The following is a 71595-nucleotide window of genomic DNA, read 5'->3' as shown; positions in this document are numbered from 1 at the left end:
AGGAGGCAGGAAAGGTAGTGCAACTTCCTCTTCCGAGCGCTAATCGCACTTCGAGCCTTCGTCACTTGGTGTCGTCATTCTCTAAATAAAAAAAAAAATGCATTGCCTGGCCTCCGAGCCTGTATCAGTGGAAGTGCTTAGCCGGGTATTTTGTAATCGGTGGCTTTTCTGTATAGTTTGCATTCCAGGAAGAAGTCTCTCGTGCCCCTAACGTTAAAGAATTCTTTGGGAAAAACAGGATAGTTCCCCCATTGCTCTCAGTTGGCAAAGGTCAAGATGAAATACGCACTTCTCGTTATGCTCGTTGTGGTGTGCGTGTCAAAAAGCGGTAAGCTACGCTTCTGAGATAAACAACGTTATAGATAAGATTCCTTGTCTTCTGAGTTTATGTATCGTCAAATTCGGGTTATGTTTTTTTTTAGTTCATTTTTTGCCCAAAATTCTGAGTTAATCGGAGTTCAGATTAGTTTAATTCCTAATTCTCCGAAATTCTGAGTTCAATTTCGTAGCGTTTCATAGTAAAAATAAATAGATAAAATATTAAAACGCGCTTGTATCAAAAAGTAATTCTACAGCTGTATTTGGCGTTGGTTCCTATAGCCACTGGAAAAGCATCTCTAAAACTCAAGACGGAGGCAACAAAGAGCTGACAAACACAAGATCTTTCAAACACAGCAACTATATTTTATTCAGGACATTTATTTTATATCCGTCATCCGCAGAGTTTCCTCCACATGCAGACGGCCCAGTAATTAGCTACAGTTGACACACGACTACAGAAGAGTGTCAAAGGGTCCACAGGAAACAAAGGACCCTCTAAAAGGATGGCCAAGGCCACTTCCATCTACCGACGAACCTGTGGAAACTTTGACCATCTTTTGTAGCCTTGTGTAAACTGTAGCGAACCATTGGGGCGTGTGCAAGTGAAGCTCGGTGTGGAGATGACGGCTATAAAATAAGGGGTCTAGGTGAACTCGTCACAAGCCAACTCGTCGTAGCCAACTCATCATAGGTAAACTCGTCAGATAGGGCAACTCCTTACACGGGTAAGTCGTAACAGGGGGCAACTGAGCACTTGTCCACTTCGTCACAATTTACCTTTTTCGCCGATCTTGCGTTTGCAACTCGGCTTCGATAACTGATGACAAATAAATATTAAGCTGGCCTTTAGTACAATCAACGGTTACGGCGGGGTGCGCGGAGTTGGCGACACGGTAACTGTGCGTTTGTCAGCTTTTGTAAATGTGATTATCTTAAATGTTATCTGCCTCAAGAACAGAATATTGACAAGGAATTGACGCAGTCCAGTCCGCAAGTGAAAAATGATGCGGTACATTCAGGATAACGTGATTTTCGTTTGATCGTTGACGCAACGAGATAGTCGAAACATTGACTGACAAGCAATTTAAAGCACTCTTTGCAATTAGAGCAACCCTGGTTTCGGCTCACAAGTAGTTGTTGCCAAAAGAAAATAATATTGCTTTTTAATTAGCGTTATTTTGCGGTTTTCATCTATTAGCATAGAACTAAACGCAGAACTATCATGCTCGACGTTGCACATCCGACATTCCTACTTCTTTTCCTCTTTCTAGACGTCTGCACTTGTCCTAACGGCAAAAACAGATCGTTCCTGTCTTCTTCGCGCGTCCGTTTGGCGGCGCGTCAGTAGGAGGGCAGAACAACCGACGATTGCTGCCTATTTCCTCCTTGTTTTTCTTAGAGTGCGTGACCTAACAATTACTCTGTTTCACTCGCTGGTTCACTCGCGTAATAACTGATTTATGTTTTGTTTTCCCCACGAACAGTCAAGGACTGGAACAACATTTCTAACAGTATAGTCACGCAGAAATCGTTGTCATTCTTCACCTCCCCTCAAAATAATTCCATCACAGTGGAAATACATTATTTTTCTGAAACTTGATTGCATTGTTTTGCCAGCCTGTCTCGCTTCCAGCACTATATTCACCTGATAAAATTCCATTTAGCAATTAAATAAATCAATAAAAAAACGCGTGCATTGTTTTATATTTAGTGCTTTTGTACAGGTTAACCTAAGGCCTATAGGACACATGTTTTGGTGCTGCAGTGTAAAGTTCGCACAAAAAGCACACACAAAACAGCGGATCCAAATGTTTGTGCCTTGCCGTAGCTTACGTGCCGCACGAACAGGTGCATGAGCTAGCTGAAAAGTAAATCATGAGCTCGCCTCAATGTGGTACCGCAATATTTGTTTTTAAATCTAAAGAAAAATTGCAACGCATGTACCAGCGTAAAGTTTACTACTTTCAGAAAGAAGCATATCAAGGTGTCCTACCATTTCTGGATGAACTCAATCAGATTATAGTTGTACATCGACATAGAGTCCAGAGAGTAGCACATATTTCTTTTTAATGAAAGGCAACGTACATCCCAGCAACGTAGAAATACTGAACAAAGGGAGTCTCCATAACCAACAGACGCAGCATTTCTGCCCTGGTCCGCAGGTGAGGAGCATCCGTTCGGTCGTTCCAAGGTGCCCATCTCTTACTGGATCAATACCCCTGCTTTAAGTAAAAAAAGAAATCAATAAAATCTCTTTCAGTTACTTTCTTTTACCGGTCCTTGCTGTCCAATGAAACCCACGGTTCACATTCCAGAAAAAAGCCCAGATTACATACTCACTGCGGTCACTGACAGCTTAAGAACCACAGTATATGTGTTATGTAGCTCCTTCCTATATTGATTCGTTCTAGAACACTATGACATGACACAGCTACCTCAATGGCTGCCGAGCGATAATAAAATGCTCGGAACTCTTCATGCCCTGCGCATCTTCCGCTATAATTGACTAGTGTGAGGCTAGCTTGGCAAGCGAGCATCGGTAAAAGAGCGGGCTAAAAAAGCAGGAATCATTCGAGCACCGCCACTTTTTTGAGACGATTGTTGATACACAGCAGGGATGTACGTATAAACACTGCCGGACCCTTTTAACTTGGTGCAAACTTGTCCCAGTTATCAAAAAAAAAAAAAAAAAAAAAGGACGCCGGCGCTTATTTTATAAATATGCTTACAAACACACACAAAAAAAGCTTGATAAAAATATACATATTTTTTTTTTGCTCTAGAGACTTGGGCAGGCACTGCGGAGTTATTTTGCATATATTTTCTCTCAACGAGCCTGCGTAAGATTATCACCTGCTGAGTTTTGATATCTGCATATCTGTTAGCTTGACGGTCCAATTGATCAACAATCGCAATATTAGTAAAACAAGTGACGCCACTTTTTTTTTAAACGCGAGGAGCTTTGCAGTTAGTGGCCACTACACTTTTTCTTTCTACTTCACTTATAACAGTGTACATTTCGGTACACTGTTAGCGCAAACACGACATCGGCGATTTTTTCGATTTGTCTTAAAAATGGTATTGCCAGGCACCAAATTTTACCTTTAAGATTTTGAGATTACTGCGGTAAGAGAACACATTCCACCACGGGGATATTATCTTAATGACAGCACTTAGATTTTAATATAAAAAAAAAATGACAGACGTCTACAACTTCCTCTAACGCCGATTTAGAGCGCAGCTCTTGAGGAGGAGGAGGGTAGGGTACTCAGGGGAGGGTCTGCCCCTTCTGCTCATCCGTCTCCTCTCCTCTCCTCCTCCTTTCACGCGCGAAACGCGCATCGTCACGCGACGTTTCAGCACGGTGCCGAAACGTCACCGCGGTGAATTGTAGGACGTTTCCCATAATGCACCGCGAGTTTGCGCCGACTGCGACGTCGACGCCGCTCAAACCGCAAAACACTCAAAGAGCCAATCTCCGCGATCTACGAAATCAGCTCAGCAAATGATGAGGCGGAACATCCGATTAAACCTCAAAATGAATTAAGTCTTCGCTGTGGCATAACGCAGTGCAAAACGACATGCTAGCAATGCGTAATGCCATAACGCAGACTTAATTTTGATGTCTAAGTAGGCGTTCCGCCTCATCAGTCGCTGAGCTGGTTTCTCTCACAAAAGATACTTTCTCAAGCAAACCGATTTTGTCCTCAATTACGAACCGAGTCAGTGGTGACACCTTACCTACATTTATGGATATTTGTAAGGAACGTCAAGTGTCCGGCCTTGTGACGCAGTGTCATAAGGCATTAGAGTGCGTCAATAAAACAAATATTCGTTTTCCCGCTAAATTTATCGGGAAACTTTAGCACCGAATCTAGTAATCAAGCCACAACGGAGTGAGGACACAACCTCAAGGCTTGATCGTGTTATAAACGCTGTCGCACTTAAAAAAAAAGTTTGAGCCAGTTTAAAAAAATTGGTTTTCACGCGTAAGAACGCATACGGTAATGGTTGACAAAGGAATTGTCTAGTGTGTTTGTTTAGACAGCACTGAAATTGTAATCCCCAACGGTATCCTGGTGCATACCCTGTAGATGAAAAATTTAGTCGGTACATTAGCCCTGATGTTTTGGAGTTTTTAATATGCATCATGCAATATTGAACCGCGTGTCGGTACGATGAACATTCACATGGTCAGGGGTGGGGATGGAAGCCAGGATCCGGGAGTTGTGGTTAATGGTTCAAGCATGAGGCAGTTCTAGCATAGCGTTACCGTAAATACCACCTAGAGCGGCGCTAGGGTGCTTTAGCGGAACTACCGGTATAAATACAGCTAACGGTAATGCTGTGATAAAACTCTCTATTCTCGTAATGTTTGCAGCAGGAGGTTCTAGACGTGAAACCGATCTTTAGGGCAAAACCTAAAACTACGACGAATACACATTAAGCTCAGAAATTACTCATAATAATTTCGTTTCCCATTCCTAATTTTGTTTGTCCTATAGCGCATAGGGGTGTATTGCTTCGCTTAGCCCCCTTTATATTAAGATCACAACGGGCCAGTCCGTCATCTTATCGGTCAAGGGGACATAAGGGAAATCACTGTTACGTTGCTCCACAAAATGCTTCGTTAAGTTTAAAAAAAAAAAAAAAAGGCGCTTTTTTTTGAGACACTAACTCACCGACGTTGCAACATTTCAGGTTGAATGCCTTTTCTTTGCAGTCGTACTTAGGCTGCAGGTTCTCTTTTGCACAGAGATTCTCAGCAATGCAGCTGTATCCTTTATCTTTGCAGCGTACGTTAAAGTTGAGCGGCTCTGAAATTATATAAGCCATATTATTTTGCCAGAGGATGCAGCGCTCATGAAGGCTGCCTTGTGCTTGCGTACATCCGCTTTTTTTTTTTTTTTTTGCGTTTTGCATGTTGATACGCTTTTTGGCAGCGGCGGCAGCATCCAGTCAACACATCTGATCTGACAAAAACGCCTGTTACAGGTTGGTAGTCCGCACGTTTTACCTTCAGCTAACCGATGTTGCTGCTGCCGCTGCCACCGGAATTGTTATTTTGTTAGTCTTGTGCCCGTTCTCTCTAAGAGCATGTCAAACACCAATGGCTTCACGTGTCAGTTGGCTGTTCCCGAGGAAGAAGAGGGTGCTGTAGAGTGTACCGAATGTACACACACCGACCATTTTGGCAAACGTGCCGGAGTTACTAAGAAGTCATCTTCCGGAAAAAATGAAGCCGCAAAGAAGTCGTGGCGGTGTCCACAAAATGCAGGAGCAGTGCATCCCGCGCTAGCGGCAGCGAGGACAGTCAGAGTGAACTAGATATAAAATTTCTTCTTGCGTCTATCAACGAGAAACTGGACAGTCTACCCAGTCTAAACAAAAAAGTAGACCGCATGGAACAGTCCGTACAGCACATGTGAAATAGGATCGATGAACTTGAAAAACAATTGAAACACCAAGCGACTGAAATTAAAGACCTAAACAAGAAAGTGAAAGAATTGGAGCAGAAGGATGAAACGAACAGGGCGATAAGGGATCAGCTCCAGCAGGCGGTGAATGAGCTTGAGTTCCGAAGCAGACGGCTCAATTTGGAAGTCCACGGGATTACTATGACGCAGGGTGAGAACCTGCTTTTTATACTAAATGAGGTGGCCGATAAACTTGAGCTCCCTCATCTAACGGAGTCTGACGTTGCATCTGCTCATAGGTTGCCCGCGAGACAAGGACTAGTGCCTGGAATAATCGTTCATTTTATGAAACAACAGAGCAGGGACGCGTGACTGAAGCGAAGCGCATTCAAAAAAACCTTAACCCGCTACAATAGAGAGCTCCTTCGGGCGGTGAAAGATCGGGCTAAGGAAAAAAAGCTATTCCTTCACATGGCGCACAAATGGAAAAGTTCTTGTTCTGAAAGCTGAAGGAACACGTCCTATTCACATAAGAACCAACAATGACCTTGATCTGATTAAATGAATTAATTGTACTGACGTTTGAGGGGAAATTTATAAATGGACCAACACCGTTATTATTTGGCGAATGATGTGAATGGGCTTGTACCTCGATTTTCACCCCTTTCGGTGAAATGTGTACATTTAAACACTAGATCGGTAAGAAACAAATTTTTGTGTTTAGAAGAGTTTTTTTACTGAATTTTCGTTTCAATTTTCCGTTATTATGCTAACCGAGACTTGGAGCACAAGTGACTTTGATGTTTTTAGATTGCCGAACTATAGAATCTATTATTTAAACAGAACCAGCAGCCGAGGCGGCGGGGTTGCGTTGCTACTTTACAATAGTACTGAGTGCACGTTGCTTGATGGTTACAGTGCAATTACTCCTGATTATGAAGTGCTTTCGCTGTTTTCAGGCTAGACAGTGTTTTCTGTTTGCTATCGACCATCAAACGGAGATGTTTTAAAATTTTTTTAATTCTACGATCAATTTCTTGCATTTGGGACCGAAAATGGAAAACTTTTAATTGCAGGGGGGGATTTTAATATAGATATGGCTAATAATAGCCCGTCAGCCAGAGATTTTGACACAATTGTATTATCAAATGGTTTCATTAGTGTGATTGACGTACCAACAAGGGTCACAGCGGATTGTCTATCCGTCCTTAATCTCTTCATTACAAACTGTGTGCAATCAAATTATGAAGCGGGAGCTATATCGTGTTGCATTAGTGACCATCTTCCTGTGTTTCTTTGCGTTGAACAAAATGGGCCAGCAGTAAACAAATCATCTGAAATACTTTACCAATCAATTACAGAGGCAACACTTAATGCGTTCTGGGATGCAATCTTGCAAACAAATTGGAGCTATATGAGCAATTTAAAAGAGCCAAACGAGATTAATAATACCTTTCTGAGCAGTTTTAAATATTTTATATTGTACTCACTTCCCTGTAAAAGTGCGTAGGCTAACTGGAAAAATTCGTAAGCCGTGGATCACGCCAGAATTACGGAAGGAAATGAAAATAAGAGATAACTTGTATAAGAAATTTTTGAATACTCGCACACCCGATGATTTGACCATTTTCAAGCAGTACCGAAACAAAATAACAAAGAAACTACGATGTGCGCGGACGGAATATCACTCCTCATTTATAAACGATAAGAACTGTAGGCGTGACGTGATGTGGCCTAGATTAAATACAGTCCTGCATCGCGGTTCCTCACACGCTCCTCTTTCAAAACTGCAAGTCAGTGGAAAAGAATTATCCGGAAGAGAATTAGCTGACGCATTTAATTATTTCTTTACAACTATGGCTGTCGGCGATGACTCACCTGGCACATGTTGTGATTATGTAAATGTACAAAATGACAGATCTATGTTATTGCATCCTGTTACCGAGGAAGAGGTGATAACAGTAATCAAAAATACAAAAAACAGTAATAGCTGCGATATCGACGGCTTACAAATAAAGCCCGTGAAGCACGTAGTTCACATCCTTGTACCGATTCTTGCTAAGATCTTTAATCCATGAATAGTGGCTGCTGCTTTTCCAGAAAGGATGCAAGTTGCAAGAGTAACTGTTCTTTATAAAAAGGGGAAGAGAAATAATATGGTTAATTATAGGCCAGTCTCTATTCTGCCTGTTTTTTCAAAAGTATTTGAAAAATTTTACATTTAAGGCTTTCAAACTTCATCGATAAATGTAACTTGTTAACCCCATACCAATTTGGCTTCCGTAAAAACAAATCTACTGAAATAGTACAACTTGAACAAAAAGAATACATACTTACACAGTTTGAAAGCAAAGCTATTGTTGTTGGTATATTTGTGGATTATTCGAAAGCTTTCGATTTGGTAAATCATAATACATTGTTAAAAAAGCTTTCATGCTATGGTATTCGTGGACAGGTGTTGTTGCTTTTGAAGTCACACTTATCTTATCGAAAGCAGGTCGTTCAAATAAATAGTATGTGCTCCAAAGTTCAACCCGTCCTCTGTGACGTGCCTCAGGGTAGTATACTGGGGCCACTACTCTTTAACATTTATCTTAATGACATTGTTAACATCAACCCTACAGCCAAATTCATTATATACGCGGATGACACAAGTATTTTCTTTTCCGGTAATGACATCCATGAACTTGTAGACAAATGTAATTTTACAAAGAAAGCAATAGAAAAGTGGTCAGTTTCTAATTCCATGCACATAAATGAAGTCAAAACTAAAGCAGTCATATTCAGACAAAAAAACAAGCCAGTTCCAGTACATAAAGATATCATCCTAAATTAACGTTCTGTAGAAATTGTTGAACATTTTAAGTGCTTGGTGTCGTATTTTCTTCCACTATGTCGTGGGATAGCCACGTAAACCATATAGTAATTAAGATAGCTCAGATCACAGGCATTATAGGTCGTATTAAATACCTTGTTTCCATAAAAATTAAGTTACTCCTTTATAATTCGCTCTTTTACTCTCATCTAAACTATTGTCAATTGGTATGGGGAACAACAATATTTTCAAACCTTCAACTTGTTCATATATTACAAAGAAAATGTCTTCGGCAGATTTACAATAAGCCTTATGGAGCGCCAAGTACTACTTGTTCTACCGCTCCCATGTGATTAGTGCATTCAACTTGTATAGATATCGATTAAGTTTGAGGTATGAATTAGAAACACGAAACAATATTACTAACTTACGTGACTTGGCTCCATCTTCAAATAAAGAACATAGTTACTCAACAAGACAGGTGTCGTATTTTCTTCCACTATGTCGTGGGATAGCCACGTAAACCATATAGTAATTAAGATAGCTCAGATCACAGGCATTATAGGTCGTATTAAATACCTTGTTTCCATAAAAATTAAGTTACTCCTTTATAATTCGCTCTTTTACTCTCATCTAAACTATTGTCAATTGGTATGGGGAACAACAATATTTTCAAACCTTCAACTTGTTCATATATTACAAAGAAAATGTCTTCGGCAGATTTACAATAAGCCTTATGGAGCGCCAAGTACTACTTGTTCTACCGCTCCCATGTGATTAGTGCATTCAACTTGTATAGATATCGATTAAGTTTGAGGTATGAATTAGAAACACGAAACAATATTACTAACTTACGTGACTTGGCTCCATCTTCAAATAAAGAACATAGTTACTCAACAAGACATAGAGAAAATTGGGTAGTGCGTACACCTCGGTCGAACTATGGAAAAGATTGCCTGAGTTACATACTACCGTCTTTATTAAATAGATATCATCTTGTGCATTTTGATTTATTTACCTGTAAATGCAGTGAACTCCGTAGAATGTAGGAAACCGAGAGTGTATGATATTTACGATTTTTTTGTTTAAATGTGTGCGCCCTAAACATTTGTGATCACAATGATTTTTTTTGTGAGTGTTGTTGCAATGTATTGTGAAGATTACTTTTCTTTCCGCCTTTTTTTTGTTTTTGTTTTTCTCTTCTATGAATACTTTAGCACGATGCTGCTTAGCTGCCAGTATTGAGGGTCTGTGGACTCGTCAAGCTGCATTGCTGTAGCTTTTTTCCACAGCTCCTTCATCTTTGTACAAGGTGAAAAATAAACTGATTTGATTTGATTTGATTAAAATACGTGCCCATGTCTTTGTGTGTGGCTGTAGTGTGCGTACGCCGAAAGACAAGCCCCGCAGAGAAGATATGGCCGATTAGACTAATTCAAGAAAGATCACCGTAAAGCTGAATGAGCAGTCGATTCCAGGTCAAGTTCTTGCATTTTGAGGAATGAGCAAACATTTTCATTATGTCAAAGACATTGAAACACAGCAATCAAATATTAGTAACTGCCAGTGGGGTATAGGAAAACTAACTAAAACTAGAGGGAGGTAAAAACGTTAGTTATGTTATGAAACATTAGAGTGCGGAAACTTTTAATAGATAATACGGTAGAATCCACGAAAGTGTAACAACGAAACCGTTCGTTCACTGCAGCAGGTTTCCCATAACCTGAAGGTGAGAGCAGGTATATTTTATTCAGTAGCTTTACTCGGGTAGTCGAGACACCCGCATAAGTTATTGTTTATAAGTGTGGTCAAGTACGTCCCAAACAAATTTAGATCGTCTCTTATCTATACAAAAGCGAGCATTACGAGCAATTGGAAACAGAATTTTTTTAGGAATGCCACATCATACTTTAGAGTATGATGTGGCATTGCTAAAATTTCACGGGGTACTTTGCATTTCCATGCAAAGTACCCCGTGAAAATTGGGCCGTACAATTTAAGGCAAAATGTAATAATGAAATCTCGTCTACGGACAAATTATGGAGATCAGAAGCTAAGTTTTCAGATACCAGATTTTTTTTAACCACTACCGAATCATTTTAGACTTTCTAAATAGTGCCAAGTCACCCCTTAATTATAAAAAAGTGTGAAAAAATTTTATTTACGGAAAAATAAAACAACGAAAAATATGTCCTAAACTTCTTGAATGATAAATTCATGTGATAGCACAAAAAAAAAGTATTTCTTTAAAATATCTGTTGGAGCAAAATGTAATATTATAGATAATTGGCCCACCATGTTCGCACACCACTGGTTGTTCCTTACTTGTTTTCTTTGGTGTTTGTTTTTTATTGTATAGCAGTGAAAGCATGCCCCTCTTGTTTTGCTACCGCTGTTGCCAAAAAGGGAGGCGTGGCTTCGTCAGGAACTTCAAATCTTGGGATCACGTGACCTTGGGGGTCACGTGATCCCAAGATGACCCCACGTGACCCCCAAGGTCACGTGACCTTGGGGGTCACGTGGGGTCACGTGACCTTGAGATGACCTTGGGAAGGGTCACGTGACCTTGGGGGTCACGTGACCTTGGGATGACCTTGGTTACGCCGACGCCGACGCCGCTCAAGCCGGGAACGGGCCCCTAAGAGCTGCGCTCTAAAGAGTCGTGAACACTAGGCTAATGCTGCTTGCGCAGGTAGTGTATACGTAATTAACGTATTTGTGTTCATTATATAAGGTGGTCCAAGTTACCAGGCTTGATCTAAAAGGGACCGTAAAAAAAATGAAAGCCGCTTACAACTCCCTGTAACGCCGAATTAGAGCGCAGCTCTTGAGGAGGAGGAGGGAAGGGCACTGGGGGAGGGGTTAAACTAACCAGGGGGGGGGGGTCACGTTACCTTGGGGGTCACGTGACCCCCAATGCCGATGATGTCATCACTGACGTCACTGATGACGTCATCAGTGACGATGACGATGCGGGTACCGATGACGTCATTAGTGACGTCACTGATGACTTCACCAGTGATGATGACGATGCGAATGTCGGTGACGTCATCAGTGACGTCGCTGATGACGTCATCAGTGATGATGACGATGACGATGCGGATGCCGGTGACGACATCAGTGACGTCACTGATGACGTCATCAGTGATGATGACGATGACAATGCGGATGTCGGTGACGTCATCAGTGATGATGACGATGACGATGTGGATGCCGGTGACGTCATCAGTGAAGATGACGATGACGATGTGGATGCCGGTGACGTCAGCAGTGATGATGACGATGACGATGTGAATGCCGGTGACGTCATCAGTGATGATGACGATGACGATGCGGATGCCGGTGACGTCATCAGTGATGATGACGATGACGATGTGGATGCCGGTGACGTCATCAGTGATGATGACGATGACGATGTGGATGCCGGTGACGTCATCAGTGATGATGACGATGACGATGCGGATGCCGGTGACGTCATCAGTGATGACGATGACGATGTGGATGCCGGTGACGTCATCAGTGATGATGACGATGACGATGTGGATGCCGGTGACGTCATCAGTGATGATGACGATGACGATGTGGATGCCGGTGACGTCATCAGTGATGATGACGATGACGATGCGGATGCCGGTGACGTCATCAGTGATGACGATGACGATGTGGATGCCGGTGACGTCATCAGTGATGATGACGATGACGATGTGGATGCCGGTGACGTCATCAGTGATGATGACGATGACGATGTGGATGCCGGTGACGTCATCAGTGACGATGACGTCATCGGGGGGGTCACGCGACATCGGCGGGGGTCACGTGACCTCGAGGAGGGGGCCACGTGACCTCAGGGGAGTCACGTGACTTCGGGGGGTCACGTGACCCCCCACGAGGTCACGTGACCTTGGTGGGGGGCTCGCGCGGTGCATTATGGGACATTTCCCATGATGCACCGCGCGGTTACGCCGACGCCGACGCCGACGGCGACGGCGACGCCGACGGCGACGGCGACGCCGACGGCGACGCCGCTCAAGCCGGAAACGGGCCCCTAAGAGCTGCGCTCTAAAAGTGAAAGCCGTTTACAAATCCCTGTAACGCCGAATTGGAGCGCAGCTCTTGAGGAGGAGGAGTGAAGGGTACTGAGGGGAGGGTAGACCCCTCCCCCTTCTCCTCCTCCTCCCCTCATTCTTTAATATGCTCCGGGGGGGGTGGCACGTGACTTCGGGGAGGGGGTCACGTGACCTCGGGGAGGCGTGACCTGGGGGTGACCTCAAGGCCACGTGACCCCAAAGGTGACCCCCACGTGACCTTGGGGTCACGTGACCTGGAGGGGTCACGTGACCTCAGAGGGGTCACGTGACCTCAGAGGGGTCACGTGACCTGGGGGTCACGTGACCTTGAGATGACATTGGAAGGGGTCACGTGACCTTGGGGGTCACGTGACCTCGGGGGTCACGTGACCTTGGGGAGGCGACCACGTGACCTCGGGGGTCACGTGACCTCAGAGGGGTCACGTGACTTGGGGGTCACGTGACCTTCAAAGGGTCACGTGGGGTCATCTTGGGGTCACGTGACCTTGAGATGACCTTGGAAGGGGTCACGTGACCTCGAGGGGTCACGTGACCTTCAGGGGGTCACGTGGGGTCACGTGACCTTGAGATGGCCTTGGGAGGGGTCACGTGACCTTGGGGGTCACGTGACCTTGGGATGACCTTGGTTACGCCGACGGCGACGGCGACGCCGCTCAAGCCGGGAACGGGCCCCTAAGAGCTGCGCTCTAAAAGTGAAAGCCGTTTACAACTCCCTGTAACACCGAATTAGAGCGCAGCTCTTGAGGAGGAGGAGGGAAGGGTACTGGGGGTGAAGTGACCTGGGGGGGGTCACGTGACGATGCCGATGATGTCATCAGGGACGTCACTGATGACGTCATCCGTGATGATGACGATGCGGATGCCGGTGACGTCATCAGTGACGTCACTGATGACGTCATCAGTGATGATAACGATGACGATGCGGATGCCGGTGAGATCATCAGTGACGTCACTGATGACGTCATCAGTGAAGATGACGATGCGGACTCCGATGACATCATCAGCGATGATGACGATGACGATGCGGATGTCGGTGACGTCATCAGTGACGTCACTGATGACGTAATCCGTGATGATGACGATGACGATGCGGATGCCGGTGACGTCATCAGTGACGTAACTGATGACGTCATCAGTGATGATGACGATGACGATGCGGATGCCGGTGAGGTCATCAGTGACGCCACTGATGACGTCATCAGTGATGATGACGATGACGATGCGGATGCCGGTGACGTCATCAGTGACGATGACGTCATCGGGGAGGTCACGTGACCTCGGCGGGGGGGGGGGGTCACGTGACCCTGGGGGTGGTCACGTGACCTCGGGGGGTCACGTGACTTCGGGGGGGGGGGGTCACGTGACCTCGGGGGGACACGTGACTTTGGGTGTCACGTGACCTTGGGGGTCACGTGACCCTGGAGGAGGGGTCACGTGACCTTGGGGTGACCTTGGGGGGTCGCGTGACCTTGGGGTGACCTTCGTTACGCCGACGCCGACAGCGACGCCGACACCGCTCAACCCGGGAACGGGCCCCTAAGAGCTGCGCTCTAAAATCGACGCCTCCACGTAGCAATCTGAACTTTTCGTCAAAGGTGTATTATTCACAGGTCGTTTCTTTTCTTTTTTTTTTTTCTTTTTGTAAAATTACAAATCGTAGCTCTATTTCTGTAAAAAATAAGGCCAAGAAACTTGCCAGGACCTACGGCGGGCAGCGACGCAGACGAAAGGAATCCAGTAGCGGGGTGTGTTTGGCGTTCGTATTGGTAGATGGCGTCGGGAGCAGCGTCTGAGGGTGCAGCCGACCAGCGAAAGAAAGCAGACGACACGCAGACGAAATCCGTTGGCAGTTAAAGCGCCACCGTTATGCAAGCGAGTTTTATTACTTTAAGTTTTGCTTTTATGATATGCTTTTAATTTTTGACCGAAGGTAGATTTCAAAAGGATTATGTTCATTTTAATAAACGACGGTGGTTGCCAGCCGCCGCGATAAGGGGGTAGCGCCATCTATCAGTGCGAACGCCAAACACACCCGCAACTGGATTCCTGTCGTCTGCGTCGCTGCCCGCCGTAGACCCTGCCAAGTTTCCTGGCTTTATTTTTTACAGAAAGAGAGCTACGCTTTGTAATTTTACAATAAAAATCCAAGCCGTGAAATACACCTTTGACGAAAAATTTAGATTGCTACGTGGAGGCGTCGATTTTTGTGGTCCATTCTACAGGGTTAAACAAGGAGACGCCAGGCTCTTTAAATCGACCGGAAAATTCGGTTTCTTAACCTATCGCGCTACGAGTTTGTGCAGCGCTGCCCACAGATGGTGAATTTTGTTTTTGTAAAATTTGCAAAGAGCGAACTTACCTGAGGAAAAAGTAAAGAAAGAAAAAGGCTTAGCTCCTATGGAAACGCAGCGACGCCACCGGTCTGCACACAACACGGCGCCGTTTCGCACGGGAGAGAAGAGATGGCGCAAGCGGTCGCGACGCCAACTGCCGCCAACGAACGAGCAGACGACGCCGAGAGCCGGCCCTTTTGCAGACAAGGAACTGCAGTTCCTTGCTGTTATCGCGCCTGTCTTTTTTGTCTCTGCGACTGTCGCCGCCTGCGCAACGCGCGCCGTTTTTGACTCTTGAGTCGAAAAGATCGTCTGCTAAAACGTCCTGCTCTCGGCGCCGTATGCTCGTTCGTTGGCGGCGTTTGTTGCGCCATCTCTTGTCTCCCGTACGAAACGGTGCCGTGTTGTTTGCAGACCGGTGTCGTCGCTGCGTTTCCATAGGAGCTAAGCCTTTTTCTTTCATTAATTTCTCCTCAGGTAAGCTCGCTCTTCGCAAATTTTACAAAAACAATTCACCATCTGTGGGCAGCGCTGCACAAAGTCGTAGCGCAATAGGTTAAGAAACCAAATTTTCCGGTCGATTTAAAGAGTGTGGTGTCTCCTTGTTTCACCCTGTAGATCAAGCCTGGTGACAATTCGAAAATAAATATATTCATGGTTTCAATTACAAACTTGATGAGCGCCATCGGAAACCACTAATAAAGTAAATTTGATAGAGGTTTAGGACGTGTGCGAAGCGCGGTGGTGCGATAATGTTGCTACTCGTGCAACGGGCGCAATGCTGGTGCCGCCAAAACGCGAAAAAAAAAAAAAGAAGTTCGGCCGCGTTTTTGCATTACTAGCTTTACGTCTGTTACACAAGTCGTAATTCTGGCCCATCACCGCGTTTTCCACACGGCCAAAACATTTCTAAAATTTATCCGGTGGTTTTCGATGACGCTCAGCAGGTATTTTATTTGAACCACATCTTCATCTTCACTCATTAAATATGTGATTAAAAAACTTTCAGCCTTTCCACTCTGGTGAAGAATGAAGACGAGCGGAGCTGGTACAATGGAAAGTAATGGCCCGGCGCAAGTCGGCAAGCCAGAGTGGAAAGGCTGCCGCCATCTATGAGCGACTGCGGCAACCCCATACGTGGCTTTCCGCCGTCGCTCATAGATGGCGGTAGGTGTCCAGAGTTCTGTGTTTTCATTTCTTTGCGGGTGACACGATCCTGGGGAAACTATCCCTTAACAGCCCCGCTGTAAAAGAAATTAGTTATTTACTCGAACTTATGGTGACAATTATCCTCCTATATTATGTCCCCCTAGTCATATATGGATATCACCTTCGAAGGCAGAATTACTGTAGCTTCCACGTTTTTCTTTTTTTTTTTTTTAACATGTAGTGGCAAGAACAAGTAGGAATGATCATTGGTACGGTGCCATGATGTCACATGCAAGCCTTATGTATAATCTTTAATAACAAGCTCCGTATGACTGCCTACTCACCGACAAATATGCAGCAGCAGAACATCGAGGCAACCAACAGCAAGGCGGTAAAATGGGCCATGTCTTCAAACGTGTGCCGATTCCGTTCGATACAAAGGTGGCCGGGCTAAATTCTAGAAGCAAGCGGGAGAGCCTGTTGCTGAAAATTCGCATGAAGTCAATTACCCTCTAAATTATATATCGAGCTTTGTGGCATCGTATCGCGCTGATACGCCCAACGGACTAGCTAGGCCTAACGTCATTGCCTGCCTCGAGGTCAAGCGCGGAGCCGGCCAATCACCCCGCAAATTTCACGCCGGCTTTTTCGTCAAGTATACATATTAGAGTGCAGGGAGTGTGGGTCATCCAGGGGCCCAAATCAGACAGAATTTACGCGGGAGGAATTTGAACTGACGTATGTTCCAGAAGAATAAAGACTATCTTCAGAAGTGCCTCAAGGAACGGGACCGCGTCTCGCACAGTTTGACGTACAGTTCACAGACAGAAAAAGATAACTCTGCAGACTGAAAGGCCGCTGCTTTCAAGAAAACACAAAGCACATCGTCATCGGGCGAAACTGGGAAGAGCAAAGGGTTAAGAAACCAGCATAATAAAAACATAGGCAGAATGATTGGCAGTCACGAAAACGGGCAATGTGACGAGGTCTGATCCTTCAGGTTGCGCAGTTATCCTTAGTTCTCAGCCCAAATGTCAGGTCATATGTACCTAATGAGGGAGTCTATTTGAAAAGCGGAGTCTAAAAATGAAGGAAGTTTGAAAAGCTATTCAAGTTTTCTAAATATGCAACTAGTTGTCCCAAGACATCCAATGAAGACTCTGCCATCTTGACCATCAAAACTCTATACACTGACTACCGAGTGCAATTTCTCGATCATGCCGAAGAAACTGGTAAAGCTGTTGCTCCATCTGCTCTATCCTTCTACCACGGGTCACATAGAAATCCGCCATCATAGCCACATAAAACCGCACAATGATGAGCACGATACTAGCAAAGAGTTCGTTCAGCACATCTTACCCGAGTGCCGACTGGAAATAGAAAGCGAGACGTGGCAGTCATTAGATTACCGCGTTTCGTTCGCCTCTAAGTTGTAATTTACTTGAAGTGATCGCAGGAGTTGACTACTTTTTTATTGATAAAGCTTTTCAAGAGTGAAAAAAAAGCATAAATGTCTGGGCTTTACATAATGTACTGTGTTAACCAGTCATATCATGACCATCGTATTTGTCGTCATCATCATCATCATCATCATCATGAGGGCCTCAGAAGGCGGACCTGGACCAGGGTGTAAGATAGACAGGTGGGGAAACGAGAGCCAAATGAGCGACCGGATTGTGTCCCCCTTGATTTTCTCTTTTTCTGTGGCGCCATCTATGTGGAGCACCGCGAACTCTCACTCCGGGTGGGCGACCTTTGGTGACCGGCTGAACTGACGGAGATGGTTTCTCGTGGATTTTCAGTTGAGGACTGTCGTGCACTCGTTTTATTTTCCTCACTCTCCCACAAAGTTCCATGCAAATTCGATTCCAATTTTTTTCCTCTCGCCGCAGCGCCATCTGTCGCAAATCGGGGGTACCCGCAAGCAGACGAATACACAATCCGGTCACGGCGCTGCGGTAGGCTTCTATGGGCCGTTTCCCCACCTGTCTATCTTACACCCTGATCTGAACCCACGTGATGATCAAGCTTTAGGCCTCCGTGAAAACAAAAACGGACGCTTGCAAAACACACACACAAAAAAAAAATATATATGTATATATAATTCCCTTACAAAAAAAAAAAAAACGTACGGAAGCGGATTGCTGGACGCTATATGACGCAGTTGTGTGGTCCCCCGCGGCTTTGAAGTCTCCTTGCAAAAAGAGGAGGACAAAGAAGTCCTATAAATGCTACGCATTTAGAAGGCCTCTAGGAAGTGCCAATAAAGCGACCAATTTTTTAACTGGTTTTACTTCTAGTTTTTTAATGTCACAGTTATTTATTTTACTCAGGAATGCTAAAACCTTTTGCTCATCAGTTGCTTCTCGAAAAGAGAAATCATCTTTACATTTGACACAGGAGAGAGAATTTTCATTGTAGGTGGTGCGCTGTATCTTGGAAAAAGTTGATATAAAGGCAATTCGTTAAAGGTGTACAAGGTATATTTGACGATCAATATCTAAGTCTCAGGTAGAACCCTTAGTAGGAATGAACACTTTATTTATGATTTCACAAACTATGTCAGGGCTATTCCTAGTTCTATCGCTAAATGCTCACCAAGAACTTAAGATACTAAGTAAAGATTGAAATGAGTTCGTAACACAGTGTTTAAAGATATATTTTATTAAATGTCTAGGATGGATTGCTATGTCGTGCCATTTCGATATGGCGTCTGTTAAATTTTCTCAAAATTAGAAATGCAACCCTTGTTGCCAGCCTTAGCGCAAACTTTGCAATAAACGTTTTGGTGTACGTCTTAAATATTACAGCTTGAAGTGGCTCCAATGTATTTTAAAAGCAAAAAGGTACATACTATCTGCATGCTCGTGCCATATACTTCTTAGTAAACATCGCGATGAACGATATATTATGATTCCATGGAACAAGTAAAAGTCGCTGAGAAGCGAATTAATAATGTATTCTGGTATGGACACTGATCATTTCTACCAGGGACCATAGTTACTTGGCCTGAGAAAAAGATGATAGCTCACTTCTTTGAGTGCACGCACCAAAAGAAAAAAAAAAAAAAGAAAACCAGGAAGAACACAACAGGTAAAGACCGCGTGACTATTTGGCATAAGCTAGTGTGGGGCAATTTATTGCTGTTCTAACTCTTTTGATACTTCCGTCTTCAAGCTGCTTTTGGGGAAGATACTGAACATTATATTGTTTTTTTTTTATTGTTTCACTGTTATATTAACCAGAATGCGCATTCGCATACATATTAGCATTGTGGGAGCACATAAACAGCATAAAAACCTAAAAAGAATATCAGACACCTTTTCAGCGTTTAAACACTATTCACGGGTCTGAACACGAAGACTAGAATGTCTCAGGATAGCATTATATCATTCTTTTCAAGTTGGTGACGGTCATACGAAAAAATTCGTCAAGGCACACACCTTTGGATGTCTCGGTGAGAGTCGTGGTGAGGAATTTTTCAGTGAGGGTCGTGGTGAGTGATGTCTCTGCTAACACATTCGAGATTTTAATACTTCTATAAAGCTAGTTTTAAACAAAGATCCTAAAAATAGGACTGTGATTGACGTGTTTACAGTGTCCGGGTGTTCTCTCAAAATATGTTTGAAGCAAGTGCGACTTGCAGTCGTTGCTTACGATAGGAAAACAATGCAAACAACAACAGCACATCACTGTCAGTTCGGACAGGAGTGACCTTAAACAAGGGCAATGTGAAGAACTAATAATGCATGGAGTTGGGCTAGTTGGTTTGACATTGATGGTGTGCTGCGCTGCGTAGTTACGCAGCGTAACTACGCAGCGCAGCACACCATCGATGTGAAGAAATACGCACGAAATTGGTTCTTCTTAGTTAATTTGCTGGCGAATAAAATGCAGCGGCGAAAAGTCTTAGTGTGGTATACCCATACCTCGGCAAACCTCACTCATGAGGGCCCTCACTCACCCTCACTCACCCTCATCTTCACAGGTGAGGTGAGGGTGAGTGAGTTTTTGAACCAGGAAAATTCATGAGTTTGAGGGTGAGTGAGAGCCGTGAGGGCCGTGAAGGCTGTGAGGGCGGTGAAGGCCATGAGTGCCTGAGGGTCGTGAGGGCGGTGAGGGGTATGAGGGTCATGAGTGCGTGCGAGTCGTGACGCCGGTTAGTGGCGTGAGGGCCATGAGTGCGTGAGGGGTGTGAGGGCGGTGAGGGCAGTGAGTGCGTGAGGGCCGTGAGGGCGGTGAGGGGTATGAGGGCCATGAGTGCGTGAGGGGCGTGAGGGCGGTGAGTGGCGTGAGGGTCATGAGTGCGTGAAAGGTGTGAGGGCGGTGAGGGGTGTGAGGGCCATGAGTGCGTGAGGGCAGTGAGTGGCATGAGAGGCGTGAGGGGCGTGAGGGCCATGAGGGCGGTGAGTGCATGAGGGGTGTGAGGGCCATGAGTGCGTGAGGGGCGTGAGGGCGGTGAGTGCGTGAGGCCCCTTTCAGACGGAGCATCTTTTTCAGCAATTTTGGTGTTGATGGCGGGTTGTTCTCTAGCTTTCCCTAGATCGACACGAATTGCTGAGATGGGGTCCGGCTCGAAATAATCAAGCAACTCGGAACAATTCGATGACGTTTGAAGCGGCTGCATCCAATCAGGGACGCAAAATTTTCACATGATACCTCGTGCCGCAGGTGATGACACCGAAAGACTTTGTTCTGGTTTGAAATCGATCGGTTTTGGAAATAAACTGTTTCGGAATGGCACATTAGTGTCCTCAACGAGATTGAAATGCATAAAACACGTTTGTAACGCGTAATTGTGTCTAAATAGTGCAAGGAAAATAAAATTTTATGATGGTGATGGCGAATTGCAGCTATTGGATGCTGCGTGTGATCGCGGGCGGCCTGTGTTGCTGGTGTTGCGACGTCAAGTTTCTGGGCGAAATTGCCCCATCTGAAGCTGTCCTGAGTGGCGCGAGGGCCATGAGTGCGTGAGGGCAGTGAGGGCGGTGAGGGCCCGAGGGCGGTGAGTGTGTGAGGGGCGTGAGGGCGGTGAGTGGCGTGAGGGCCATGAGTGCGTGAGGGCAATGAGTGCGTGAGGGGTGTGAGGGCGGTGAGTGGCGTGAGGGCTATGAGTGCGTGAGGGCCGTGAGGGGCGTGAGGGCCATGACTGAGTGAGGGGCGTGAGGGCGGTGAGTGGCGTGAGGGCTATGAGTGCGTGAGGGCCGTGAGGGCGGTGAGGGGCGTGAGGGCCATGAGTGAGTGAGCGGCGTGAGGGCGGTGAGTGGCGTGAGGGCCATGAGTGCGTGACGGGCGTGAGGGGCGTGAGGGGCGTGAGGGCCGTGAGGGCGGTGTGTGCATGACGGGCGTGAGGGCCATGAGTGTGTGAGGGGCGTGAGGGCGGTGAGTGGCGTGAGGGCCATGAGTGCGTGACGGGCGCGAGGGGCGTGAGGGGCGTGAGGGCCGTGAGGGCGGTGAGTGCGTGACGGGCGTGAGGGCCATGACTGAGTGAGGGGCGTGAGGGCGGTGAGTGGCGTGAGGGCTATGAGTGCGTGAGGGCCGTGAGGGCGGTGAGGGGCGTGAGGGCCATGAGTGAGTGAGCGGCGTGAGGGCGGTGAGTGGCGTGAGGGCCATGAGTGCGTGACGGGCATGAGGGGCGTGAGGGGCGTGAGGGCCGTGAGGGCGGTGAGTGCGTGACGGGCGTGAGGGCCATGAGTGAGTGAGCGGCGTGAGGGCGGTGACTGGCGTGAGGGCCATGAGTGCGTGACGGGCGCGAGGGGCGTGAGGGGCGTGAGGGCCGTGAGGGCGGTGAGTGCGTGACGGGCGTGAGGGCCATGAGTGTGTGAGGGGCGTGAGGGCTGTGAGGTTCAGTGAGGGTCAGTGAAGGGCTGAAGGTGAGTGTGACTGTGAGGGTGAGTGAGGGGCTAAAGGTGAGTGTAGCTGTGAGGGTGAGGGTGAGTGAGGGGCTCAGGTGAGTGTGGCTGTGAGGGTGAGGGTGAGTGAGGGCGACCTAAAATGCCGACCTCTGGGTATACCTACTTGACGTACCTACTTGGACAATGAACATTTGGAATACCAAAATGTATTCGCATTGTTCGCAAGACTAAAAACGAGCTTGTGATTCTGCGGTGTTTCGGTGACGACTACGTCGAAATACGCATTGCTGGTCTCCTGTGAAGCCATTTTGCCACTGATTAAATTGCGACGAACGTAATTGGTGGAAACAATGAGCATCAGATGTCCGCACATTTTCATTCAATAAAGATGGACATTTCAGCACGTAACCGCTTTTGTTCAGCTGTTTACTCTTCAGTCCGCTCCTTCCTTTTGCAAAAGGTACTGGGCAACTGCGGCACATTCATCTAGGCTCTCGCCTTCATACCTGCGCTTGGGCGCATTAAGGAGAGAAGCATGACGCATAATAATTATCGCTTCGCAAGATTTCCCCTTGGTACACTGGTTCAGCGTCGCGCTCGAAACCTTGGGGTCATGGGCTCAGTGATCCTTAAAGGCGCTATGAAACGAATTTTGTACTGGAATAAATGAATTTGGATTGGGATTTTACTAACAGCATATCATATAATGGGCCAGAAGAAAGAAGGTGGAAAGTCAAAAGGCCTGTTTGTATCTTCGTGGCCATGCTGCCTGAAGGTACGTCGGTATGCTTTGTAGTGAACGCTTCTTAGCGTTTTGTTTGTTAGCTTTTTTTTTATTTTGCCGCCCTGCGGGGCCTTTTATTACTTAATTAAATTTCTGCTTTTACTTCAACCTCTGCGTTCCGTCGCATCTCTGTTGACTTCACACCGGGCGTGTACCTATCGCTTATCACCAATCCGAATCTGGCATATCTTTCTTTTTATGTAATTTATCGTTTTTAAAACGTATTATGTTATATTTATTAATTTCCCCCACTCGGTGACAATAACAAAGCTTTTATTCGGAGGCTTTAATTGCCACGTCAGGGCCGCATCTTTTTTTTTTTCCAGGTAAGGCGAAAACGGAGTATCAAATTTGTTGAAGAGAGCATCGACACCATAGGGAACAAGATAAGACGGACAAAAACCACGCATCTCTGCTTATAAAGGCGGAAAAAGTCAGAGGATAACACGGCAAGGCAGCCAGGCAAGGATAGCCCGCCATACGGGTGTAGCATAATCTAATAACCTCTCTGTTTCCGGTTCTCGGAAAGTCTGACGTGCGCGGTGATTAAGAACTACCAGATGCAGACTTGAGAAATTCTTTACTCACGAACTTGAACTCAAGATCACGCGTCGTTGCGTTCTTCGCCGCAGTTCAAAAGTCGGTCTCTCCGCAAGTTCAGTGGGTACGGGAACACATGCAGCGCTGAGGAACCTCGGATCCTCTAAGAAGTGACGTGCACTTTTAGACGGCAAACACGCGCTTCTAAAAGGCTCATACTGAAGCATTTTAGTTCTTCCTAAGACAACAAGACTCTTCCAGAATTTTCTGAAGATTACCAATTAAGGGACAGTCACTCCTCAACACCAGTTTCGATGACTGCCGGACAAGCGCCGGCCTGTCCTGAATTGCAGCGCTCTTTTCTCTGCTGATTATGGCCGAAACGCGGAACCAAGGCCAGACAACTGGCCATTCTCGCACGCCCGCCCGCCACGGCTTCCTTCCTTCTCTCGTAGAAAACAAAGAAGTGTAGCCCGCGTAGTGCGCGCGCGTGGCCAGGTGATAAGGAAGGCCTCGCTGTTCGAAAGAGCATGACATTGCAAGATTGAGCTTCGACTTTTGACCGTCGGAGGGCAGGGCAGCTGCCGCCAAGATGCGCTTGGATAAGAATCCAAGACCAGAGTACGCGTCTGAATGGAAGGGTTTTCGAAAACATGGTAAAATGCTCGGCATGCTTTACACTTGTCTAAAGAGGGTTGATATAGGGGTTATTGGTGATGCCCATTAAGTTTCTAACTGAAACTGTGGCCTTCAAATGAACCAATAAAAAGTTACTTTCTAAAAATTAAAAAAAAACTATTTTTTCTAAACGTTATTATTTTTTTCCAAATCTGCTCTTGTGCAGACACCAACACGGCATCAACCTCTCTTCTGTGCGATGCTTAGTTTTGGCAGGAGCGATTTGACCTGCGTTTTCTGAAACATCCTGTATATATATCACACGGCCAGTCAATGGCGAATGGGCTGTGGCAAATACCCAAGGAGATCACGTTTTCGTTGTATGTATCCCAGTGTATATGAACAATCCGTCATCGAAATACCTGACCTTTTAAGGCGTGACAGTTTCACACCAGACGTTTGTAGTCGGGTAGTTAATTTAACGTGACAATCAATTAACCTTTCTAAAAACAAGTTATTCGCACGCGCAGGCCACCCTCACGCAGCGGTGAAGGCACGAACTACGCATGGGTCTCAAGATGAAAGTTGTGCTACCTCTCCCGCCTCATCCGCTAATCATCTGAGTCGCGGAGGAGGGGGGAAAGGTAGTGCAACTTCCTTTTCTGGGCGCTAATCGCACTTCGAGCTTTCTTCACTTGGTGTCGTCATTATGTAAAAAAAAAAAAAAAAAATGCATTGTCTGGCCTCCGAGCCTGTATCAGTGGAAGTGCTTAGCCGGGTATTTTGTAATCGGTGGCTTTTCTGTATAGTTTGCATTCCAGGAGGAAGTCTCGCGTGCCCCTAACGTTAAAGAATCCTTTGGGAAAAACAGGATAGTTTCCGCGTTGCTCTCAGTTGGCAACGGTCAAGATGGAATACGCGCCTCTCCTTATGCTCCTTGTGGCCTACGCGTCAAAAAGCGGTAAGCCTCGCTTGTGAGATAAACTACCTTATAGATAAGATTTCTTGTCTTCTGAGTTTATGTTTCGTCAAATTTGGGCTGTGTGTGTGTGTGTTTTTTTTATGCTTAACATTGTGAGTTTATCGGAGTTTTAGTTTGATTCCTAATTCTCCGAAATTCGGAGTTCAATTTCGTAGCGTTTCATAGTAAAAATAAATAAATTAATAATATCCGGGTGTAAACGTATGCTAGATAAAAGAATAAAACGCGCTTGTATCAAAAAGTAATTCTACAGCCGTATTTGGCCATTGGTTCCCATAGCCACTGGAAAACATCTCTAAAACTCAACACGGAGGCTACAAAGAGCTGTCAACCACAAGATGTTTCAAACGCAGCGACTATATTTTATTCGGGACATTTATACCCGTCATCCGCAGAGTGCCCCTGCACTTGCAGACGGCCCAATAATTAGCTACAGTTGACACACAACTACAAACGACTGTCAAAGCATAGCCTCCTCTATTAGCCCCGAGAGCGAGCACAAGCGTCGCTGCGGTCGCCGCGCCCGCATTGGGTGAGGTGTACCGTGACGTCAGGGGGAGTACTCCGCTCCGCGATCTCGCATCGGCTCACTTCCCAGCACCGGTTTCCTGGTTTGGCGTTGAGTGCAGCAAGCTCTTCGAGGAGCTGGACTTCGTTTACCCGGTGTGCAAGACGTTGAGTTAGGCCGATATTAGCGTTCTTCCGTACATTTTATAAGTCTGCTTGTCCCTTTTACCTTTAAAATTGGGTTACAAATCCCGAAAGCTTTCGGCGGAGGCAATTCCGCCGATGAACCTCCCCGTCCGTCCACACGACACAAGGCAATCTTTCGAGGGGTCGGTGAAGCGGTGCCGCAATCGTTTCAGACGCTGGAATTCTGTTCCTTGCACGTTCATGATTTAAGACGATATTACATCCCGCTTTCAAGGCATTTGAAGTGGCATTGATATCATGGGCCTTTGGGTGGTCGGAAAATTAGCTCGCGACTCTGACTCTGCGCTGCCACTCTGCATGCGCTGGTTCGCAGATGTTTTAAAGGCCGTGCGTCTGATGATCTTGAAAGTGCTCGTGGAACAGAGTTGTTTTACATAAATGTAGCTTCTTCGTGAATTAATTATATAGTTTATACACGTATGCAGGCATATTTCTTAGAAGCTGCACAATTACTGGAAATTAGTTTGTATGGTAGCAGCAAAAACGGCCGAATTGCCCCCAGTTGTTTGTATGATATGTGGAATATTTATACTTTTTCCTGACATTCTTTATTCCAGCCTGTTCCGAAAATACACCGTTTAGTCTGAATTGTCATTTCCAATTAAAAGAGACACTGCTGCAGGTCCCCAAAAGCTTCCTCAACCTCGAAACTTCCTACAGCTGGACTCTCTGACATCAGAGGAAAACAGGAGTAAAAGCAAGCATTCGAACGTCTGTCCAGTGGTAGATGCAGCACTAGCAGCAGAAAATGCAGAACCTGTGAAGGGCGACAGTCTGCGTGAGAAAAGCTTCTGGTATTTTAGCTTCAGGACAATTCGATTTAAGTAAAATCTCAATTTTAGGGCTTAAGGGGCTAATAACGAGCTAGACACCTTCGCTTACGTTTGTTATACATTACTTTAGGGTTGATATAAACAAATCTACAGATACCACCCGTGTAGTCCATTAGAGGGCACGGCGGGACCACCACGGACGCATCAATGAACCCCTTCTTATTACTCGCACAGGTCACGCTGTGGACTGCACTTGATTGTGCATCACGGTGCAATGCGCCAAGCAAGTTCGCTGCGTTCATCACCGAGCAAGACCACGTGGAAACAGAAGTGGGATGTGGCTTGATGACTCATCCACCCTTCCAAGCTTCGACAACAGCGCCATCTTCAACGGGGCATATAGCCACGCACGGTCTTCAAGGCTTCAGAGGGCACGGCGGGACCACCACGGACGCATCAATGAACCCCTTCTTATTACTCGCACAGGTCACGCTGTGGACTGCACTTGATTGTGCATCACGGTGCAATGCGCCAAGCAAGTTCGCTGCGTTCATCACCGAGCAAGACCACGTGGAAACAGAAGTGGGATGTGGCTTGATGACTCATCCACCCTTCCAAGCTTCGACAACAGCGCCATCTTCAACGGGGCATATAGCCACGCACGGTCTTCAAGGCTTCAGAGGGCACGGCGGGACCACCACGGACGCATCAATGAACCCCTTCTTATTACTCGCACAGGTTCGTAGAAACTATGGAAAATGTTTTCGTAGTAATAATAGAAATATTATTGTCCTGCCGTGCCTGGCAAAGTGTTTTTCGCTGATTGATGAAGCTCTAAGTGTTCTGATTCTACTTGCCGGTGATGTTGAGCGAAATCCCGGTCCTGAGGTTAAGCAACTTCTTCAGGAAATGCGTTCAGCTCTACAGGCTTCAATCGACAAAGTTTCTTTGCAACAGTCCACAATGGAAGAAACAATAAAAACTAGGTTTGCTGAGTTAAACGACTCGCTTAAAGTCTTAACCCAGCATACCGAAGAAATTAATCACTTAAAGTCAGAAGTCTCGTCTCTTAAGAAAATAATTACTGAGCAACAGCAGAAAATGGAAGATTTTGAAGATAGAAGTCGCCGCCGAAACCTAGTAATCTTTGGCCTCCCAGAAACGGAAGGCGAAATCCCTGCTCGTTTAAAGCAGCATGTGTTGGAAGATATTTTTTACACTAAATTGGGTGTTACAGTACAATCAGTAGAAAGAGTGCACAGGATCGGCGTAAAAAGAGCCGATAAGACAAGACCCGTCATGCTAAATTTTTTTGACTACAACGAGAAAATGCATGTTTTGCAGAGTTGTCCTAAACTAAAAGGTTCAAATATATCAATTAGTCACGATTACTGCAGAGCTACACTTAACAAGCGGTCAAAATTGTGGCAACATGGCAAAGAGTTCAAAGCCCAGGGCCGCAAAGTGACTCTGGACTACGACCGCCTTCGGGTGGATGACACGGTTTATATTTGGGACGATGTTAACTCGTGCCCAAAACAGGTTCACTCTACAAATTTCCGTCCGAAACAAGTTCGCCAATCCAACTCTGCTCAGGCATCTTCTTGAAACGAGTTTAAAACGCTTCGGATAAGTGTGCTGAACGGAAGAAGTATTGCTAACAAATCCCAACAATTAGAAGAAGTTCTCCTCCTCTACGACCCTCACCTACTGGCGGTTACAGAGACATGGCTGTCACCAAATATTACTGATTCCGAAATTATACCCCCCTCACATAAAATAGTAAGACGGGATCGTGAAGGACGTGGTGGAGGCGTAGCTATAATAGCAAAGAAAGAAGTTGATATCATTAGGCTTGAAAACATTCCGGAACACGAAAGCATTTGGTGCGAAATCCGTTATCGAAATATTTCTACTTTATTTGGCGTCGTTTACAGACCGCCCAATAGTCCTGTATCATATATTGAATTGCTGGCAAACTATCTTGATCGCATGCTCACGCCTAATAAAAAATGTGTGCTCACTGGCGACTTTAACCTACCTGGGATTGACTGGAATGCGTTAGCTATCTCGGGCTATCATGACGTCGAGAGCGCACGCCTGCTTCTTGACTGCTCCCACTCGAGTCACAGAGACAACTCAGTCAATCCTAGACCTTATTTTTATCAAAGATTTTCCCGGTGACTGTACAGTCTCTACCGCAAATGGAATCGCCGATCACAAACTGGTAAATCTAAATTTGCTTATCAAAAAAACAACACCAACGCCCCCCCTTAAGACTTTCATTGATTTTTCAGCTGCAGACGATGAATCAGTTCTTGATTGTTTACATTTTTCTTTCACGAATTTTGAGCGTATCGATGACGTCTCTCTTCTATGGGAAACGTTCAAAAGCCTCGTCACGTCCTGCATAAATCAGTTTGTTCCGATCCGTCGAAAACCAATCAGAAAACACAATCCATGGATTAACCGTGAGATTATTCACCTTAAGAGGCGTGTCAAACGCAAACGAAAGGCAAAAAATAAAAATAGCTCAGAGCTGAACGTCCTGAATGATGAATTACTCAGTAAAATACGCATCGCACGTGATAAATTTTATGGGCAAACTCTTACTTCCTTTTTATTAGAATCACCTCAAAAGTTTTGGCGTTTTCTATCTGATACTAGTGAACGAGTCGAACAACTAAGAATTAATGGTATTGTGTCAACTAACGGTAAAGAAATTGCAAATGAGTTCAATGCCAGTTTTCACAGAGCGTTTACTACACCCGATTCCCTTTTGATTGAGAATGACAATTATGCCTCTTCATCCGCTTCTGTTAAAATGCCAGATGTGGTGCTCAGTCATGAGGGCATATTTTCGCTTTTGTTGAATATCAATGTAAAGAAATCATGCGGTGCTGATGCTATACCTAATTCCTTTCTTCATCGCTACTCGGAAATAGTCTCCGAGTACCTTTACTTGCTTTTCAGTGCCTCACTTAATCAATGTTCCTTACCAGCAGATTGGCTAACGGCTAGAGTAGTTCCAGTATTTAAATCAGGTGACAAACTAGACGCCGGAAATTACAGACCTATTTCTTTAATAAGCACATGTTGCAAGTTACTTGAGCACATAATCGCTAACCATATATCTCGTTACCTAGAGTCGACCAATTCTTTTGACAAGAACCAACACGGATTTCGTAGAAACGTTTCCACAACGACTCAGCTAATATCTGTAGTCCACGATTTTGCAGCCGCGATGGACAATCGTCACCAAATCGACGCAATTTTTTTAGATCTATCTAAGGCGTTCGATCGCGTGCCTCACAATCTGCTCATTGATAGATTGAAAGAGGCAGGACTTCCTGATAGGCTGGTTCGTTGGATACAGGCCTATCTACAAAACCGCTCTCAATTCGTTGAACGTGATGGCTCTAAATCTGATAACCTACAGGTCTTGTCGGGTGTACCACAGGGCTCCGTGCTCGCACCGTTACTTTTTTTGATTTATATTAACAACATTTCCAAAAATATTGATGAATGTGTTAGTGTTAAATTGTTCGCGGATGACTGCGTAATCTATAGCCTTGTCAAAAGTTCTTCCTGTCAGACTACATTGAATGAAAACCTTTGTAAACTTGCGGACTGGTGCGACCTTCAGAAAATGAAAATTAACTTCTCTAAAACCGTCTCAATGACACTGACTACTAAAAAAAAGCCCCTTTCTTACATTTACCATATTGGCAACCAGTGCATTCAAGAAGTTTCCTCTGTAAAATACTTAGGTCTCACAATTAAAAACAACCTAAAATGGGACCAGCACATCAACAACATATGTGCCAAAGCGTTCAGAAAGCTATGCTTTCTTCGAAGAAAACTCAAAGGGTGTCAGTCGGCTGTGAAACTTGTAGCTTATCGTTCTCTGGTTCGCCCAGTTCTAGAGTACGCCTCTATTGTGTGGGACCCGTATTTGGTGAAAGATATTGCGGAGGTGGAGCGGATCCAACGTCTTGCTGCAAGATTCATCCTATCTGACTACCGCACTTCATCATCAGTAACTAACTTGTTAAAGCAGCTTGACCTCGAACCGCTCCACCTTCGCCGACAAATCTCTAGGCTGAAGTTTCTTTACTTACTTTATAACAATTCATCTGGTCTATCAAGTGACACTTATCTTCGCCCTGTGCCACAAAGGTCAGCTCGACTAAATCATTCCAAAGTCATATGCCCATACTATGCCAGAACTAACCTTTTTCAGAAGTCATTTTTCCCTAACACAATTGAACAATGGAACTGTTTGCCGTCATTGCTTATGGAATGTACTCATGTAAACCAATTCGATCATTTGTTAACTAAACTCCTTTTGTAACCCTCCCCTGCTTGGGCGGCGCCGCTGCCTGCAGTATATGTAAATAAATAATAAAAATAAAAAAATACTATCTGAATCCAGCAAAGGTCAAATGCAAGCAATGTATATAATAAATGTTCCTTGTTTTTTTTTTTTTGTTTACTTTGCTTCTGCACTTGGGCTGTCTTACTTGTGATTCTCTCTCCATGGCCCAGATTGTATTTAACATGTTACTCGAGCAGCATGCAGCTTTTCTGCTTCGGCGATATTGTTTAAAAATAGAGATACAAAAAAAAAAAAGAAGTATACATAGCCTGCCAATTCATTCAGACGATCAGCAGCATTTATTGTGCGAGATGTAAATCTATAGTGATGCTCCTGCAATTGTGGCCATATTTCTTTACTTTCATATACCAGCTGTGATTCATGCGTTGCCTGCCCTGTGAACCATGCTTAAAATGTTGGTTGAAGTTTCGCCTGGAGCTACAGGCCATACCTCAACAAAGGTTCATAAAAAAATTTACACTTCCTACGAAAAACACGCCCCCCCCCCCCCCCCCAAAAAAAAAAAATAAATAGAAACGAGCGCGCCGTCAGCAAGCGTCGTCACAGCCTCCACAGGGCGAGCGGGCCGAGTCGGGGAAAAATTCTCTCCTCGCCGTGACGTCACCCCGGTTCGCCGTAAGGGGGCACCACGCGAACTTCTCGGGGCTAATACGGAGAAAGCCTGGCACATCGACGACGGAACAATAGGGCGCGCGGCCGCAGTAAAAAGGAGAGGAGGAGCGCGCCGAACGGTGACCAATATGGTAGCGCAGAGCAGAAAGGGCAGACCTAGACAGCGAGCGCTTGGGTCATGAGCGGCCACTCCCCGAACCACGCTTGTTTTTGTGTTTTCGTCACCGTCGTTTTCGTACTCCGGGAGAAACGGGCGAGGCGATTCGAAAGGGCGCAGGGAGAAACGGGAAAGGGTGGACGTTGAGTTTCTCCTCTCCACGATAGCGACAAGAAAAGAGAGAGAAAAGGAAAAGATTGTCTGCGTTTGGCCGCTCGCTCTTTTGTGGCGCTAGCAGCAAAGGTTCTCTCCGCTCCCGTTTCTCCACCCCTCCTTTCCCATTTACGGCGGCCGTCTTTTCACGCGACGCGCCAGGCTTTCTCCGTATAGAGGAGGCTATGGTCAAAGGGTCCACAGAAAACAAAGGACCCTCTAAAAGAATGGCCAAGGTCACTTCCATCCACCGACGAACCTGTGGAACCTTTGACCATCTTTCGTAGTCTCGTGTAAACTGTAGCGAGCCCTTGGGGCGCGTGCAAGTGAAGCTCGGTGTGGAGATGACGGCTATAAAATAAGGGGTCTAGGTGAACTCGACACAAGCCAACTCGTCGTAGCCAACTCATCATAGGTAAACTCGTCAGATAGCGCAACTCCTTACACGGGTAAGTCGTAACAGGGGGCAACTGAGCACTTGTCCACTTCGTCACAATTTACCTTTTTTCGCCGATCTTGCGTTTGCAATTCGGCTTCGGTAACTGATGAGAAATAAATATTAAGCTGGCAGCTTGAGAGTTCGTGCGTATGGCGCGTGCTTTGCTCGCTATCTGAAGCGACGAACACGCACGTGCTGGGCTGTTAATATTGTACGCTGGGCCGTACTTGAGAATGGTGTATTGTCGGCGACAAGTGAAGAACGCGCAGGTTAGCTTCGCCATGCTTTAGTAGGGGTTCGCGATCGTGCTATCAAGGGAAGCGAACTCATTAGCCCATGACCGACTATAACAACAACTCTGAAGCATGGAAATAATGGGTCTGGGAGAACTCGTTACGAGCCAACTCGTCATAGGGCGTTCGAGAGTGGTGATTTTGGCCTTGTAACGCTCTCTATCTCTACAGACCCGGAACACAGCGTCGGGGTCTTCTCGGCTAAGCGCATAAGAATACCCTTCGCACAGAAGCATGGGAAAGCCACGCTGGGTTGTAGTTAGCTCCATCTTACGAAACGCGGTCGTGCTATCTGAAGGTCCGAACATTTTGCCCCTATATAGTATATATATAGACGTATTCGCAGCCGCCTCAAAGGAAAAACTCCTTTGGAGTAGAGAGAAAGAGAGAGAAGAGAGAAGAAGTCCTCAAAGACGAAACCTAACTGCTACGCTTCCTAGCATCCCGGTGTGGAGGTCTGCATACGACAGGGTGACCCCTGTTTTGCATTGCGTAGTAAGTTCCGACCTAGCAAAGCTTCAAAAAAGGGTCAAATTACAAAGGGACATGGAAAGTAAACACCGAAAAGCCGATCACAACCGCCCCCCACAAACAAACAAAAGGAGAATCCAAGTTTGAAACTGCGACAAGTTCGATGAGACCACTTTTCTAGTTGAAGCCCCGCCCTCTAAAAAAAAGTCTGTGACGACCTTTCCAAGAACGAGAAGGTCACTGCGACCAATTTCCCTACTACGGGCTCACCTAGAACAAGATGCCCTCTTTGACCAGTTCACCTATGACCAGTTTCCCTATGACGACTTGGCAGCGACGAGTGGGCCTGTTCCCAAAATAAGTGTCCTGAATAAAATATAGTTGCTGTGTTTGAAACATCTTGTGTTAATACTTGCATTCGACGTAATAAGCTGCAGTTTGAATTTTTATTACATATGATCAAGTCTGCGAAGCTAAATGATTAGGCTTTGCGTGAGCGATGAACTGCGTTCCTAGAAAGTCGGAACGTGGCTAAAGGGTATATGGTATACAGCTGACGAATCAGAGTGTTCGCACACACAATGCAGTTCAAAGTCCAGATATTGTATTTCCATGGGGTTACCCGTGCCGACCGGTGTCTAACGATTGGTCCTGTCATCCTCTACGCTCAGGAAAGGAGTGACAAAATTAGTCGGCAATGGGAATTCGGAAACGTGCTAGCAAACGGAAAGCTGCAGGCACTGGTTTTGCTCGGCCGCTTGTGAACACCGAACATAATCTCATGTATATAAGCAAGAGCGGCTGCGCTATTGCAGTTTTGTTTTTCTGTAGGCTATATATTGTACCGAATGGCGTTCTGCGATGAACAACTGACCGTTTACAACCCCCAAGCTTTTTTAAGTGTCATTTCTTTAGTTGGAGTGTTTGTTTTTCCGCTCAGTGAGCGATGTTTAAGTTCGCAGTATTTCAGACCCATGCCTGCGTTCCAGAGCAGGTATGTAATAATGACAAACGACGAATTCAAACAACAATGACCGTTTGAAGGGTCGCAGGGCTTGTAGAAGGAGCACCAAGATCCCGATGGCGCTAATTAATATTAGTAATTGGCGAGATTTGCGTGTCACATATAATAATTAATGACCCCGCCCTGCAAGTTTACAAGTGGTAAAGTACACTTACAAAAGTAAAAGTACGCAGACTGTAAACAGTGTTTCCAATTCTTTATTATTTCATACACCGGATCGGCTTTTATCGGACGCAAAGCGTTTTCTGACTTTCCCTTGTTTTCAAAGTTTTCGAGAATGCGGATTCGATGTGTTGACGCTATAGGACCTAAACAGAAGAAATGAACGAACGTTATTTATTGCGATTCGCACTGCTTACTTGCCTTTCACTTTATTTGTATTGTTTACATGCACAGATTGTTACTGATTCAGTGTAGTGCGTGAGATCTTGACGGTTCTCTTAATGTCCGCGATGCCCTCGCTACTTTGGCTTGCAAACCCGCCTACAGAAAAGCGGCGATGCCGTGTTCGCACTAACAGTGTCGAACAGCGTACATGAATGCATGTATAAAGCAATTTTAGTACAGTTTGTAATGCCGTGACTTTAAAAAAACAACGCAGTAACTGACTAATATTTTGAACTGAACTGAATTTAATTGGCTTTATTTAGACAATATAAGTCCAGGATAACTGGGCAAAAGAAAGATTAATTCTGCCTGACGTGGCCCTATATCACCGCTTTACACTGCTCAGCAGGCGAAAACAAAAAGAATGAACATTAAAGAAGTGTGGGAAGATACAATAGCATATCAACAACAATCAACGCATCGTATTGTGTACAGAGCTTATACAATCGTTCGTGCACTTCTTAAGATTTTGGAAATAAATGAACCAGGTAATACAACTGATACGCAATGAAAATACAATCTGAGTATTTACTGAACGTGACATGACAGAAGGTACCGCTTTAGGCTTAATTTCGTCTACGTGACTGAGAAATGTTCCAAGCTATTTACTACACCTACGAATTATTCGCGACGTTTGCTCTTAGAATCAAGCGCAGGAAAAAAATTACTAACTTTTCCCTGTAAAAATGCATTACCATAAGTCAATTTCAAAATAGCTGCCGTCTGCTTCAATTTGAGACAGCACACTAGCGCCAGTTGTACCCCTAGCGTACATTATGATAACTCTTTTTTTTTTTCACCGATGCTAGGACGCTAGACCAGCAAGAAAGTTGTAAACTTTGCTGGACTGTTTTGGCGCTAAGCGTGTAGTCGTATGGTCTGCAGGTGTTGGCGTACGAAGTAATAACTGTTTTAATGCAAAACAAAAAAAGAACTATTTGGTTAAAGCCGAATATTGACGATTTATTCCCAATCTTTTGTACGAGTAACGTGAGCGCTGGCAGCGTGTGCGCCTGTAGGTTTTCACTCGCCCTACATTAGTGATGAAGCGTGAATACAGGCGCTGCATTAGTGTTGAATTAAGTTCAACTAAGAAGCGTTTTGTATGTATTGGTAATTTGGCAGTCTGGCAAAGGGTCAATTCAATGTGCCAAAAGTGACGAGTTGGCTCGCAGTAGTTTACAAAAGTCCGCCATTGGTATCACGCTCTCCCGTTCTCTACCTAAATATCGGGAGGGTGGGCAATAAACTGATTCAGCAACGTGCAAGGAGTTTGCAGTGTGATGGAATGTGCTGTCCTACCAGCGCGAAAAAAGAGCAAAAGCAGCATCTCGCAGAAGTCACGCTGATTGGGAAAATATTTGCAAGGCGTGAAAAGCTCTTCTCTATATCTGTTGGCCTTCGTGTAGGTCGAAAGAAATCTTCTTGAAGGTTTGCTGGTACGTGCTGACGCGAGCGCGTTAGCAAATGCTCTGAACAAAAGGAGTGCGTGCTGCGTCCCGCCTATCTCGTCCGTTCAGCGCGACCGTACCTTTGACTGAAGTGCGTTTGAAAGCCTCGCTTCCATGTACTTATCATCCCATTAACCTGCCGAGGAAGCGCTTTTCAAGTAATGCGCCGGGCATGTTATCGCCCAATGCAGTGTCAGCCGGAGCTTGTTTTCGTGTTTCTTCCTATGGATGTGGAGAAGATGTTCCTTTAAAGAATGAAATGCTATTTAGCGGAAACCCCCAATTCCAAAACTTTGTCCATCCGTCCGTGCATTTTCCGCTAACTTTAGCGGGGAAATTGACGTCACATGGACTTCACGTCTCGGAACCATAGGTTTCTATTTTCATTCTGTTTCTATTTTAGATTTGGCGGGGAAATCGATATCACGTTGCCTATTACCAAGTCGGCTTCCCAGCTAAACTTAGGGGGAAATTTCATGTGACCGGAGGCCACTTGAAATGTACACCAATTAACTTTCCCCGCTAAATTTGGCGACAAAATTGACGTCACGTGATTTATGCGCCAAATTAGATTCCCCCCTGAATTTAACGGGGAAGTTTACGGTAGTTAATACTCTTCACGTGCCCAAAAGGAGTGCTTTACGCTTCCTAAACACATTTCATACATTTAAGCACTTTGCAGATAAAAATCACCACCATTATGTTTCATAAATTTACATTCGGGAAATTTGAGCATAGTAGATGGAACGCGGAAAAATACCTTTGAGAGAAGTTTATTTATCACTCGGTTCATCGAGAACAATTTTTTTTTCTACGCCTGCATAGCGCTCTGAGACAGCCTGCGTCTAAAAAGTGCGATCGAAATCTCCATGCACTTTTCCTCACCTGCGCCGAAAGGGGACAACAAATCGGTTTGGTGGCACACAACGATCTTCCAACTATTAGGGCTCAAAATCTATAACCAAATATCGAAGAAGGTAAAATTAAAAAAAAAAAAAAAGGCTCGAGGTACACCTAGGCACTTCTTTTGAGTTGTGAATGCGGAAGTATGTAGTACATCATTCTACCGCCCCCTTATTTCGTCTGCAGCGAATTTCGTTGCCGGCGCTGCCTGCGATGAGAGGGCGCCTCTTCTCACCGCTCTGACCTTGGACGTTCCGTGCTGGCGCGCTGACGGACACGCAGCGCCATGGGGTGGCCGGTCATTGAAACTGACGCGCAGCGTCAGTTGCAACGACCGGCCACCCAATGGCACTGCGTGTCCGGCCAATGGGAGCCTTGTCGACGCGCGCCAGCCAATAGGACCAAAATTCCATTTATCGCTCTCTGGGTGGCACCATTTTGTTCTACCGCAGCGCCCTCTCCACACGTTCGGGAAGTTCAGCGGGTTCGGCAGGTGTTGGTTCGGCGGGGTAAAACGAGAGAGAGGGCACGCGCTCGACTCCGCTAGCAGACGACAAAACGGGAGTTTGCCATTCTCCGTCTTTGGGCTGTATCGGCGGGCTGTACGGAACATCGAACTCTCGCTCGTGGCTGCCGTTAAGAAGTGGTTCGCGTTCTTAGAATAGTTGTGTCTACTCCAAAATCAGCCTATAGCTCTCTGTTGTTTTATTTCTCTAAATGATCAACTAGCATATCCTTTTTCCGTTACTTAAATAGCAGTTGAGTCAGCCGGCAGTACTACCCTCAACTACTGCGTGTATTGTGGCAGGAGAGCACGTTTTATTTATTATTTCAGACTTCCACTCATGGTCGTTGAAGGCCTACACCAGTACGAACTTTGTATATTAAAAAAAGGTACAGCAACCGGATTTATTTTTCGCCAAAGAGTTTTCCCTATTTTTGTTTTTTATTTGCTCGCAGGTAACAGCGCAATTGGACCCTGTGAGTCTTTATATCTAGCATAGTATTACACGACAGCTGGTATACCAAAGTTTGCGCATCTGCGCTTGAAAGTTCCAAAATGACGCGATTTTAAACAGAGTTTGCACGGCAGCGGGAAGCTAGCTACAGCCCACTCGGCGGAGCGGACGACGTAGGAGGTGAGAGGGGGAGGGCATTATTTTCTCTTTTACCCTCTCTGCTTTGACCCTAATGGAACGGTCTATAGACCTTTGCAAAAAGAGCTTTCTGGCCACCACCATTTTGCGAACCGACTGACCCCTATCGTCCAGAAATTTCTTCCACCCGCCTGAGATGTGGAAACCCGGTCAGCGGGACTCCCCACCTGCATTGTGCATTCGGAGTTCGCCGGCTTTTCTTGGAAGTTTTTACTTTATTTGCCTGTTTAGCATGCTTACCCTTTGTGTGTTATCTTCCACTGTGAGAACCAGGGAATACCAGGGCTCGTAGCCTGCTCGGCCTTCGCAGGAAACGGACGAAGAGAGCGAACGTCAAGCAGCCTGCGACGCGGGAAGTTCGACGTTCTTGGAGGATTCTTTTCGTTGAGATAATCTCCAAAAAGCCTTCCCGGCTTGTGTTTCGAGTCTTCGCGAAAAAATAGCTGATATGGTCGGGTCCGGGGTGTGGGGACGGAATAGACAGGTTCGTTCATTTGCTTTGAAGCTGTGCAAAAAAGCAGCTCTCTTCTACATGTGCCCCAAAACACGCGGGATTCCGTCCGATCGTCGTGAATTCCTGTGTGGTCAAATATTTTCGACGGTTAAGACCTTCGTAGATTGACACGGCTGAGTGAATGGTGCCGTAAAAAGACCAACATAAAGTGAAACAAACATTCCAGTAGCATTTGATCTGTCTCACACGGACTCACCAAAACAGCTTTCATTTTTTTTTTATTTTTGTTCCCAAAAATAGTGCAATGCATTCCTAAAAACCTCGATAAATTATATTCGCCATGGAACGCACAAAAAAAAATAGAACGCGGATATTTCGCCTCCACCAGCGTCCGGAAGTGCGACTACGCAGGCTGCCACAGCCCACTGACGAGAAACTCCACAGCCCAGCGCAGTCGGGCAACACTGACGTACCCTTTCAAAACCAGGGACGTGAACTGTAAATCGCTTCGTTCGAGACTGCCGCTCCTTTGGGATCGGGGAATTTTGGTGCCGTTGGCTAGCTTTGCGCGTGATTTCATAGCTGGGAGCTGGCTTCACTTGGAGAAAGGATTTAAAGGGGCGCTGCAACGATTTTTAGACTTGGGCCAATTAACTACGGAAATTAATTTGTGTCACGCATGGAGCGAAGAACAGAAACCCGTATTTTCTTGCAAGCACTAGTTTTTACGTTAAAAAAAAAAAAGAAAAAGAAACAAATTGAAGGTCAAAGTGCCTCTCAATTCTCCACGTCGCCTTTCGAGTGATGTACTCTGGGGGATCAGGTGGTTTCCCCTCCGGTTCTCTCTTTAAAGACCCCAGCCGCTTGCTCCGCGATTGTCGACTTTTAAAAGATTAGCATGGTCGAAGGTCGCGGCGAGCGATCGACACAAAAGACGGTTCGCCACGCAAGTGACGGCGAGTGTAGCAGTGGAGGGGGGGACATGCTTCGTTCACCCTTCCGCGTATCCCCCAGAGTACGTCACACAACAGTTCCGTTAACCACTGTGGGATTCTAGTTTACCCCAAAGTCCTCAGTGAGGCAAATACCCACTCCGTAACTCGTCGGTTGCAAAAGGTGGGTTTCGACTTACCTTGCTGATCGCTGTGAGGCAAAACCCACTCCGCAGTCCGCTGCTAGGGCGGCTACGGCCGGGTCCGTCCGTTGGTTGCCGCTAGGCTCCGGTGGACGGGAGACCACACCAAACACAGGGATACCGTAGAAACGTGTTTATTGGCCTTACGCCACACGCTTTGCGCCCGTAGGCGGAACAAAAGAGAAAAGAGGTTGGCGCTGCCTTAATTGACAGGATCACCAGGAGAAGGGTCCGCGCTGCCGGAACTGGCAGGAGCACGGAAAAGGGGGAGCAGGAAAATAACGATGAATGCTCCGTCGAGCGTAGCCCCCCCTAACCAAGAGCCCCGGCCACAGGTGGGTGGCCGGCTTATGTAGCCTGCGGGAAATAGACGCGCCCGGGGAGGCCGGTAGAAGGTCACTCGAAAACGGGACGCGTCCATAATCACTCCCAAGGGTGTGCCGGTGGCGCGTTCACCCAAAAGGGCAAGGGAGAACCGGCCCCTTCGGGGAATTCGGCCTCGTGGTTCCTTGTATCCGGGAGGCCGACGCCATTGGTGACGACGACTCCCACGGCCTGCTTGAAGCTAGGCCTAGATAGGGATAGAGGGAACCCAATGGTTCCCACACTCCCCCCTTCTTAAGGCTTAGGTAGGACTTGGATAAAACAAAATGTCCTACCGGCTCTTAAAAACAAAAAGAACTAAAAAAAAAAACGACCGCGTCCGGTGCCTACCCCCACATGCCGGGGTTCACAAATACGGTCTGCTGCGACGTTCCCGGCGTTCGCTCACCGTTGTGGAGGTGGTTCGTGGAGCCCTTTGGACGGGAACAGCCGGCCCCTGGACAGAGTGTTGTCCGTCGCCGCGCGGGTCCCGAAGTCGAAGGGCGGGCAGGACCCCGCGCAGCCGGCGGTCCCGGTGGCGCGCGTAGCCGGCGGGCCGCTGGTTCGGTCCCCTGGTCCGCTGGCGTCGCGGAGCTGCTCGAGGAATCACCAGCACCCGTGGACCAAGAACGCCGTCGAAAACCCCGGAGCCAGGAAACAGGCTGACGCAGCCCCCGAACGGCCCGAAGCACCGTCCTGGCTGGAGATCCTCTTCGTGGATGTTACAGTGGAGTCATACTGCGGCAGAATGACATCACGGTCTCACCGCTTGTGACGACTGCTCTCGCCGTGCCCCTACGATGACGTAGTGACACACGTGAGCCTTGGCGGCAGTAACTGACCAATGGGCGTTACGTCTACCCTTTCCCTCAGATGCCGTATGTAGGGGAATCCCCGTACGGGATGATCCGGAGCGAACATGGAGGTGGCCTTGTATTTAGGTCACGGCTTGCCAACAATGGTGGCTGACGCGTTCGCGAAGGCAGCTGGTGCATTCTTTGCCCCTGCACTTCCCTTAGTGTGACATTTCGCCACTTATTGGGACTGCCTTTGCGAAACTCCGGATATTAGTTTCTCCGAGTTCGCAGATTGTAGCGGGGCGCCTCGTTTTTGGCGTCGTCTCGCGTTTCGCGTGCATTCTTGCGCAAGAGTGGCTTTGGGTTTTGCTCCTCGTTTTCCCTTCTGTGGTAGGGTTTGAGATCGCAAATATGCACTGGCCCTCCGACTTTTCGTGACTCTTGGTCAGTCAGCTTGTACACGAGCGGTGAAAGTATTTCTCGCACTTCGTACGGGCCCAGCCACTTTGGTGCCAGCGAAGCAGAAAAGCCTTTGCTGGCATCGCTCAAAACGTGGTTTCGTCTGAGCACGAGATCGCCTACTTTGTAGCGGAGATCTCGGCGAGAGCGATCGTACTGAGCCTTTTGTTTAGCTCGCGCTACCCCGAGATTGCGACGGGCCTCCGAGAAGGCTTCCGTCATCCGAGTTTGTAGCGAGCGCGCGTGTTCAGTCTGTGTCGACTGCGCGTGGTTTGCCCCGGCGTTCGCCCTGAGGACACGGTCCATGGGATTCGCCAACTCTCTTCCGAATGTGAGGAAGGCGGGGGTGAAGCCTGTCGAACGATTGACAGTGGAACGGAGAGCAAACCCAATTTCAGGAATGTATGCGTCCCAGTCGCGGTGCTTTTCGGCAAATGCTGCCAGCATGGGTTTGATGTTTCTGTTACATCGCTCCGTGATGTTCGCCTGTGGGTGGTAGGGTGTGGTTGTTTTGTGCTTGATGCCCAGGGCCTTGCAAGCGTCCACAAATACCTTCCCGACGAAGTAGCTTGCTCGATCTGTTAGGAGAGCTTCCGGGAACCCGCATCGGGTGAATACCTCCATGAGCTTCTCCATGATCGCTCGGGCTGTCAGCTTTCGTAGTGGGAAAAGTTCTACCCATTTGCTGAAGTGGTCCGTGACAACCAACAAATATTGGTGTCCTTTGGGGCTCCTCGGCAAAGGGCCGACCACGTCGCAAGCCGCCAAAGACCATGGTTCTTGGCTGTGGGTCGGCTGCATTAGGCCCGGAGGTTTGCCGCCTCTTGGTTTGAAGCTTTGGCAAGTGTGGCACGTGCGGGCGTAGCGGAATACGTCCCTTTTCATGCCCGGCCAGGTTGCGATGTGACATAACTTTGTGTAAGTCTTGGAGCCGCTCGCATGTCCGGCCAAGTGCGAGTCGTGATAGTAACGCATTACTGCGCACCTCAGACTTTTTGGCACAACCACCTTGAACACATTATCTGTGTCCTTCTCAGATGGGATATACTTCAGCAGGAGCCCATCGGCGTTCAGCAGAAATTGATCCAGCGTGTCAGTACCAGTACCAGATACATCCCGACACTCGGCGTTTACTGCAATACCAGCAGTCGTACGCCCGGCGGACGCACCGCCCGACTCCACGGAGTCCGACTCACTCGAGAGTCCGTCGATCACCTTTCGACAAAACGGATCATTCTGCTGAGCTTTCAGTAGCTCTTCTTTGCTGAACACGATCCCCACTGCGCTCACTGCGTCTACGTGGTTCACGCTCTCGTCCGAGGAGGTCAGTGGTGCTGCCTCCTTTTGGGACTGAATTTCGGCTTCGCCGGGCATTGCATGTGCCGTTGGCTCGGCCAGGCTCCCCGCGGAAAGATTTGCGCAGTCTACGGGGGCTCGCGACAGTGCGTCGGCCACAACGTTTGTGCTGCCTTTCCGGTACCGCACGACATAGTCGTATTTTTACAGTAGCAAAGCCCATCTCGCCAACCGCCCTGCGGGTTCGCGAAGTCTTGACAGCCATATTAGGCTCTGGTGATCTGTTTCGATCGTGAATGTGGTCCCGTCGACATAAATGTCGAAGCGCTTTAAGGCAAATACAATAGCCAAGCACTCTTGTTCGCAGGTGCTGTAGTTCACCTCTGCCGGCACGAGCGAGCGGCTAGCGAAAGCCACGGGACGAAGCACACCTTCGTGCTCTTGGAGCAGGACCGCTCCCAAGCCCAGTTTGCTCGCGTCCGTTTGGATCACGAAAGGCTTGTTCAAGTCGGGAAGCTTTAGTTCCGCGGTGTCCGCGAGTGCTTTCGAAGTGCAGCGGAAAGCTGCCTCCTGCTCGGGACCCCAACTCCAGCTCACGGCTTTTCTGAGTAGCCGCGTTAGTGGCGCTTGGAGGGAGGCGCAGTTCGGGATGAATTGGCGATAAAAATTCACCATTCCCAAATAGCGACGGAGTGAGCTTACGTCCGTTGGTGCGGGGAACTCCCGGATAGCTTCTAGCTTCTCGGCGTTTGGCGCAATGCGTCCGCAATCGAGTGTGAAGCCGAGCAAGTTGATTCGGGTTTCGGCTATTTGAGCCTTTTCCGGGTTCAGCGTGATTCCCGCGGCTTTTAGCCGGTCGAACACATCCTTCAGGTCTCTGAGATGATCTTCGAAGGTGTTCGAGTAGACGACAATGTCGTCGAGATAGGCCATTGCATGTTTCCATTTGGCTTCTCCCAGTATGCGGTCGATCAACCGCTGGAACGTCATGGGCGCTCCGCACAGACCGAAGGGCATTCTTGTGAATTCGAAAAGCCCGCGGTGACAAACAAAGGCCGTTTTCGCCTCGTCACCTCTCTCCATTTGAACTTGGAGGTAGCCTCGGCTGGCGTCTAAGGTTGTAAAATACCGTGCGCTGCCGAGGTTGGACAGGATCGAGTCAATGCTCGGTAGCGGATATGCGTCTTTCCGCGTGACGTCATTTAGACGGCGATAGTCGATGCACAGACGTGAAGTGCCGTCCTTCTTTGGGACCAACACGACGGGGAATCCCCAGGGACTGTTTGACCGCCGGACAACTCCGGTGTCGATCATTTCGTCCAGTGCAACGTCAATGGCTTTTCGTTTAGCCAAACTAACGGGTCGTGCGTTTTGCCTCCGAGGGAGCGCATCGCCCGTGTCGATCCGGTGTCGCACCACATTGGTGCACCCGGGTCGATCTGTGAACATCTTGTCATAATGTCGTAACAATGCCGACAGACGGGCTTTTTCTTGCCCTGACACGCTGCATGACTCAGTCAGCAGGGGGTGCGTTATCTCCGACGCTACGGCGCTCGCTTGCAACCGCGTCGGAGAAGGTTCACCTTGGGAGGCTGTTGCCTCGTTTCGGTTGCTGCTGCCTGCCCCATTAACCAGCGGTTTTTCTGGGGTTGGGGGTTCGCAGAAAGGTTTCAGAGGAGCGAAAGTGCCCTCTCGGTAGCCACCGCTACTCACGTCGATCACGATCCCTGTTTTGGCGAGAAAATCTCTGCCCAGGATGATCGGAACGGAAAGACTGGGGAGATGAACGAAGCGTTGCCGTCTTGCTCGATTCTCCCATCTCGCAACCAACCGGACGGTACCGCTTGAATGTGCGGTGCCGCACGCGAGTCGAAAGGCCGTGCTTCCCTCCCTCATTCGGACAGAGTTTTGCCGGAGGTGGGTCAACACTTCGTCACCGAAAAGCGATGCGCTTGCGCCCGTGTCGAGCAGTGCCTTGAACGTCCGACCAACGATCGTCAACGCTATGAATGGCGTTGGCGTGCCTGTCGGAAAGCCTATTCTGTAGGCGGACGGCAAAAGAGTATCTTCCTCCGTGCCGTTTAGAGCCACCGGGTTGGTTATCGGCGGCTTTGCTCGTTTCCCGACTGTTGGAAACCGGGGTTCTGCCGTTCTGGGCATTGTCGAACCAGGTGGTCGGCGCTGTTGCAGCGGAAGCAGCGTGGTTGCGCAACCCTTCTCGAGTCGCGTCGCACGTTCTGCTGCGCGCCGGGCCTTTCGTCCTGTGCATTTGGACGCATTGGCCGCGTTTGCTCCCGGGGCGTCGGTAACTCTTGTCTGTTCCGATCTCGCCTTTGCCACTGCGGCGCGGGTTCTGCTGTTCGCCTCTCGTAAGAGTATGGGTCGAGCGCACGATCTGAGATGTCGTACGTGTTTCGACCCGGTCCGTCGGCGTAGTGGGCGGCTTCGTGCCTCCTGTTTCGGGGCGCCGTCTCCCCATTCCATGCGCAGCGCGGCTCAAGTGCCGATGACGCAGGCGGCGGAGGTCGGTACGCTCGGGCGGCTAGAATGTCTCCCTGGATCCGCCGAGCTTCCGAGGCTAGTTCGTTCAGGTCGCGGAAGCGACTGCCTCGGAGGTACGCCGCAAAAGTCGGGTGCGCCTGTCGAATGACGCGCTCTACCCGCTCTGCATGTGGCGCGGAGGGTTCTGCTAGCTCGAAGAGCTCTTGCATCGCCCTTACGAACTCCAACAGTGACTCGTCTGGGTGTTGGGTCCGTTGCTCGAGTTCTCTCCTCATCCTGCGCTCGTAGTCAGCGGGGAGGAATTCCTGGCGAAAAGCCTTTCGGAACTGCTCGATAGTCAGCAGCTGGTTTCCGGTTAGACGGAACCATCGCGCTGCTTGGTCCACCAACGAGATTGGCAGGATGCGTTCCAGTATCTCGTTGTCCGACATTCCCATGGCCTTTTGATAACTTTTCAGGTCCTCGAGGAAGTTCGTGGCGCTCATTCGGTCTCCGTATCCTCGGTATGTCGGGATAGGGATTCTGACCGGTGGCCGCGTGGGCGGCGGGGGCCTCGTCGCTGCTTGCAACGCTCCCGTCAAACTCTCGATAACTCGTGCTGCGTTATCGAGCAGTGGCTGGTAAGAGTTTAGCGCATTTTCTCTTTGATGAGATACGCTTTCGGCTGACGAGCTGTACACTGGCTGTGTGCCGCCGCGTGCCGCCGTGTGTCCTGTTGCGCATAAAGCCGCTGAGCTGGGCCATTGCTCACAGACGGCGGCAGTGTCTTCCGTTTGTGGGGAAGCTGCAGGCCAGTCTGGGGTCAGGAGATCATCGCAGTACGAGGCTGTATTTGCCTGTTGTTGCGTCGCCGCGCTTTGTGCGAGCGCGGTGTTGACCTCGACAAGCGCAGGTGCGCTTCGCTCAGCAGAGTGGGCTGGCGCGTCGCGGAGGGGGATGCCTCGGGCGCATTCCGGACATGTTGGGTCGCCTCCGCTTAGAAGCGAGCTCGGCTCAAAAGACACTGCATTGTGTCCGTGCGTGGCTGACATGGCCACTAAGCCGTTGGGTGGCGTCGGGTTTCGGGCGTTCGCCTCTCCCTCCGTCCACGAAGTCCAAGGCCGGAAATTGGCCTGGTTCGCTGCCATTGCGAACGTGCTGCTTTGTTTGCAGACGCCGGACGGGCCGCACGTTGGGGCGCCAGTTGTGGGATTCTAGTTTACCCCAAAGTCCTCAGTGAGGCAAATACCCACTCCGTAACTCGTCGGTTGCAAAAGGTGGGTTTCGACTTACCTTGCTGATCGCTGTGAGGCAAAACCCACTCCGCAGTCCGCTGCTAGGGCGGCTACGGCCGGGTCCGTCCGTTGGTTGCCGCTAGGCTCCGGTGGACGGGAGACCACACCAAACACAGGGATACCGTAGAAACGTGTTTATTGGCCTTACGCCACACGCTTTGCGCCCGTAGGCGGAACAAAAGAGAAAAGAGGTTGGCGCTGCCTTAATTGACAGGATCACCAGGAGAAGGGTCCGCGCTGCCGGAACTGGCAGGAGCACGGAAAAGGGGGAGCAGGAAAATAACGATGAATGCTCCGTCGAGCGTAGCCCCCCCTAACCAAGAGCCCCGGCCACAGGTGGGTGGCCGGCTTATGTAGCCTGCGGGAAATAGACGCGCCCGGGGAGGCCGGTAGAAGGTCACTCGAAAACGGGACGCGTCCATAATCACTCCCAAGGGTGTGCCGGTGGCGCGTTCACCCAAAAGGGCAAGGGAGAACCGGCCCCTTCGGGGAATTCGGCCTCGTGGTTCCTTGTATCCGGGAGGCCGACGCCATTGGTGACGACGACTCCCACGGCCTGCTTGAAGCTAGGCCTAGATAGGGATAGAGGGAACCCAATGGTTCCCACACCACCAAGCGCGGCTGCCGATCGGCAAATATTTCGTTTTCTTCTTTGCGATTACGCACCGGAATAGCGTTTTTCGGGGAGAGGTGACGCGTTTTTTGTCACTTGGGCTTAGATAAACAATTTTAAACATTCAAATTGCCAATTCTTTCAATACTAAGATCGTTGCTTTACCCCTTTAAGGTGCCGTTTGGCGCGGTTACAAAACTGATAACGTCGCATCGCTCCATAAAACAGTTGATGCTTTCGCATTCTTTTTTTTTCGTGGTTGACGCGTTATTTGGACAAATGCTAAAAGGCTACGCGGCACACCTAGCCCCGAGGGGAGACTGTATAATGAAAACAAAGGCGAAAAAAAAAAAGGCAAAAAGTCGGATAAAAACAGATACACACGGTCGCACACACGCACAGACAGAGAAAAAAAGAGACACAGAGAGGAAGAGACAGCGAGAGAAACAGTCAGGCAGAGGCAGGCACAGCGCCTGTCCTGTCTGTGACTGGATGTCCGAATTTAACCCGTCATTTTCTATTATTTCTTTTAATTAATTGTCTCGAATAAAAAAAATAGCCCAACAATTTTTTAGGGGATTTAATTTTTCTTAAAGCACATTTTTAAAGCACACCTACACATTTTACAAAAACCAAATAGAATTTATTCGAAGAAATTAAATTTGAGCATGAGTGTAGATGTCTCATTCCAGATGGCTGGCTCATAGATTACTAAAATCCGAGTTTCGTTGTCCAGCGGAGCCTGCCGTCGACTCTGGTCTCCAGACGCCTCAGCCCGGACAGTCGTCAACTTCAGAAAGCGCCTTCGGCGGGGCGCAGCGAGCCGAGTCGAAAGATTTCCAGAACGGTGCGCTCTGGAAATCTTTCAGTGATGCGCTCATTTCGAGCGGCCGTACCGATCAGCCGGCTCAATCTGAAGCGATCGAGTCATCGGATGATCCGAAAAACCTGGAAAAATTATCTCAGGTAGGCAAACTATTACTATAATGACGAAAGTAATCCCTGGAGAAAGGGAACAAGAGGGACAAAAGACAAACACAAATCCCCAAACACAGGTGTGCTACCGAAAAACCAGGTATCGAACCCGGCACCTCTCCATTTCCAGTGGAGCGCTCTACCAACTGGACTAACCTGGAGTTAAACGTCAGTAGAGCAAACGGGTTTTATCAGCTGCCACCAGTCTAACACCAAGAAGGGTAAAGCTCGCAATTTAATGTTATAATTATAATGCAATTAAATGCAAACTTTATGATTATATTGTTATGATTATAATGCAACTAAATATGCTTTGCATGTAATTGCATTTTAATTATAACCTTAAATTGCAAGCCGTTCACCCTTGTTGGTGTTAGACTGGTGGCAGCTGATAAAACCCGTTTGCTCTACTGACGTCTAACCCCTGGTTAGCTCAGTTGGTAGAGCGCTCCACCCGTAATGGAGAGGTCCCGGGTTCGATACCCGGACCAGGCGGATTTTTTCGGTCGCGCACCAGTCACCTAGCTGTGTTTGGAGATTGGTGTTTGTCCTTTGTCCCTCTTGTTCCCCTTCTCCAGGGATTATTTTCGTCATTCTCGTACAGCTCACTTGCAATTTTACATTTAATTGCATTATAAACAATTACTATACTCGGTTTCACCTCGTCCGGACGCCACCGACGCTAAGAGCTGATGGGACCACCGATCAAACAGCGCCTAAAGCGCACGTAGTGTTCGCCGTGATTGGGTACGTGCTCTTTCGTGGACGAACCAATCAGGGAAAGCCGAGTGTCTTGAACTTCTGGCGCTCGTAGCTTGTAGCGTCAGCTGCGATCGGAATTAATGTGACACGAAGCGTGGGGCTCCGATAATCCCCAATAAACCTTGCTCAACTTGTGTTCAGGTCGGCTACGGAGTCTTCCTCAAACTTTCCAATTGCAAAATTCTCGATCGATATGACAGATTTCTTGCGACTCTGGGAGAGAGAGGGAGAACATCTTTATTGGAAAGAATAATGCCCTATTTCCAGAAAAAAAGTTACCGGGGCAACGAAATTTGCCGAGTAAAATTTGTTGCTGCGTGGTTGGGTGGGGTTACGGTTGCTACGCAGATCAAAGGTGCGAGCCCCGAACAACCGAAACGACAACGGCGCAAACAGAGAGAGAGAGAAAAAAAAAAGAAAAAAAAAAAGACTTGAGCTAGCAGAACACTTACGCACAATGTACGCGGGCTTTTGCCACCATAGAGCGGGAAAGAAGCATTTTGTTCTGGATCTCCTCATTAACCAGTCTCTCGTATAGTCAAGCGCATGTAATGGTTCTTTAAATTGTCTGCGCGCGAGTAGAAGATCGAAACATTTTGGCAAATCCAATGCAATGCTTTACACGTGGTAGCGAGATTCTAAGCACAAACTATTCAAAGCGAATCTTCTCATCGCGTATACACCGCGACTGATTTTCGAGTCCTACCGAATTTACGGTGCACTCAAATAAATGCACGGTATGTTCCCTTAAAAGTGGAAGTTTCACTAGTTTGAAGTCTATCCATTGTTGTTTCAGGTTGCTAACAATGGAGGACCGGGCCACCTCCCTCGGAACGCGTCCCTAAACGAGGATGGAGGGACTGAGCCAACCGACGCACTCCTGCAGGCTCACGACACCCTCTCAGTCGTCCATATTTTTGCCCATCGCGAACCCATCCCTTCGTCGCACGCTTCGTCCTCCGAGGTGTTCGCAGATCCAACCGAAAAGAACCTGTCCCCGAAACACCAGCTCCGGCTGCCAGCTTTCGGACCTTTCCCGCCGAACTACGCGTCCGATCCACATGGACCCCGGTGCACCAGTAAGGTTTTATAGCAGTGTTGGCGGTAACGTGTTACTTTGTTTCGGAGAACGTAGTAACGTGCCTGTTACATTTTCAAAACAGTAACGATTAACGTTTCTTATACGGACTAGCGGGTAACGTAGTAATGTTATGCTCGTTGCCTCTCCTAGTCGAGACTTCAAGAAATCACTCTTTAATATCTATATATTTTTATATATATACGCCGAGTCATTTGATTTTTTGCAATCATTCCTGATACCTTCAAAATTAAAACCGTAAAAAATATCAGGTTTTTTAATGGACGTCGTGTTTCTTTCCTGGTGATACCCCACTCTACCCGATGATATTTAGGGGGTAAAAAATTGGCTTAGAAGGGCGCGAGGAATCAAATGTTGGCCTTTCTTAGACTCGGGCTAGGTGGCGCAAGCTACCGCCCATCCATCCATCCATCCAATACGGCGCTTATGCATACATGTGCTGTGACGTCAAACGAGTAAAACGTTTTATTTATATAAATGAAAAGTAACGTGCGTTTGGTAAGGGTTACGCGTTTTATTTTGAGGTAACGTAGGTTTTGTAATGCATTTCTTTTACCAGCAAGCAACGGGTAAGGCATTTCGTTGCTTTTTTGCTTCTTTTCGGTAACGCCTACAAAGCTGGTTTGTATCCTCTGCATATGCATCTTGGCAACGGAAGACAAGGCCCGCGATATTCGCCTCTAAACGTCATCCCTAGTGGTCTTTTAGACAGCACCGCCTAGCTCGCGTCAGCATCGCCGCCAGCGCCTCTCGCAGCGTCTCACAACGACGCTCGCACGCGACGACTGCAACACGGACGCGCCTGCTGCTTTGTGGCGTCTTTCGCGGAGCTTCAACGTGTTCACCCCTTGGAGAGGGTCGAGGATCCACCGATGCTGACGTCATGGGGAAGCCTTGTCTTCTAGGTGGTTTTAGTCTTGGGCCTAATTTACGATCGCACCCACGTCACATAAACTGGGAAAATATGTCGACTACAGCCATTGACAGATTAAGAACTTCAAGACGGGTCGAGTAGGTTACAACTTTTTTAAAGTAACGCGACGAGGAACTGCGAAGAATTTGTGCGAATGAAGGCACAAAAAAGGGCTGGTTGCTGTTAACCACGCAAGAAGTGTGGTGGTAAATATGGCCACCTTCAGTCCTTGATCGCCTTCCCCTTTTTTTTTTATTAGGTCGAAGGCAATGATGACACGTTTGACATAAAAAGGGGTAACGTAACAAACTTAACAAACGTTCCATGTATGCACTCTGCAGAACGTTAGTTATACAGCATAGTTTCCCAATTAATGCGGCGTTAATGACCTGGTCTTGCAATGCGACCGTGAGGATGGTTTATTTTCCCTCGCAAAGCTGCTTATTCCCTCTACTGTTGAGGCTACATGCAGCGCGTTCTAATTTCCAGGACGCGACGTGACTCGGTTTTTCTGCGACTTTGAGGAACACAACTGCGGTATGCGCAACCAGAAGAACATACCAGGCCACTTCAACCGTGAGTCGAACGGACTGGCAAACCGACGAGGTGATTTTCTAAAATTTCTGCACGATTAGTGCAAATAAAATTATCTCCGATAATTTAGGGACCAGATACGAGAAGGTGATGATTATATATAGTTGTCTCGTGCCGCAACGTGTTTTATGGCGCTGTGTACCGGGTGATATTTTTTATTCAAAACAGATCTTTAAAGGCAACGTATTTACTGCTACGTTAATGCCTTCTTCACTATATGTTTTTGGAGCTTGGATGACATTCGAGGGGCAAACAACCGTCACTGTCTGGTGAGTAATTAATTAAAATTTGTTAATTCACTTTTTTAATTAGTGCAAATAGACACATGGTTCCAATTAGAAGGTTCTGATCGTCAGAAAAAACCACCGAATAAACTTTTTTTTAGAACGGCTTCAACCTCGTGGGAAACTCGGAGGCGCATAAATATTACCACAGGTGAAGCAGGCGCAAGAGTAGCAGTGGCGGAACCCGATAACGATCTAATCATCCGCGTTTTGCTACTGGCAGCTTTGCGCCTGCTTCACGAGTGGTAGCTTTGGCGCGCCGCCGAGTTTCCCACGAGCTTCAGGTCGGTCTAAAAAGAGTTGATTCGGCAGTTTTCGATTATACTCAGTAAGTTTCTAATTAGAACCATAATTTTATTTGCACCAATTAAAAAGTTAATTAACAAGCTTGGTTCATTACTTACCAAACTGTGACGCTTGTTCGCCCCTTGAGTATCCGCCGAGCTCAAGAAACATATAACGAAAACGGCCTTCGCTTACCTGTTAAAGCGAATAAAAAAAAAAAAAAAATCATTTGGAATAAAAAATACTAACCCGGTATATCGCTACATTTACGCTACATTAGACTGTAACTAAAGAAGCTGTGAAAGAATTTCACTGCTTCTGGCGGCTTTTCGTGGTAGCAGATAGAGCTGACGGTTTTGTGGACCTAGGATAGATGGCGCCACTAAAATCCGCATAATAATAGTTTTGTCGATGATACCAGGCTTTTGGCCCATTTATATTTATGTTGGAACGACAAGATTTTGAGAAAAATTACCTTTTATAGAGCAGGGCATTTGAACAACTTGCTATCTTTTTACAAACCCTCTTTGACGTAACGCCGCGTAGTTCCGATGGCCGCCGCTCGCGGCTCCAGGTCGGGAAATATTATAATTTTTGCCTCGCAATTACGCGCCGGAATCGCAACATTTTGTAGGAAGGAGATGCGCTTTCTGGCCATTAGCGACAAGATAAACAATGTCAAAAGTAGAAGATGCTAATTCTTTCAACGTTAAAATCGTTGCACGGCTCCTTTAGCTCGAAAAATAACACCCCAAGGATCTACTTCTTTTGAGAGAGCGTAAATAATTAACTTTAGCGCAGTATTGCAGCGAGGCTGACTCGATATCTGGCAAGCTAGCTAGTTCACTAGAATTGAGGGATTGGCGTTTTTAACTAGCATGCCGCCAAAATAAGCCATAGTGCATTCGTTCGATTTGAGTAAACTGTATTTTGACACCAGCTGACCCGTGGCGTCGCGCCACTTGTGTACCGCGGGTGGTCCACGTGCTTCAGACGCGATTGACTGCAATGCGTTTCGTAAAGGCGCTGTCACAAGGCTAAAACATCGCACAAAAGACAGCCTGCACACACAGGCGTGTATCCTCGATGTATGACGGTCGCACTGGCCGTACAAAAACAGTTTGCAGACACGCAGAGTGCAGGCTTGTCCGCGGATGCCTTCGCGTCTGTGACGAACACCCTGTATTTTGGACGAGTACGTGCCATTGCGGCTATAGAGCCTCGCACGTTGTTCGCCTTTGGGTCCTTCCTCGACATTAAAACGCGAAACCTCATTCCGTTTCTTTGTGCTCCTGGTCCAGGCCACTACTTGGTCGTCCACGCCAAGTCCGTTCGATACAACGTGGCCCGCATCATCACGCCTTACCTGCCGGGCTATCCTCGCGCCAAAGCCTGCCTGAGCTTCTCCTACGTCATCCATGGCGGGGGCGCTAGCAGGATCGAGGTCATTGCCCAAGACACCGCCAACCATCACCTCTTCAGGCTGAAGCAAGATGGATCCGAATGGAGAAACATCCAGTACACCATAAAGGTGCGCCAAGATGTGCGAGTAAGTGCCCTTGCCCACGTAAAGCGGTACAACAAAAAAAAAAAAAAAAAGAGCTTTTATGCCCGGTCTCCTATAACGAGCCAGGATGTTTCTACGTCGCCTAAAAGAAGGCCAGAGCGGGGCGCAAAGTGAGTGCTGCGTGGGCGAAGTCTCGTAGTGTCCTCATGGATTGAAGACGAAGCAGGACGCGGACGCAGCACTCGTGTGCAATCCGCGGCCCGCTTAGGCCTTCTTTAGCTGACGTAGAAACGTCAATCCTTCGGCCTTGTTGTCTAGAAGGTATTGGTTCTCCATGTTTCTATCTACACCAATTTTAAAGCACGAAACGCGTTTTAAGGCAACCCCCCCCCCCCCCACCCCAAAATTTTGTCCGTCCGTCTGCCCGTCCGTACGTGCATTTTCCGCTACATTTAGCGGGGAAGGTGCCGTCCCCTAACGTCACGTAACCAATACACCTTGGGGAAATGGACGGCACATGACCTATACCTTAACTGAGTTTCCCCACTAAATTTAGTGGGACAGTACACGTCTTGCGTCCAAAACATCAAATCAGTTGCCCCGCTAAATTTAGCGGGAAATGAACGTCATGTGGCCTGTATACATCAATCCAGTTACCCGTTAAATTTTGCGGGAAAATTCACGTCTTGTGATCCAGACACTGATTCAGTTTCACCGCTAAATTTAGTGGGGGAAATCGACTTCACTTGATCTATACAACCATTCAGTTTCCCCGCTCAATTTAAGGGAAAAGCCCCGTTCGCAAAGCCTTCTCATGTAAACCCAGGCTCGTTCCCAAGCCGTGCAGCTTGTGTGCCTGGTCTAGTCGGTTGCGTCCCGCGTCACGAGACGTCCAATAACGTCACGCGTGACGTCGTGTCACGTGACGCATGACCTTGCACATTGCTGTGACGTCATAACCCTATCGACCCGCTAAATTTGTCAGGAAAATGTTCTACTAAATTTGGCGGAAACATTTTCAGCTAAATTTTGCATAAAATATTTCAGTCAACTTTGGCAGTTCGATAGGGTCATGACGTCACGACCACATGTGACGTCACACGTGGCTGCGCGTGTTGATTTATTTATAGGATTTGTCGGTCCCACCGACGCCGATCCGGATTTTCCGCAACACGAGCTCCTAAACGCTATCGCGTTAAAATATAAGTCAGGTGACACACCGATTCCCTCACCAATCCCCTTTAACGCATTTCATTCATTATAAAAATTTGAAGGCAGATGTCCCTTTTTTTTTTTTTTAAATGCGGTGGCACACATCAAAACGCAGACGCTGCGCGAGAGAGCGACCAACGCGTGTCGCCTTCCTCGGGTTATCGTGCGCATGCGCTTGTCGGGAAGAGTGAACTACAGTCTCCAACAGAATGAAAGACCCATCGGCTTGGACAGTTTATACGGCGGGGCCGAGCACACCGTGGCCGTAGGCGCTTTATTGCTAGGGAGAGTTGTAGAACGAAGATTCGTTCTTTTCCTGACCCAAAGACACGTGGTATAGTGGCCAAAACGAATTCTGTAGAGTCGCCCGAAGGCTGCATCGTAAAATGGGTTTTTCATATTGTTGGATACTGTACAAGTGCCTAGCAAGAGGAAGGAGTAGACCGAAGCAGCTGAACGGAAGCGGCGACGTGCTGAGTATGACCGTGCTCAACGTGCCAAAGAGACGTCAGAGTCTAAATTTGATAGAGAACCGGCCAGGGTATCGCACTCTAAATACCCCGTGGAGCAATAATAAGACGCTCAGAGTCGCCCCCCCCCCCCCCCTCCCCGCGCCAGTGGTTATTGGTAAGGCGTCATTTAAAGTAAGACAATGCTCGTGCTCACCCCAAGTCACTCGCATCACCTGAGACTATAATGTTTAAAGCGAATATTTAATGACCTGGTAAGTGTAACGCGCATCTAAATATAATACGCGCAGTGTTATACCTTCCGATTGTGTTGCTTGGGCAGAGTTTGGCTTAACACATTTCCCGCGAGCAGGCTACTCACGCCGCCAACTTAAGAAAACAAACCGCTGCCTGGAAAAGTACAATTTTGAGAAAAAAAAAAGAGATGGCTAGGGCGGTTACCTGCCGCGTCGTTACCTGATGGCAGTGCACATTTCACTCGTTGCAGTTCTTCATCGAAGCCTACACGACAGGCCGCGCGGAAGGTGTGATTGCTATCGACAACTTTGGGTTCAACTTAGCGCCGTGTCCAAAATATTAACATCGATAACGGTAAGCGAACATTTGAATATTTCTTTTTCACTTCGTTTGCTTCATGAGGTATACGTACGTCGCAAGTAGTGTTATTCGTGCTTTTATTTAATACAAAAACGCCTTCTGGTATTCGATCCGTGCCGCTGTTAATGCAATTAATGCGAAGGTGCAGCGAGCTGGACTAGAATAACCGTAATAATTCCCGGAGGACGGGAACAAGTAATTGTAATGCGCACCAGTCAACTACTAAGTGTGTCTGGAGATTTATGCTTGTCCTTTGTTCCCTCGTTACTTTTCTCCAGGAATTATTATAGTCATCAATGGTGCTGCTTGTCACTGGATGGACAGGAATCGAGTGCGAAGGTGTCCCGGTTTAGGTCACTGACTGAAATCACTGAAATCAAGCCCAAAACCGGTAATGCGTTATGCACACGATAGACCCTTCCAGAAATATGTGGTGCCCCCAGCGTCTGCTTTACGGATTGGGATCGTTCAGATGTACGGCCCGTGAAATTATCCAAGGATCCCCTCTTACTTTCAGGAAAGTAAGAAGTGGCATGTTTTAAGTGAGTATTTATTAAAAGTTACGCGGGGGCTTAATGATATGGTTCATTAACTACCGGTTTTCTAAAAAAAGGCGAACGATGTTATTCAATTTATTTTGAACGTTCCGCAAAAGCTTCTTGAAGAAGGTTCCTCCAAGAGCAGGAACACGTCTCTTCGCTCGGTTCACGACGTATTCGGAAAGATTTCCCGCGTAGACTAACACAGATTAAAAAAAAAAAAAAAAAGTGGCCAATGTTTTTTTGTATGTTACCAAAATTAAATTCGTGGGATCCCTCTCCGGCGTGGCCACCCCCTTTCCCCGTCCCCCGCGACCGCGTCTGTTGGCGTCGCCTCAAGTCACGTGACCTAGATCCCTAAACTCGTGCTTGCAGATCTGGAGCGCAGCAAAAGCGATCTTTCTTGGAGCGCGAATATTCCACTCGCAGATCTCGGTAGAGCCCTGCATAACCGGGGATCATCCCCGGATATCCGCAGTCAACTGGAGGATACGGATAGAAATGAATCAGATCTTGCGGATTGCTGATATCGAATCTGGATGCCAAGGGCTGCTGATACGGATCGGATGCGGATATCCGCGGGTCCGGATCTATACGTTTTTGCCGAGGCGGCCCATTAAACGTGTGCGACCGGCGCAGTGTAGAGTCAACGAGTGGGTGGTGCTATAAAGTGCATCATCGCATGTTTCGAGGGAGCAAATTACTCTCAGAAAAATTGAGCCTATCGGGAAGAAATCTTTCTTTACGCCAAGAAAGATCTGATGTTGTCTTTAAAAAATTAAAGAATGCGGGGGCTTCAATCTTCCCTGGAAATCGTGTTCCTGTTTGGCAGAGAAAGAGCGGAAAAAATATTTTTGGCGAAGGAAACCCCCAAAAAAATACGAGCCAAAAGAAAGTAAGAAAAGCCTCCTACCGCAAAAGTGAGGTACGAGGTTCCGTACCTCGTACCTCACTTATAGCGGAATTCATGCAAGCTATCCCAGCGTCAAGTGCACCAGCAGAGGGAAATTTCCTATCAGCTGCCCTTGTAATTCAAGAGAGGCGAACCAGTCTGAATCCGTCCACCGTTGACTATATTTTGTTTCTACACAGTGACCTCGACAAGTGAAACGTGCAAGTGTGTGCGTTATTTTTTTTTTTTTTTTTTCCTCGAGAGATGGCAAGCTGCTGCTAAGTTTCTGGTTCGGAGCACGCAGTTGCGGGTTCGTGTTTAAAACTGAAACCGATAGGCGTTGCTATTATTGAATATTGTGATATTTTTCTAGTAGTGCACTCGCGTCTTACACTACCAGTGTTTTCGGAACGGCGTTCCAAGGAACGATTTTTTTTGGAACGCGTTCGTTTTAGTAGGAACAGGGGAACGCCGCCGTTCCGTTCTGCTCTAGTGGAACAGCAACCAAAAAAAAGTTACGCTTTCGAGAGAACTGCAGGAGAAACGGCGTTCCTTTTTTTTGTGTGTGTATTTATCTGTAATTTTACCCGAATTCAGTAGATTTTTCAGCTTTTATTATGGACTACTTTAACCTCAGATTTCAAAGAATGTAGAAGCGTCCGAGAGATGGTTGAAAACAAAAGACTGGAAGAAATGTGACCATGCATCGACTTAACACTAGGGCTGGGCGTCGATTAAAACTTTTAACCCGATTAATCGCCACCTTTTAATCGATTAATTAATCGATTCATCGGTCTCGTTCATTTCCATGAATAATACTAAAAAAGTGGTTGTGCCTTCGTTGATCGTTGCTTCCTATGTGATCGTTTGCCTCCTAGGAAGCAAACGATCAACGAAGCAAACACATAGGAAGCAAACGAGTGATCGTTTGCTTCCTATGTGTGTTTATTAATGTCTCTGGCAATGACTGCGTGCCCCGCAGTTCCGGGGAGGAGAACGCGGATCTATTCTTGTCTGTTTATGACATGGGCACCGTGGTTCGGCGATCGACCTGTGTCGGGTATTAGTTCTGCTGGTAGACAGGAACCGTATTGATTGGCTGTCCGAGATTTCATTCAGCTCGTCAAGTTCGAGCTCAGGCAACTTTAAGCAGTGGCCATTCTGAAACAGAGACCGTCTCCGGCGTGTCGCTCAAGAAATGCGACTCCATCTTTCACTCGTCGCTTTGGAGCGGGTGCCACGGAGCGATTTTTCTCCTCCCTCGCAGACTTTAGAAACCGAGCCGGATCTACCAGTAGAATTCTCCGTAAGTGTCAGTCAATTTGAAGGGTCACGTGGCCAGGGAGGGCGCTGCAACTTGGGAATCAAGCTGACAACAAGGACGTTGTCTGTTCGGGCAGGTCCCCTGAACGAGAGGGAACTGGCTGCTGGCGCGGGCCCACGGAGACGTGAGCACTGGGCCGCCACCGCGGGTGGCTGTGCTGTCCACCGTGCCTACCGTAAACCGCCGAACCACGAGGGGAAAAAAGACCCTTCTGCAACACCGGACTTCTACTGAACTACCGCGACCAGGCCCTCGCAAGACCATGATGTGGACCAATAAACAGCCTCATGAGAGCTCGTGTGCGATGCGAGTCCGTTCGGAGGCGATTTGTCGGGGAACGCGGAAAACTCCGCAAAAATATTATCGTGCAATCTATGCTGTATTGTTCTTGCCACAATGAAGAACATTTTTCTCATGATATTTCATTAACGCTAACACCACCACCTCTTGATAGCAACGAACGTTATCGTGGCTCGCACCCATAAACACCACATCACAGCAGAATGATTCATATATGCACATCGATCGCCGTTTTCTATAGAAGTGCTAGGTGGGTGTTGAAGCCTCTATCCTAGTACTTTGAACGGTAGGCGAGTTTACGTCTCAGTTCGTTTGCGTTGTGGTGTTCGTAGACCATAAGAACTGATAAGACATTTGGTGCCTCATCGAGCGACATCATGAGTTTAACTTGAACAACTAGTGCTTAAAAAAAAAAAAAAAAGACCATCTCATTATAACTCTACAATACTACATCTGACTATACTTACACACAAAAATCATTCGGCAGTGGTTACACTGCGAATGGAAAGATATTCCAGATGTTCTTTGCAAAGGGGGGAAAATAAAGCTGTAATGGGCTACATTTCACAGAACCAGCATTTTAATAACGTGTATGACGTCAATTACACATGCATAATGTTATGTTCATATGTGTGATCTTACCTTCACGGGCATAATGTGAGCGGTTAACAAGCTCGTAGCCAAAATTCGTTGTTTCTTTTTTTATTTTGGATGAGGGGGTGCAAAATAATGTCTCTCACTGAAGGTGCTCTCCGCCACCCCAATGTAAAATATATGCTGCCTATTCAGACATATTTAGGTCCAGTTCTCACCATTTGAAGCGTTTCTGTAATATTTATGATACCATGTCAAATCATCCAGAATGCCTCATTGTAATTCTTCCACTGGACAATAGATAAACCATGTATCAAATTAAAACGAGGGAATCCCCAATTATCCATTTGGCACATCAGAGACGAAGCTTGTCAACTTCAGTGTCGATCATTGTAGCTTGCTGACCCTCGAGACGTAGCTGGCTCTGTTTTCGTTCACAGCCCCCTTGTTGCAAAGTCTTACTTTACGTCGCGGAACATACCGTATTCATGCGAAGGCATCCTAGCCAAGATTGTCGCACCACGTTGACCTTGCAAGTTTGCTGGTTTGCAAGAAGAGTATATTTTAAAAACTGACACTGGGCTCATAAAAGGGATAGTAGGAGAGACTTTGTGGAAAAAGAAGAGAGAATTAGCAACTTAATTGACTGTTCTCGAAGGTCGTGAAAGATCACGTTGGCGAACTACAAGCACACGTGAACACCCTCGCCCCAAAGAAAGAACTGCAATGTGCAAGTTATAAATAAGACACGCATGGGTGACCGTAAAACAAATACAGATCATGTTTTGGGGTGGACGGGATTTTGTTAGTACAAGACGAGAGTGTTGGGAACAATATCCACCATAAGGAAGGTAACACAGAGAAGGGGAAGTCATTGTTGTCCGTCCTCTTATCTGCGTTACTTCCTTTATGGGGGATTTTATCACTTTTGACCTGCGTCTGTTGTGTTTCGGCATAGAGTGCACGCGGTACTCCTCTGGAGGCTTCCCTTCGGCACCATGGCAAAGGACGAGGATTAGCACGTTGGAGTGTGCTGCTCACGTGCAGTTTCTTTCCCTGTTCTTTTTACAGCGGAGATGTTAAGGACTAGGTTCCCAGGATCGTGCCCACCAGCAAAGAAATGACGACACCAGACTCTGGACAGCTACCGACATCTACGAGCGACGTTGGCAATCAAACAACCGGCTGGCTTTTGTAGCGTGAGCTACTCTAGGAGAGGTTGAGCAGTTTCGCGTGGCTCCCAAAGAGCTGTGCTGCGCACGTGCGAGGAGCAGTGACGTCACACGGCGCACAGCTGGCGCGCCGGAGCCGCCACTGCGTCCGGTAACGACAAGCTGAAATCTATTTGAAAGGATGCGAGATCCATTTAATAACACCCATTTTTATATTAGCCTCCAAAATATTTTTATTGACCTTTTATGCGGAACGCGATTAAAAGCTTTCGAAAGGTCGATAATACTTGTCAATCGCGGGGTAAGTGCGAATAATCTCATGAAGATTCGTAATTAGCTCGAAACGTTTACAAGAATTACCCCGTTGAAAACCATGTTGGTTTGAAAAAAACAAGGTTGTTAGTCACGAAAGATTTTACAGTCTGAGAGCGAATGATGTGTTCGAGTAATTTACACGATACGCAAGCAAGAGATGTACATAGGTCTGTAATTTACGAAGGAGTTGCAATTGCCGTATTTGTAGGTAGGGATGACACGAGCCTGTTTCCAATCACCGGGTAGCGTGCCGGTAGCAAGTGACTTTTGGAAGAGTGCTCCTAGAAGTTCACCGGGATACATCTGTTATTTTCAGCAACTTTATACTTATTCCGTCCGGACCGGGGCTTGAATTTGGTGGCAGTCGATCTATTGCACTGGCAACTCCCTCACTGGTAATGATAAAAATGTCCGTTAGAGCGGACATGGTAGATATTAACGTATTAGTCAAAGGCATTTCATCTGTGACGACGCTACCAAAGAAATAAACGCCTCTGCTGCCTGCAATGTGTGAAAAACACTACTCAGTTCCGATAATATAGAACGAGCTACATTCTTGGGTTTTTAGGGTTCACTACACTAATATTTCTTCGGATTAGATTTTAAAATGTTACAGATCGTTGTTAAACTATTTAGGTTTGGCTCTCCTGATTTCCCCTTTGCAATGCCTCGAGCATGAACGATAAGACTCAGTCGTCCTGAACACCCGAAAGTTTAGGATGATCATGATGAGCACATAAAAAATCCGACTGCTTTCGTTTTGTTTGCGCAAAAAGGAGAACCATAAGGAAGTCAATAGACTCCATCTGAAAAAAAAAAAAAATTCTTTAAGCAAATTTATGAAGCTTTTGGTAAAGAGCACAATAGGTCAGGCATAGAAAGGTTTCCCAAGCCAGGGCAGCCAAGTTCAACTGAATGCTTCGAGAAAATTTCAAAGACGATGTAAACAATTCTAACAGCAACAGTGGTAGAAGTTTATTGGAAACTCGGTATTAAATAATGTACACGTGGTTGAACACAGGTCCTTGTGAATGAGAGCCGCTTGTCGGACCTGTCTTGGACACGTCCTGTCATCGAGGAGTGCATGCGCCGTCTAGGCACTTGCTGCAACAAAGAACTTCAAATGATGAAAGAACGAATCAAACAGCAAATCAGTTATAAGAAGCAGGTAACCTCAAGTTATTTTCGTTTACCTGCCCCAAAAAGCAACACAACCGGCTGTTTTAATTATGATTGAGTGGTGAAGGCAATTATGCACGAAAGATTAGATAACCTAACCAAAAACTGACATTACAAAAACAAAACTTATAGTAACAGTTAGAAAAGCGGGGTTTTTAGATGTGTAAAACTGAATGGAAATTTGAGAGGAAAAGAATGTGCAGTCTAAAACAGTGTGATTCAACTAAATTAGAAAATGTTTTCTGGGCTTGTACTTAGCCGTAAATATATGTGGTAAACTCATCTCAATTAAGGAAGGAATAAAACGCCACATCGAAGAAAGAAGTTAACCCCTCGATTTTATTGTTCCGATGTTCATATCCTTTTACACAAACCCCATTTTTTCCGGACTGCTGATCCTTATGCAGCAAGAACAATATGGCCGCGCGCTTACGTAGCCAAGTCGGTAGCGCGCTTTTCCGACACTCACGTGGCTCGTGTTGGATTCTAGGAACTGTGCGTTTCTATCGTTCTCGACGCAAGAAGAAAATTCGAGAAGGTTAAAGAAACGTCTAGCTTGCACATGTTTATGGTGCATAGTTTTAGATTGATCGAGGGGAAGTACTTTAGGCTTCCAGTGAAGGCATAAAAGCTGCACCGCGGCGTTCACGTCAGTCTCGCCCCAGTGCCCGACCTTGCTGTTACGCCGCCATCGGCGCTAGCCTTTTTCTATGTTATTTTGGGCCCAAGTTCGCGCCATTAAACGTTTCGTTTCCTTCAGTCATTCGGTGTCTCATCCATTGTCATTCGTGACAACAGCAGACTATTTCTTGTGGTGAAATTTCTGTGAAATAGCAAGCCAAATTTAGGTTCTTTAAAGTGAAAGTACTGCTGCAAAGGAAAGAAATCCACTATTTCAGAACGACTATAAATGTTAGCAGCTAAAGGTATGTTGTCTGTGTTGGTACTTGCAAAAATATACTTTAGGCAAAATTTTTGATGTTGTAGGTTTAGTTCTTTAGCGGAAATTCACAATATTCTACAAACTAAAGCCAAGCAATATTAATATCTAATATCTCGGAGTCATAAAGGCAAGCTGGTACTGAAGTGGTAATGAAACGAAATTCCAGCTCCTAGTCAACAATGATCTGCAACCCCCAGAGACACCAATTCTTTTGGAAAAGACACCAACACTTTGTTTAAGACGAATAAACCGATTACCACATTGCACTTGGTGGATGTTACGAAAGCTGCTTCGATGCCGTTACGTCCACATTCCCATGAAACAGCAAACTACGCGGAAATACGGCGGCAAGCTGCGTGCGCGCGCACCCTATCGAACTTTGTGAAACCGTATTTTCCTCCTCTCCCGCGTCTATTCAACGATAAAATATTCATCTCCTTGGGGAGACTGGACGAGACTGAGACGAGGAGGCCAGTGAGGTTTGTGGCGCAGGTGAGTCATGATGATGATGCAGTTCATGGAAAGCAGCAAGCGAGTTGTACAAGAATGACGATAATAATCACCAAACCAGAGCTCGGGCATCTCGAACGGCAGGCTGTAACGCGTTGACGCCACCGAGTGACGAAGCACGCAACAGCCTTCCCGTATCCTTGCTCGTTCTGAGAACACCGGTGCCAAGAATGTGCCGAGTCTCCAGTGACGCACCGCGCTGCCCGATGAATGCTCTTGAAGAGCTCGCTTCAATCGACCGTTTAGAAAGAAAAATCTAGCCATTCGTTCAAAGTACAAAGATGCGATTGTCATTAGCGCGTATGTTGCATGATCACGTTGAACGGGCGTGATAGGCATACATATTATTTCCTTCAGTGCATTTGTAAAGAGACCACGAAATATTTTAATATTAAATGCCACAATCATAGTAAAAAAGAAAACGCACTTACCTTCGTTCTTATTTCTGCTTTGAACACGGTCCAAATCCGAATTGAAAATTGTCAATGGCGATCACCCCTTTGGCGCGACTAGTCGTGTAGGCTTCGATGAAGAACTGCACATCAGAAAAGGTAGAGCAACATCAGGTAACGGCACAGCGCATGGTCCACGAGGCCGTGTATTACGAGCAAGAGGTTTGGCCGTTCACGTAGCGCGGGAGATAGTGCTCGTAGGCCACTCGCAGAGCGTGCAGCACTAAGTATCCGACTGCGGCGCAAGGTGTAGAGTGAAAGGCAGAATATGCTCAACAAATATATTTTTTGTTTCTGCAGGTTTCTCGTATATAGCTACGGCTTTAAAACGAGAGTTAGCACGTAGCAGGCTGTCTTAGGAGCGTCGTACTGGATTCACGGCAGACTCACTCGCACGTCCTGGTGCGCGGCCATGGGAGACGCGAAGTGCCTCCAGCCGGGCCCGTCTTTGTCCAGCCTGAACAGGTGCCGGTTGACGGTGTCCTGGGCCACGATCTCGAGCCTGTCGGCGCCCTCGCCGGACACGATGTAGGAGATGCTCAGGCAGGCCGTGGCGTTAGGGTAGCCCGGCAAGTAAGGCGTGATCAGGCGAGACACGTTGTAGCCCACGTTCTCGGCGTGGACAACCATGTAGCGGCCTAAAAGCAGGAAAAAAAAAATAAGATTCTGAGTTAGTTACATCGGGTCACCATATATGACACCTTCGCTCGCAATCACAGAGAGGACCTACGGGGTATAAGTAATGTGTTATTTGTACCTATAGCCGGTGACAGGTCAACGGGGTGAGCTCCTTTCACCTCTCTAGCACAGTGAACGCTGGAGTCCGGCAAGTAGCCAGGGGGGAGGCTTATGCCCCCCCCCCCCCCGAAATCTTCTATTTTGCTGGGGCCTCCTCTCCCCGCACCCCCTCATACAGCATTTTGGCATGGGCGTATCTATATCACCACATGTCCGTCGCTGTGTGCGTTATTTTGTTTACATGACACTACTAGAGGCTCGTTACATGGCACGTAACCAGCGTCTCGGTAGGATCATGGCCCAGGGGGGGGGGGGGGGAGGCTCTGCACCCCCCCCCCCCCTCTTCCCCGGACCTTACCAGGGGGGGGGGGGGCACGAGCCCCGATGTAAAAAAAATTTAAAAGCTCTAACAAAGACGAGGACGAAAAAGGAAGGCGAACAGGACAGGGAGATTATAGACCAGGGAGATTCTAGAGGCAGAGTCTATAGCGCGCTTGGGGGAAGAGTGCGTCAGCGCCCCGTCAGTCCTTTTGTCGGCTAAAGAATTAGATTTCCTTTCACAACGACAGCATCCGCGATGATTGTGCGGGTTTCAGTGGGGTGCTATTGGTTTTGTGCGTTTCCTTTATTTGATCGAGTATATAGGCTGCGCCTTGACGATTAAAACTTCAGTTGTAAGTTCAGCGGTTGTTTGCCTTTCTTCCGTCCCGTCTTTTTCGCTGTGCGTTTTAAATAATCATGCCTTACCACCACGCCTAAGCTTCCATTCTGAATAACGGCACATATACATACGTGGTCTTCGCTACAACTTCCGTGAGGACATCGCGGAATTCGCGGGCATAATCTTCAGCACGCTTCTTTTTCCTTCCGATTCTGACGACATGACCGTCTGAGGACCGTACAAGCACCAGCGGAATGGCAAAAAAAAAAAAAAAATCCATTGTATTTATGTTTTTAATTACAGGAAAGTTTGAGAGAGGGTGTTAAGAAATGTATTAACGGCTTTCCTCGGTGTCCTCTGAACTGCATGACACCCTAACTTTTTTTAGGACCAGGAACTTGACAACCTAAGCCCGATCACAGGAAGGGCACAGATGTCCCGCGAAGACCCATCCAAGACCTCTTTTGTTGCATGTTGAACCTTGGAAGAGGGCAATCACGAACACGTGACACAATGTCGAACCTTGCAAAGCCCTCTCTCCCCTCAACCCCTCTCTCCACCCACCTCGACGCGGCCCTAAAAAACTATCCTTTTTCGGTTAAAATCCGAATATTAGGAAACGGATTAGACGTACTTTTATCGGTTTAAACCGAAAACGCCGAACCTACAAACTGACCATTTTCGCTACAAACTGAATTTCCGAAAACGGATTTGGCGTACTTTTATCGGTTTAAACCGAAAACTCCAAACCCCATCTTTAGGTGCCCGCCGGACCAATCAGCCGCCTCCCTCTTATCACGTGACCCAGCTCTCCGCGCGTGCTTATGTCCGGTAGAGTGGTGCAGTGGCGAAAGTCAGGACTGGTCCAAGAAGGGCGTAGCTTCCACTGCGCTCTCAGCTGAGGGGTGAACGGCATACGTATAGCTATGTCCCTTTGTTCAACAATAGTATTCATATTTTTGTCAGCTCTAATCCCGATCTCAGTTAAAATTATACTGTCCCCCCCCCCCCCCCCCCCCCGAAAAAAAAAAGAAAAAAAAAAGATTTGATTTTCATTTAATAACCAGGCCTGTACAGCTCCAGCATTCATAGGAAATAAACATAACGACTTTTTAGCTGCCAACGCTTGATCGCAGTAGGATTAACTAACGACAAATCCTCATATCGAAGTCACGAGCTGTGTTGGTTTACCTTAATGGCCGGTGTAATAATATACACAGAGCACAATAATGTCGGAGGAGGGTACAGGTCCCTATTAAGGTTAGAGACGTAGTAAAACGAATCAGGGAAAACTTACACATTAACTTGCGACTTGTATGGCTATCGAGGGTTATGAGAAGAGCGGTTCAAATTGAATAGCACGGTCGACCCAGGGGCTTCACTTTTAAAAGAACAAATTCTGGCTTTCGCTAGCATTGTGCAAGCTGTAGATGAAACAATAAAATGCCACACGGACCACTATGTTAACAAACCTAGAGCAAATCATGCAACAAAACTTTTTTCGAGAAGGCTGTAGTTGCATAGCGCAGCAAGACGAGTTGCGGTAGCACAAGAAGCACAATAGAAATTTGTGCTTCTTGTATCCGGTCAGCAAGTGAGCAAATATAGTCTAGACATAATATGACTAAAAAGTTGAAGCGGGCAATCTCCAGATGGTAGTCACCTTCTCGGTTTTGGAGCCCATTTTTCTCCGGGTTGAAGTGGCGTCCGATGTTCTTCTGATTGCGCATGCCGCAGTTGTGGTTCTCAAAGGTGCAGGAAAATAACATCACGTCGGGTTCTGCAAATTCAGACGCGCTGCATGTAATACGAAAAATTTTGCGATCTATGTAATTATCAGGGGGTATAAGAGCAAAATGTCATTGATGAACAGGATATACTCCCAGGAATAGTCAAGGTAAAAATGAACTTGCGTATCTTAATTACCGGTTCGCCGTGTTACGAGACATTTTAATGTTGCTCAGTCTGAAATGTCGTGCAATAGAGAGAAAAAAAAAAATAAAAGGACGGTGAACAGGCGTTCTCGAAAATTGAACTGTCTCCATGAGGCGAGGCATTCGTCAAACTGCAAAAACTGTAGCTTAAAGGCCGACGACCAGGCGCGAGATTCTGCAAGGCGGAAGATCCCCCTCACCATGGGGAAGGAAGAGACAGGCAACGGTGAACAGGGTAGAAATGGGGAGAGGAGGAAGCGGGGGAAAGGGGAAGGCGCGAACCGGTCGTCGGTCTTCAACACTGCAATAAATGTTCCGTTTTCGCAAGATTTTTTTTTCCGCAAAAACAGGGGCAACAAGGGTGCTAGAGATAACGCAGTAAAGTAAGTCATTAAAGTATTAATATACAAGAATTAATTGCCGACGATATAAAGCAAGCTGCAAGGGCAGAACTGTTTGACGGAATCGGTGTTTACTTTTCATTTTCTCGAGAAAAGAAAGATGCGATGCAGTTGACCCGACACGTGACGTTATGTGATGTCAGGCATAGAGTTATTATAATGTACGCTAGAGGGTCAAGTGGCGCTAGTGTGCTGACGCAAATTGAAGCAGACAGCAACGAGTCGAAAATTGACTTCCGGTAATGCATTTCTATGGGAAAAAGTGAGTGCATTTTCTCTCTGCGCTCGATCATAAGAGCAAATATCCCGAATAATTCGTACGTACTAGGTAGCTTGGAACATTTCTCAGTCAGGTCGACGAAATAATTGGTCAGTTACGGTGTTTTTCTTTCAAGTTCATCGCATTAAAAACGGTGCTAAAACAGCTTCGTACGTGTATTTATGTGCACTGTCGGACACTGTTAGCGCGAACACGACGTTGAAGCTTTTATTAAGAAAGACGGCAAGAACGACGCACTAACACCGGATCAGTAACTACACGTGCATATACGATCAAAATTAATTGAAAACCACGTAATCTATTCCTATTTTAAATAAGTAAGTACCGTTTTATTCTTTCTGCTCTGAGCGAAGCTGCTTGTTCTACGTTCAAAATATCACTCGCACGCTCGAAATCTTTGAGAACAAGTGCCCGATAAAAGCTGCCCGGCAGAGAAAACAATACGAAGAGACAACTTTTATAGCCCACGGACTTTATTCTCTACGTTTTGAATGTTTTTATCCGCTCATACACGACGGGGTCATTTTTATATAGTGACAGGACTGGCATATCATCAATATATAAGCGTCACCGGATTGCTGGCGAGCCTTGAACACACTCTACATTCCTTTCGATTGTAATTTTGCTTCGAATCGTCGCTTGTTTCTACACACCTGCTGCGGAACACACGTTTGGGACTGAAATGTAGCGAAGTTAAACATCGGTCACTGATGAAGAAAAATGCGCTGACTAAAGCAATTACACTTTTACAGTGTTAATCAAGGTACATACTATTCGGTACGACCCAAATAACCAAAGTGTTCCGTGTTATTTTCCGGCGAAGAGACAAAATGCACGCGCGCTTTCCCATAGGAATACACAGGAAGACTGGAAAAGTAGACTGGTTGCTGTCTGCTTCAATTTGCGTCACGGAAGTCGCATAGACACTAGCGCCAGTTGAACCTCTAGCGTACATTATAATAACTCTATGATGTCAGGTGGTCACGGCATCACCGAAGGTCATGGCGTGACGGGCCATTCATCCGCTATACTTAGCGTTGAAACTGGAGTCACGTGACATTCCGGTGTCACGTGACCTGACATTATCTTACGCAAGTTCACGTGACACCATGACCTGACCTCGGGTCATGTGGCGTCGATTTCTCCGAAACTGACATCACTTTTTTTTCTGAAATTGACGTCAACACCATGACGTAAAATCACGTGACCACGCCACGTGACCTCGGGTCACGTCACGTCATTATATCAAATCGACATCACTTGACCCGACGTTCCAAAATGTTGGGTCACATATTCGTTCGCCAGGCATGCCATTGCACACCGCTTCGAGAAAGAGCTGCTGCATGCTAAGAAGCACCATGAAGTTAAATCGCACGTTGATTGAAATTTGACGCCAATGTGTACGAGTACTGGAATGAAATGTCCGTAATTTAGGGGGCAATTCGTTTTTTCTTTAAATTATGCAAAGTATACATTCGGCCAATTTTGTTCGAAACTCACGTACGCGCTGATGCTGGAAACTTACTGGTGAGCCTGGGCACAGGGGCCAAAGACACGTAGTTGGGCGGAAAAGGTCCCAGTGCCGGCATCGGAACTTGGTGTGGCAGAGACGGCTTCCTTCCGTTGGATGGACTGCCGATTATGTTGGCGGGCGAAGCTGTCGACCAGGGTATATACGTGTGATGGGCAATGATGGCTCCGGAGCGAGATTCCTTCCCCGGTAGACTTGCGTCGCTTCGCTCGGCCACTCCGGCTTCATGTAGAGGGGCATTCCCAGTGGAGAGGTTGGGTACTCTGGCGTCGGCATGCTGAAACAGCAATCGACGATTTATAAGACACTGCAACATATGTGTTTTTCTCGGAGCACACTGGCGGCGTAAAGTTTTGATCATTCGTCAAGATACTGCCGCTCCTAAGTTGGTGGATTCATCGATGGACCTTTCACGAAATGCAACGTTGGAGGCTTCCTCGCTTGGATGATTCATTTGGTCGAGAAGATATCGTCACCAACAAAGTTAGCACATTCCCGCGACACTGAAAATAAACATTCAATGAATGCAAATTGGTTGCATTCAAACTTGAAGACGTAGGTGCCAGCATCTTGCGTCGGGCGACGGTAGGGCGACTAATTCGAAACAGCGTATTATTCTTGCTTCTATCTACCCGGTACGTTCAGGAATATTCCGAACCAGAACATTCGACGACAGCCGAAAATAGACGAACTTTCCAGAAGGGCAGAAACAATGCCGCGCGGGGTTCGAACCCCGCCCCTCAGCGTGGAAGCCGCGTGCGTTGCCAACTCCGTCACGCACATGGCAATGTATAAACAAGCGCCACTTTGTTGTGGACGGGGGAAGAATGCGGAAAAACAAGGTCCGCCATTGACGCCAATTTTCGCTTCAGAAAAAAAAAGAAAAAAGAACGCAGTGACTGAATTTATTTATTGTTGGCATCGTTGTCAAGCGCATTATCTGTGTTGCCCGTTCATTGGCATACGATCTCCACACGCTCAAATACACCGTAGAAACTTTGGAAGAGAGGTGTCTGAACAAAATCAGCTTCGGTGGCGAATTTTCACTCGGGGTTCCCGGATCTCCCGGCAGGGGCACTGACGGTTTGGGGGTTTCAAATCAAAGTGCGTCAGCATCATTGCCGGTGCGTCTTGTAGCGTCTTGTAACGAACGCGACACTACCACGCGGCTAGGGTTAGGCTAGGTGGCGCAAGCTGCCGCCCATTACAAAGAGTATAGCCATTAACATCCATTCATCCAACTTCAGCATGTTTGCCTTTTGGGGCGGGTCGGGTATCCACTAACGATGACGTCATGCCTCGTCTTCTAGGCGGTATTGAGGCCTTTTGGAACACTTCTCCGTATGCGGGGGATCGGTGTCCGAGTGGGCTAGCGCACACCAGCTCGGGGCACGTGGAGCGAAAGCTAGCGCTGCAGAACCCAGGGATCCTGGGCTCAATCCCCATCCCTGCCTGCCTCGATCTGGATGAGCATCGTACCGGCGTGCAGTCGTGTATCACTACCGCGTGATGCACGTTAAAAACCACAGGTTCCTAAGCAGCACAGATGGTCCTCCGGATATCCTCCGGATGTCCTGACGTTCCAGGGATGTTCTGTGGATGTGTATAGGACATCTGTGCTGCTAGGGTTAGCGTTTGTACTGCACTGGCTAAATCGCTCATATACAGCTGGGAGACAAGTCGCCCGTTGAGGCAGACTAAGGGCTGTATAAACATACATACACCCCAATTTTGCACCCTGTAAACATTTCTAAACTCGCGAGTTTGCTCACCTGAGGCGGGTTCTCGAGGTCCCTCCGGTCTGTGGCCAACCCGAGCGCCTCGGAGCGAACCGGAGGGTCGACGTGGGTGTCGTTGTGCCGGGCGTTTACCTGGTCACTTTGAAAATCAATAGACTCCACGCGTTGCATCCCGCCGTAGAGATCTCCAGACGGCGACGACGGGCCCGGCTGCGCCTTGGTGTCGTCGCCAGAGTCGATGACACGCTCGGCTGCTGGGCGGAACTTGAAGCCGAACAATCCGTGAACCACCGGATCTGTGGCGGCACGCGTACAGTGCGTGACACTGTTAGCACGAACGAAACATTGCCATTTTTAGTTGTTGCTTTGTTACACCCCCAGAGCTTTACTCAGAACCACGCTTTCCTGGTGGGAGATCCTCAGAGGGCAACAACGTGGCGGTAAAGGTGAAGCCCCGGTATTGATTCCGTAGTCGCTAAGCTGTCCCAAATAGTCGGACTTGTTTATCGTAATCGGCACATTCTGCCACGAAATATTATGATTTTAATTTATAATAGTTTGTTTTCATCTAGGCTTAATAACTACTGCCACTTAGTCTGGGCATCCACAACTCAAGCAAATCTACATAAAATACATGTCTTACAAAAACGGTTCCTAAGAGTTGT

The 71595-nt window shown here is 47.2% G+C and overlaps 2 protein-coding genes and 1 non-coding gene across 4 annotated transcripts; 2 read left to right on the top strand and 1 right to left on the bottom strand.

Annotated features, from left to right (window-relative positions):
- Positions 1-24722: 24722 nt before the first annotated feature.
- Positions 24723-58474, top strand: LOC8025147. 2 transcript variants are annotated; one of them, XM_040207510.2, is made up of 7 exons: positions 24723-24881; positions 47465-47694; positions 49262-49544; positions 50967-51083; positions 52942-53171; positions 55317-55420; positions 58258-58474. In XM_040207510.2, the coding sequence occupies exons 1-6, from the start codon at positions 24830-24832 to the stop codon at positions 55407-55409; spliced, it is 1005 nt and encodes a 334-aa protein (XP_040063444.1). In that variant the 5' UTR covers positions 24723-24829; the 3' UTR covers positions 55410-55420; positions 58258-58474. The 2 variants fall into 2 exon arrangements, with proteins under 2 accessions (XP_040063444.1, XP_040063443.1); XM_040207509.2 differs by having other exon boundaries at positions 24724-24881; positions 52942-53189.
- Trnaa-cgc lies at positions 48126-48198 on the top strand. The gene has a single exon. It is a non-coding gene; the product is annotated as a tRNA-Thr (tRNA).
- A 3031-nt stretch (positions 58475-61505) lies between the features above and the next one.
- On the bottom strand, positions 61506-71221 carry LOC8025146. The gene is made up of 6 exons (XM_029979345.4): positions 70964-71221; positions 69186-69468; positions 66709-66825; positions 64037-64284; positions 63626-63729; positions 61506-61666 (listed from the first exon to the last, which is right to left on the bottom strand). The coding sequence occupies exons 1-5, from the start codon at positions 71099-71101 to the stop codon at positions 63634-63636; spliced, it is 882 nt and encodes a 293-aa protein (XP_029835205.2). The 5' UTR covers positions 71102-71221; the 3' UTR covers positions 61506-61666; positions 63626-63633.
- Positions 71222-71595: the final 374 nt, after the last annotated feature.

This window comes from Ixodes scapularis, unplaced genomic scaffold (genome assembly GCF_016920785.2).
Source record: "Ixodes scapularis isolate PalLabHiFi unplaced genomic scaffold, ASM1692078v2 PGA_scaffold8__174_contigs__length_109621045, whole genome shotgun sequence".
In the NCBI taxonomy this organism is placed as follows: Eukaryota; Metazoa; Arthropoda; class Arachnida; order Ixodida; family Ixodidae; genus Ixodes; species Ixodes scapularis.
The sequence above is the reverse complement of the archived record's forward strand: the minus strand, read 5'-3'. Positions and strand labels throughout refer to the sequence as shown.

Coding starts and splice junctions, on each gene's coding strand:
- LOC8025147 (XM_040207509.2), top strand. CDS start 24,830: ATGGAATACGCGCCTCTCCTTATGCTCCTTGTGGCCTACGCGTCAAAA. Junction 47,695..49,261: donor ACCTGGAAAAATTATCTCAG/GTAGGCAAACTA, acceptor TTGTTGTTTCAG/GTTGCTAACAATGGAGGACC. Junction 53,190..55,316: donor AGGTGCGCCAAGATGTGCGA/GTAAGTGCCCTT, acceptor CACTCGTTGCAG/TTCTTCATCGAAGCCTACAC.
- LOC8025146 (XM_029979345.4), bottom strand. CDS start 71,101: ATGCAACGCGTGGAGTCTATTGATTTTCAAAGTGACCAGGTAAACGCC. Junction 66,826..69,185: donor CCCTGTGCCCAGGCTCACCA/GTAAGTTTCCAG, acceptor CTGAATTTGCAG/AACCCGACGTGATGTTATTT. Junction 63,730..64,036: donor CCGCGCACCAGGACGTGCGA/GTGAGTCTGCCG, acceptor TCTGATGTGCAG/TTCTTCATCGAAGCCTACAC.